Genomic DNA, 72,089 nt, shown 5'->3' with positions numbered 1-72,089 from the left:
CACGCACACACACATTAAAAAAAAAATCTTTTTAAAAAGTTGCCTCAATAAAAGGGCACTTTGGGCACCCATCAGGAAAGGGGCGTGCCTGCATGAATGATTTGTGTTTCCTCTGCAGGTGAAGGTAGAAAGTGTGTGTGAGCTGAATTGAGCAGCATGGATCAGTGTGAGGACAGAGAGGAGGGAGTCCCTCCTCTAAAAAGCACTCTGTGTGGGGAACATGAGAGCCAGACCAAAGCTCAGAGGTGAGATGACCATCTCTAACTGTCCATGACTCTTCTCCATGTCACAGCTCAGCACTCACATCACTGCTCCATCATTATTCACAGGAACCAGCCTGGACCTCCACCCAGCTCTTTGTCCTGTAAGAGTGACGCGTCTAAAGAAGAGCCCTTTAATTTTAAAGTCCAGCCTGTGTCTGCTGCAGAGAGGTGAGCTGTTAGTAAGATGAACTCTTTGACTTGGTTGGTTGCTGATAGACATAGATTAGTTTATGTTAGCTAATTAGTGACAGAAGCAATGACTTAGTGGAGAATAAGAACACTGAAGCTAAAAATCTGTCTCACTCTTGTGCTGCTCTTTGCTGCAGCAATGAGTTTATTTCAAAACTTTCACTCTCTGTCTCTTCAGCAGGAAGTGGTTCTGCTTTGTTTGCTGGCTGAGCTAAAACAGGAAAATCCACTTGTTAGCTGTAGTGTTTGTGACGAGGCTAAAGAGGAGAAACAGAGAGAGAGAGAGAACTTTATTAATCCCTCGAGTTGGTTCCTGCGGGAAATTCAGTTAAACAACAGCTGTAACTAATCAGGTACAAAAAGACAGGGAGAACGCACAACTTAACAAAATCCTGTAGAGACACAAGACTGTCAGAATAAAACTGAAACACACACAAAGACACAGACTGAGTAGATGCAGGAGACAGACAGGAGAGAGAGAGAGGGACACAGAGACAGTAGTTACACACACAAAGCTACATTAGAGATTTTGAATCTGGGGTTTTCATAAGCTGTAAGCTATAATCATAAAAATTATTTTTTTTAAAAACCCAAAGGATTGAAATGTCTGACTTTACATGTAATGAGTCCATATCATATATTAGGTTGACCTTTTACGTAGAGTAGCAGACAAATAAACAATAAGGCTCTTCCAATTAATGGCTAATTAATATTATGCTGAACACAGTCCAAAAGATTCAATGAGCCACATCAGTGTCTGCTGTTTACTATCACAGCCAAGTTGCTAACAAGGGTAAACAAAAGTTTTCCTTCTAATGAATGTTATCCTGTTTCAGGGTACAACAAGACAGGGAGAATGCACAACTTAACAAAATCCTGTAGAGACACCTGCCATTATCCAGTCACACATCTGCTGACCTTTCACTTTTTCTTGTCCATCTTCCATTGGTGTTAATTTGCACTCCAGTATGAACACCATCCCCCAACCCAAGAATCACCACAACATAACGTATCAGACCTACACCTTAGTGTACAGATTCGGTTTGTTTTGGGGGGGTTTTTTTCTGGGATTTCGCACAACTCAGGAAAAATCATTACTACATAATGATCTTGGATTGACAATATTAGTGTGTCAGAGAAACAGAAACATGGAGGTGTGTTCATGACAGCGTCTGATTCCTGATGTCAGAGAAACTTTAGATTATTCAGCAGAGCTGATGTGGAGCTGAGATCTGAATCAACATGAAGGTTACACGTTAAACTAGGACAGTCACTGTTAGGAGGCCTGGGTCGTTGACCCAGGGTTTTTGAGTTTGTTATATTATTTATAATTTCTAGTCTTTGGTTTCTTTGAGTTCTCTCTTATGGTTTTTGTCTCTGTCGTCTCTAGTTGCTCTGTCTCCCCTGTCAGCTGTATCCCCTTGTCTAGTTCGTGTCTCTGTGTATCCTTAGTTGCTATATCCCCGTGTCCAGTCAGTCTGTGTCTGTAAGTTCAGTCTGTGTTGTGTTTCCTGTTTTACTTTGAAGGTCTCTGTCTTTTCTCAGTGTGTTCAGTTTACGCTTCTTTGTCTCGTTAGTCCTGATTTGCCCCAGCTGTGTTTCCCTCCTGTTGCCCATTCCCTGATTACTCCCTCTGCGTATTTAAGCCCTGTGTTTTCCTGTGCTCTCTGTTGCATTCTACCGTTTACCTAGCTGTGTGTTCTGTCAGTTCTCTGGTTTAAGTTTATTTTGATTTTCCCAGGTATGTTTTGTTACCCTTTTTGAGTTCAGCATTAAAGCTGTTTTGAGTTCACCTTTTTGTCTCCGGAGTCTGCACTTTGGGTCCTTTTCCTGTCTGCACACAGCCTGCACCTAACAGAAGAACGCGACCAGAACATGGACCCAGCAGACTCTGTGTGGTATCGGAGACCTGCAGTTTCTGCCTTCCTCAAAGAGAGGGTGAGGCAGGAGGCTAAGCATGCCCGGGAGCTCGAGTCACCCTTCTATGGGTCACGTTTGGCTTGGGGAGGGCCCCGCAGCCTCCAAACTGCCATGACTACGGCTGAGCCGGCACCTATGCCTCGGTCTATCAGATTGAGCACATGCTCATTATCTCCAATCACTACACCTTCGTCTCCACCCCAGGTTTTCCAGTCCGACAAGAGGGTTAAGCAGCGGAGGAAGAAGGATTACATGACGCCGGACGTTAGACTCACTCCGCTGCAGTCCTTCGCTTTGTTTATGGGTCTGCCACGTTCTGAACTTCACAAACTCTCTGCTTCCTCATCGCAGCCTGGTCCTTTGGAGGATTCGCAGCCCAGTTTGCCACCTCCCACTTCTCGGAGAAAGCGACACTCACACCGTCGCCACTCTGTCTCTGCTGGGCCTGCTCCTCTGCCTTCCTGTGCTCCTGCTCCCAAGGCAGCTGCGGTCCAGCCATCCCCTGCACCTGTATCAGTTCCTCGGGTGAGGGGGGCCAGGGCCCAGTTGATCCCTGCTCCAGTTTCCAGGCCGGCTGAGGCTCTGCTAGTCCCTGCACCCGTACCTGTTCCTTGGGTGGGGACAGCAGCTGCCCAGCCGTCGCCTGTTCCGGTTTCCAGGGTGAGGCTTGCCAGGACACAGCCTACCTCTGCACCCGTACCTACTCCTCGGATGGGAGCGGCTAGTGCCCAGCAGGCTCCTGCACCCATTCCTGACCTTGCTGGAGGCTCTAGTGAGCCCGTCCAGCCGTTTTTCTCGTGTTCTGGAGGCTCAGGAGAATTAGCTCAGCTACCTGCTAATCCACCACCTCACCCACCATTACTACCATCGTTACAACAGTCAATAGAACTTAAACTTCTATCCATAGCTCAAACATTAGCTCACCTCTCAGCTCAGTCGCCTGCTCAGTTACCACCTGCCTCCGCTGGAGGGTCCGAGGGGCCCGTCCGGCCACAGCCACCTGTCTCCGCTGGAGGGTCCGAGGGGCCCGTCCGGCCTTCTGTCTCCGCTGGAGGGTCCGAGGAACCGCTCCGGCCGTCTGTTCCCGCTGGGGGTTCTGGAGAACCGCACCAGCCTTCTGTCTCCGCTGGAGGGTCCGAGGAGCCCGTCCAGCCGTCTGTTCCCGCTGGAGGGCCCGAGGAGCCCGTCCAGCCTCCTGCCTCGTCAGCTGGAGGGCCGAGGCCCGTCCAGCCTCCTGCCTCGTCAGCTGGAGGGCCGAGGAGCCCGTCCAGCCTCCTGCCTCGTCAGCTGGAGGGCCCGAGGAGCCCGTCCAGCCTCCTGCCTCGTCAGCTGGAGGGCCCGAGGAGCCCGTCCAGCCTCCTGCCTCGTCAGCTGGGGATCTTGGAGGACCCACCCAACCCATCCTCATCTCTACTGACGGTTCCGGGGAGACCGTTCAGCCACCACCTACGCCGTCGCCTGCAGTGCCACCGCCTGCGGCTCCCACGCCGTCGCCTGCAGTGCCACCGCCTGCGGCTCCCACGCCGTCGCCTGCAGTGCCACCGCCTGCGGCTCCCACGCCGTCGCCTGCAGTGCCACCACCTGTTTCGTCGCCTGCAGCTTCGTCCTCGCCTGGTCCAGCTTCAGCTTCAGCTTCGTCTCCTGGTCCAGCTTCAGCCTCGTCGCCTGGTCCAGCCCCAGCTTCAGCGCCTGCAGCGCCTACGCCGTCGCCTGGTCCAGCCCCAGCTTCAGCGTCGCCTGCAGTGCCACCACCTGCGGCTCCCACGCCGTTGCCTGCAGTGCCACCACCTGCGGCTCCCACGCCGTCGCCTGCAGCGCCACCATCTGTTTCGTCGCCTCTGGCTTCTGCTTCGCTGTCGCCTGGTCCAGCTCTGGCTTCTGCTTCGCCGTCGCCTGGTCCAGCTCTGGCTTCTGCCTCGCCGTCGCCTGATCCGGCTTCGGCTTCAGCTCCGCCTGTCCGTCCTGTCCGTCCTGCACGTCCTGTCCGTCCTGTCCGTCCTGCACGTCCTGTCCGTCCTGCACGTCCTGTCCGGCCTGTCCGTCCTGCACGTCCTGTCCGGCCTGTCTGTCCTGCACGTCCTGTCCGGCCGCTTTCCGGGCCGATGATTGGGCGTCCTCGCCGTCGTGGACGGCCTCCTGACCTGCTCCGTCGCCGCCGGTGCCACCCGCCCGGCCGGCCTCCTGACCTGCTCCGTCGCCGCCGGTGCCACCTGCCCGGCCAGCCTCCTGACCTGCTCCGTCGCCGCCGGTGCCTCCCGCCCGGCCGGCCTCCTGACCTGCTCCGTCGCCGCCGGTGCCTCCCGCCCGGCCGGCCTCCTGACCTGCTCCGTCGCCGCCGGTGCCTCCCGCCCGCCGGCCCCGGAACTGTTTTCTGGGCTCTTGGGCCGTCGGCCTCCTGACCTCCTTCGCCTGGGTCGCCGCTGCTGCCCTCTGCGTGGCCGGCCTCCGGACCTTCTTCGCTTGCCTCGCCGCCGTTGCTTTTCACACGGCCGGCCTCCTGAACTACCCAGGTTTGGACTTTGGTGCCGTCAGCCTCGGGCGGCCCCTGAACTTTGTTTTTTTTGAACTGTCGTGTGCCTGGTTTTGTTTGGTTGTTTTCTGGGCTCCAGTGTTTTCAGTTTTGGTTTTGGGGTTGTGTTTGGTTTGTTTCGAGCCCTCCGTCCTGTTTCCCCCACCGCCCGCCCTGGTTGGGTTGTTTTTCGTTTTTGGTGGTTCTGGTTTGGGCTGTCTGGAAGCCAGCCCTTAAGGGGGGGGTACTGTTAGGAGGCCTGGGTCGTTGACCCAGGGTTTTTGAGTTTGTTATATTATTTATAATTTCTAGTCTTTGGTTTCTTTGAGTTCTGTCTTATGGTTTTTGTCTCTGTCGTCTCTAGTTGCTCTGTCTCCCCTGTCAGCTGTATCCCCTTGTCTAGTTCGTGTCTCTGTGTATCCTTAGTTGCTATATCCCCGTGTCCAGTCAGTCTGTGTCTGTAAGTTCAGTCTGTGTTGTGTTTCCTGTTTTACTTTGAAGGTCTCTGTCTTTTCTCAGTGTGTTCAGTTTACGCTTCTTTGTCTCGTTAGTCCTGATTTGCCCCAGCTGTGTTTCCCTCCTGTTGCCCATTCCCTGATTACTCCCTCTGCGTATTTAAGCCCTGTGTTTTCCTGTGCTCTCTGTCGCGTTCTACCGTTTACCTAGCTGTGTGTTCTGTCAGTTCTCTGGTTTAAGTTTATTTTGATTTTCCCAGGTATGTTTTGTTACCCTTTTTGAGTTCAGCATTAAAGCTGTTTTGAGTTCACCTTTTTGTCTCCGGAGTCTGCACTTTGGGTCCTTTTCCTGTCTGCACACAGCCTGCACCTAACAGTCACAGATATCATGTGTGAACATCATGTGATCCAAAAGTGTCTGAGTGACCATAAAAGAGCTTTAATTCATCTTGAGGTCGGAGTTTGCAGTGAGCTGACTGTATCACACTCAGAGCTGTTCCTAATGTTCTGTCAGTTTCTTACTTTTTGTGTTTTGTTATTGGAAGGTCTTAAATGTCAGAGTCAGCAGGTGAGATCAGGTTTCTTTGATCCCTGATCTGGATCATGTGACCTGGTTTCTAGGTTACATGACAGGTCAGAGGTCAGCGACTGTAACTCAGTTACTCCTGTTAATGTGAACTCACTGAGTGTTTGTGGTTTACCTCTCAGACTGACTGAAGTCCAGAAGAAGATGATGATGGAGGAAGAGGAGGACAGAGCAGAGTCTGCAGGGTCCAGCTGTCCGTCTGTGAGGAGTGACCGGTCCAAAGATCGACCTCCAGACTTCAGTGGTGAACCTGGACCAACGAGGTCAGAGAGCTGAACTCACTGAGTAACAGAAATAATTCTGCTCTGACATTATAATCAGTGTTGATTCTGGCTGTGTTTGTGAGCTGAGAGGAAATGAAAATGAATTTGTAACAAAAATCAGTTTTGTCCAGTTTTCCTGTAAAAAGCTGAACTCTAATCTAAGAGGATGTTACTGACAGGAAACAGCTGCATTATCTGCAGTCTGTGTGATCACAGCTGCTTCAATCATGTTTGTGTCTGCAGAGGTCAGAGGTCACAGTCTGCAGGATCCAGCTGTCCGTCTGTGAGGAGTGATCGGTCCAAAGGTCTAAATCCTCCAGAGTTCAGTGGTGAACCTGGACCAACGAGGTCAGAGAGCTGTGATGACTCCTTTACATGTTTGTGTTTCCTGGATAAATCTGACCTGAAACATCCTCAGATTGTTACAAAGATTCATTAAAAAGAAAACAATGAAAGAGAAAAGATCCAAATGTTAGACTTGGTCATTTGCTGTTTGAGGACAGTGATGCTCATATCTGTGGGGAAAGTGTGACCTGAGTGGGTTCATGTTTGTCTTTAAAGAGCTGCTCTGATTCTCTTTGTGTCTGATGTGTTAAACAGTCTGAGAGGTCACACAGAGACCCAGCAGCTAAAGCCTGGATCATACTGGCTGCTGTTACTCCATCAGGACAACACTGAACCACAGTGGTGTGGATGTAGCGGATAAATCCCACCATACTGATGCTCAGAGTTAATCACAGGGAACAAAACCAGATGTTACCTTCAGATTGTGACCTTTGGAGTGGACGATGCAGATTTCAATAGAGAATAAATGTTGTTGTTTTTCAGCTGTGAAAAAAGAATCTAATTTTCTGAACTTAAAAATTTATGATGCTGGAAAAAACATGAAGACTATAACACAATTTTCAATTCAATTCAATTCAATTTTATTTTATTTATATAGCGCCAAATCACAACAAAAGGCGTCTCAAGGCGCTTTATATTGTACAGTAGATCGCACAATAATAAATACAGAGAAAAACCCAACAATCATGTGACCCCCTATGAACAAGCACTTTGGCGACAGTGGGAAGGAAAAACTCCCTTTTAACAGGAAGAAACCTCCGGCAGAACCAGGCTCAGGGAGGGGCGGGGCCATCTGCTGTGTTTGGTTGGGGTGAGAGAAGGAAGACAGGATAAAGACACATAGTGAGTAACTATATGCTTTAGCAAAAAGGAAAGTTTTAAGCCTAATCTTGAAAGTAGAGATAGTGTCTGTCTCCCGAATCCAAACTGGAAGCTGGTTCCACAGAAGAGGGGCCTGAAAACTGAAGGCTCTGCCTCCCATTCTACTTTTAAATACTCTAGGAACAACAAGTAAGCCTGCAGAGCGAGAGCGAAGTGCTCTAATAGGGTGATATGGTACTACAAGGTCATTAAGATAAGATGAAATCTGATTATTTAAGACCTTGTATGTGAGGAGCAGGATTTTGAATTCTGGATTTAACAGGAAGCCAATGAAGGGAAGCCAAAACAGGAGAAATCTGCTCTCTCTTTCTAGTCCCTGTCAGGACTCTTGCTGCAGCATTTTGGATTAGCTGAAGGCTTTTCAGTGAGTTTTTAGGACATCCTGATAATAATGAATTACAGTAGTCCAGCCTGGAAGTAATAAATGCATGAACTAGTTTTTCAGCATCACTCTGAGACAGGATATTTCTAACTTTAGAGATGTTGCACAAATGGAAGAAAGCAGTCTTACATGTTTGTTTAATATGTGCGTTGAAGGACATGTCCTGGTCAAAAATGACTCCAAGGTTCCTCACAGCATTACTGGAGGCCAAGTAACACAACATTTCCACTGTATTCATAGAATGAATGTAAAACTGTCAGACATTCATTAAATATGCAAAATGTCCACAGAAGCATCAGAGGCTCAGATGTGAAGCACTCAGTGATTTTGATAAAATGACTCATGAGCTATTAATGTGTACTACACTGATCTACCACGTTAGTAAAGCTGGTGTTCTGGTGGTGGAGGGAGACCTCGGATCATGTTCTGGTTTTGGAGCAGTGATCTGCTGATGGTTCAGTTTAATGAGCTTCTTCAAAACCATCCCTGACATCACCACTGATAGGACGTCCATGAAAACAGACTGAAAATTACTGATATGTTCACAATCTGAGAGTTTGAAACTTGACAAACTTGATTCAGATGAAGTTATTTGAGCTGAAAACAACTGGATCTTTATCCTGTGCTTGTTCTGATTCTTCATGGTTCCTCCACAGAGTGGACCAGCAGAGCTCAGAGGTTCCCAGTGGTCAGTCTGCCCAGCAGCATCAAACACAGCTGGACTCCATATTTATGGTCTGTACATGTACAACAACTACTTTACATCTATTCTGTTCACAGTCATCTCCATGCTGCTCTTTGTAGACCAGTGGATTGTCAGTGTGTCCAACATGGATCTGATGTTTGGCTACATGATTTCAGTCTGATTGGCTCATTCATAAATATTCTGTTCCAGCTGCTGGAGGACAACATCATCACTTTTGTGAAGAACGAGCTGAAGAAGATCCAGAAGGTTCTGAGTCCAGATTACCCAGAATGCTTAGAGAGTCAGAGGAGCAGCAGCAGAGAGGCATTTGTGAAGATCACAGTGGACTTCCTGAGGAGAATGAAGCAGGAGGAGCTGGCTGCCCATCTGCAGAGCAGTAAGAGGATTTATCTAAAGATTTAAGATGTTGGATAAATGAGACATTTTCTAATATCTTAAGAGATAAACCAACATGTTTTAAAGATTCATTCTTTTTGGATTTAAGCATTTATTTCCGCATTCAAATGATATTCTATATATTTCTTCTCAATCAGAGCTTCAAGCTGCAATCTGTCATCATAACCTTAAATCTTCTCTGAAGAAGAAGTTCCAGTGTGTGTTTGAGGGCATCGCTAAAGCAGGAAACCCAACCCTTCTGAATCAGATCTACACAGAGCTCTACATCACAGAGGGAGGGACTGCAGAGGTCAATGATGAACATGAGGTCAGACAGATTGAAACAGCATCCAGGAAACCAGACAGACCAGAAACAACAATCAGACAAGAAGACATCTTTAAAGCCTCACCTGGAAGAGATGAACCAATCAGAACAGTGCTGACAAAGGGAGTGGCTGGCATTGGGAAAACAGTCTTAACACAGAAATACACCCTGGACTGGGCTGAAGACAAAGCCAACCAGGACATCCAGTTCATATTTCCATTCACTTTCAGAGAGCTGAATGTGCTGAAAGAGGAAAAGTTCAGCTTGGTGGGACTTGTTCATCACTTCTTTACTGAAACCAAAGAAGCAGGAATCTGCAGCTTTGAAGACTTCCAGGTTGTGTTCATCTTTGATGGTCTGGATGAGTGTCGACTTCCTCTGGACTTCCACAAAACTACAATCCTAACTGACCCTAGAAAGTCCACCTCAGTGGATGTGCTGCTGATAAACCTCATCAGGGGGAAACTGCTTCCCTCTGCTCACCTCTGGATAACCACACGACCTGCAGCAGCCAATCAGATCCCTCCTGACTGTGTTGGCATGGTGACAGAGGTCAGAGGGTTCACTGACCCACAGAAGGAGGAGTACTTCAGGAAGAGATTCAGAGATGAGGAGCAGGCCAGCAGGATCATCTCCCACATCAAGACATCACGAAGCCTCCACATCATGTGCCACATCCCAGTCTTCTGCTGGATCACTGCTACAGTTCTGGAGGATGTACTGGAAACCAGAGAGGGAGGACAGCTGCCCAAGACCCTGACTGACATGTACATCCACTTCCTGGTGGTTCAAAGTGAAGAAGGTCAAGTATGATGGAGGACGTGCAACAGATCCACACTGGAGTCCAGAGAGCAGGAAGATGATTGAGTCTCTGGGAAAACTGGCTTTTGATCAGCTGCAGAAAGGAAACCTGATCTTCTATGAATCAGACCTGACAGAGTGTGGCATCGATATCAGAGCAGCCTCAGTGTACTCAGGAGTGTTCACACAGATCTTTAAAGAGGAGAGAGGACTGTACCAGGACAAGGTGTTCTGCTTCATCCATCTGAGTGTTCAGGAGTTTCTGGCCGCTCTTCATGTCGATCTGACCTTCATCAACTCTGGACTCAATCTGCTGGAAGTGAAACAAACAACTTCCATGTGGTCTAAATTATTTGATAAACCAAAACTCCAATCTCTCCACCAGAGTGCTGTGGACAAAGCCTTACAGAGTCCAAATGGACACCTGGACTTGTTCCTCCGCTTCCTCCTGGGTCTTTCACTGCAGACCAATCAATGTTGTACAAACAGAGTGAGCATTTCTGAGGCCAAAATAAACTGAGTAGTTCACTGAATGAACACTGTGAGCTCAGCTCCTTCATCATTAGTATGGATTATATATGTATTATATTAGTATCATATATATCAGGTGCTGCTGCTGCTGGTTTCAGTCATTGTGCAAATGTGCTGTTTGTAAGGTTGTAAAGCTGCAGTCAGCTGAGACTGAAGAAGTCACCTGATCAGTGAGCAAACGTGAAAACGTCCAGATGAACAGAATCAACCTTTTGGGATCAGCCAGCAATGCAGCATCATTGTTGTTCAGGTTCAGAGGTTTGCAGGAATGAACTGATGACCAGAAACAGCTGCAGAGTCCAATCAAATACCAGCTGGAGTTCAGCTGCATTTGAAGAAGTCAAAGAAAAGTAAGGATGGCAAAGGGCGATGTTTTCTTCCAAAGAACTGAAAACATGGTCGACGCCTCATTAGAAGAATAATCTGGACATTTGTGAGGAACTCTAACCAAGAAAGCAACACAAGAAAGCAACGTCACACAGATCCAACAGACAGTTTCCATGACTGGAAGTGTTCAGTGTAAAATGCTACATTGCATTATTGCATCCTCTCACCACAGGAGGCGCTGTTGGCACCACTGATTGCTGATCAGCTGTTCTCTGATGATCTGATTGATCCTGTGAATAACGGGACTCACTGAACTCTGTGACACAGTGAAGATTACAGAGTTTAACATCTGACTGACGTCACACAGACAGAAGGATGAACCAGTGAGGCACAGAACACAGTTACTGGAGATACTGGATCAGCTCCATGTGAACCTCTGATGGAGAAGCTGCTGACCCAGAGAAACATCAGGACATGACAGGCAGCTGCACTGATCTAACAACATGTAGCAGAGCTGATCTATTTTAGAGGATCTATCACAGCAGCTGAAAGTCCAACACTGGATACCAGCTGAGCCTGTGCTGAGTGTTACAGGAAAAGAAACACTGACACTGGTAGACACAGTGATGCTGACTGGGGCACAGAGCTGAATGATGCAGCATCAGGACACTGTTTCAGTCTGACTGACAGAGAAACCTGTAGCTGCATCTACATGTGAGGCAGAGGCCACACAAGCAGGTTTCTATGTTTCACAGTGACTGAGATCTTCAGTGGGGTGGACATGCTCCTGTACAGACCTCTGAGGAGAACCAAGGTGCAGTCAAAGAGTCCAGTCTGTCCTCACAGATGTCAACATGTGGTTTCATCAGGTCTGCTGTCAGCTAGCAGGCTCACATCAGAATCACTGTTCCTGAAAAACACAGTCTGTGTGACATCATCAGTCAGCTGATCGTCCCAGATCTGAATGGTTTCTGTCTCTACTGAGGAAGTCAGAGAATCTCACTGAGGTGTGGATCAGGTCTGAGTGACCTGTGGAGGGACAGCTTTAAACAGTCCACAGGTCTCACGTCCTGCTCAGTCTGGTAGCAGATACCTCGGATTGTTCCAGATGTGCTGACATCACCAGCAGCAGCAGCAGCACAGCTGTGTGATACGATGAATCTCAGTTATTGATCCAACACACAGTAAATACAAAGATCAGGATTTATGAGAGTAATCATTATGAGTCTGAACACATGATCACTGAATGTTAGTCTCCACAATAATAAGCTAACACAAGCAAACACAGCTTTCAGCTCTTATTTTGAAACTTCTTTAGAGAGCTGTGATGTGAGCGTGCCTGGCTCTGAGGCACTTGGGTCAGCCTCTGTTGTTTAGAAGTGTTACAGACTGTGAATGACACAGACCTGTCAGTTTCATGTTTGTCTGTAACACAGCTCAGGGGCTCCATGCTGAACGCATCCATCCAGTGTTATTGATCCAGGACTAATACCAGCATTGGGATCAACACTACACAATCACATGTGTCCACGTGATGGATTTGACCAGCTTTATTCATTAATGATCAATCAACTTATTTACTGCATCTGAGTCCAGCTTCATTTAAATGATCCAACCATGAAAATGACATCAGTCCTACAGAAGCACTTAATGCTAACAGGAAGTCATTGATTAAGGTGGAATAACACAGAGAGACACAACCACTCACAGTTAACCTGACCCCACTAACTGCATGTGTTTGGACTGTGGGAGGAAGCCGGAGTACCGGAGAGGACGCACACAAACACGGGAGAACATGAAGCTCAGCACTGAAACAAAGATGGTGGATTTGACCTCAAGTTGTCTTCAGTCTGAGGGTTTGAAGTTTCCATGTCTGTGTGATGTGTGGTGTGAAGGCTGCTGGTTAAACTGGGACTCACTGTTTAAAGCACTGAGTGCTCATAGAGAGATGCTCCATGAGTCCCAGTACAGACTACAAACATGCTGGAAACTTAGCTTTGATATCCACACACTCTGCACGTCTGTGAGTAACTGTGATGAAGATGTGCAGAGATCTGTGTACAAACAGGAGAAAGACTGTAAAGACTCTGTGCTTCTAACAGTTAACATATGTGAGGCTGTTTGTTGTTGTTGCCATGGAGCTTTTCACTGTTTGGGTCAGCAGGTCATGTGATCAGGTTTGTTCTGTGAAAGCTGGACGATGGTTCAGTGTCAGGGTTTGTTTGCATTCATCAATAAATATCTAAATAAATCAAAGACTCCATGTTTTTTCTTTCATCATGTGACCTCTGCTCATCCATCTCTGTGTGTATCAGGATACATTTAGTTCATAATACACAGAAAAATCAGAGTTATTACCTGTAATAAATGTGAAAGATTCCTGCAGTGATAACCAGGCAGGACTGAAACACATCCAAGCTCACAGCTGTCACCACGGTAACAGCAGCTTCCATCCACAGGTGAGGGGAGGAGCAACAAGAGGGACTTTCACCATTTTATACTAAAAACACTCAACTAATGTTTCTAATGTGAAAACAAATAAGCCCACATTAATGTGAGCATTTATTAAAAAATAATAATAATGATTTCCTCCTGATCTCATATCTGCTCACCACAGATATGTAGAACCAAATACTGTCAATAAGGCCTCTCCAATGTTCTGAAGACAGTTCAACTTGTCAGGTAGTGATGTCCAGCAGGTGAAAATGCAAGCTCCATGAACACGCACAGCTGTGGATTCCAGCTGCTTCGATGTTGCATTAACTGGCATTAACTCAGCCAGTTCATTTGAGACAAATCTAGCTGCTCATTAAAGATTTCTGGTTTGATCAGAAAATAAAACATTGGTCCATACACCTGAAAGTCCCAAAAATGCATTGTGTCTCGTGCCTACGTATGTATCCGTGTATTTCCGTGGTGCTGATGCTGTGCTGAGCGGAAAGCTCCTGAAGCTTTTGAAGTGTCGGAATGTGGAAAGCTAACAACGTCCCTCTCACCAGTAGGTTATTTTTAGCCAATTACAAGTTGAATCTGGTAGTTGGGGTTGTTAGCTAAGATACCATTATTAAGAAGCGGCACAACTAATGTGTCTATGCGAGCTGATTTGTGATGTGCACCGCTGGCGCAGCCATTTATTTTTTGATGCACCTTTTCAGATTAATTCACTGCGTGTCGTACCCAGGGCTGGACTGGGTATTAAAGCCATAAAGCCTTTGAATGAAAACAAATGCTGTTGTGACAGTGATGTACACTGTCTTGTTGGTATAAGTATGATTTCTATACATTTTACGTCAGATAAAAACTTTGGTTGTAAGCTTCAGATAATTATTTAATAACAGCCAGACATTTTAAATGAGAATAAGAACGTATTTCCTTGTGCCCCCCTTTCCCTGTTAATGCCCTACCTGTCCCCCCTGGCAAAACTTTGCTAGACCCGCCCCTGCACAGTTACCAGCTGTCAGCTACTTAGAAAAGGATCCTGGTGTCATTTGTCTCTCAGAAACAGTTCATAACTTCCCTTCAACTCATTCATGTCACCTAAAAGGTAAACCTGTTTCTCCATCACCAGTTCAGCTCTGATGATTCAGTAAGGACATCTCCTGGTTTCATCTGCATGTTTCCCTCTCACCAGATATACAAACTGATATCATGACCAGCAGCTTTACAGCTGTGGCTCCAGCAAACATCAGCTGATACTAGAAATTAATATTAAATAAATTCTAACAACAGCTGACCAAGCTTAAACGTGCTGCTGTTGTTTAGCGCGACACCCGGCGGTTTCTTCTTTCTGGCGCAAAGTGGGCGATAAACAAACACGAGAGAAAAGCCGATCAGCTGATCACTGATCAGTTTCATGATTGAAGTAGCAACAGGAGAGAGAGGGGGAGAGAATGAGAGAAGAAGAGGCAGCTGTGCAGCGTAACAGAATAACTCCAGCTTTGTGTCTTTTTCTATCCTGGCTGAAGTCCGGGACAAACTGCGTCCCTTCTCAGCTCAACATGAAACGTGTAATATTTTCTCTGAATGCGGGACAATTCCGTCTTTTTACGGGACGGTTGGCAACTCTACTAACTAACCTTATGAATTAAATAAAGTTCACTATCAGTAACATCATAGCACCCACCCAGCTGTATAGAAACTCCGTCATGCTAGCTAGCACGCAGTACGAGTTATTGTAACTGACTGTAAAAAGTCAGCACAACGAAAATAAACTCCACCTAAACTTGGTTTATATCTGACCCAGATAGACTGCAGGTCATAACTTCTTACCTGAAGTTCAGTTCACCTGACGCTCCGACCGGCGGCTGCCTCGGGTCTCTCCTCCTCCTGCCTCCCCTTCCCTCATCCACCTGCTGGCCTCCACCACTTGCTAATGTTACTGAATCTGTGGAAGCTCCGCCATAGCCACCACCAAACAACTGAGTTATTTTTACACACCGACCAGCGTCTGGCCAATCCACCACCAAAAAAAAAAAAAAAAAAAAAAAATTGGGCCACCGAGCAAATGTAATGTATGCCCGATGACCAGTCCAGCTATGGTGGTGCCATCAGTTAACCCTTCGCGTGCCAACTGTGGCACGCGTGCCTAGGGTTGCCGACCCCCGTTCTAGATAGACAGATCTTTAATAATCCCTCAGGTAGGTTCCTCTGGGACAGTCACAGATAGAGACACCAATTCTGACGTCCTTTGAAAGTTTTCATCACTCGTCATGTACACAGATGTTAATTCTACATATTCCTAGTACTGAACTCTAAAACAATATGAAGAAAATGCTCCTACTAATCTGCATATATGTTGATATCAAATCCTTTTCCAGCACATGGATAAATCTCTATAAATCTTTCAGTCTGATCAGAATGGGCACAGTGTTGTTATTGCAGCACTCCCTGATGTTTGAAAAGCTAAATGTCCATTTTAAAGTGCTCGTGTGTAGGATTGTGTTTCCTTCCTTTGTGCAGTTCTTACAGTAAACATGTTTGAATGTTTCCTGTTCCCCTGATGCTTCTTCCTGTTGGATAAAGTTGGTTTGAATAACATGTTCTTATTGTCATGTTTCGGCTGTGTGGCAGGCAGGGAGAGGACCCAAACGCAAACTCGTAGACACAAGGGATAAACTCAAAACCACAGCTTTATTTGCTGGCAGGGAAAAGCATACAAAAGCAACCTAAACTAAACTGGAAAATCACAAACTAAACTCACAGAGCGACACAGGGAGATCCACACAGCATGAGGGAGAACGCGACACTGACACAGGGAAACACAGGGCTAAAATACACAGGGAAGTAACGAGGGGAATGAGACACAGAAGGGGAGCACAGCTGGGAGAAATCAGAACTGATGAGACGAGGGAGCAAAGTAGAACACACTCACAAGAGACATGAACCTTCAAAGTAAAACAGGAAGTAGCACAGACACGAAGTAGACTAGGGGAGACAGAGCAACTAAGAAACACAGAGAACAACAACAAAGAGACACAGAGGGCAACTACTAAATACTCAGAACTAAAGAGAATACAAGAAAGCCAACCTAAGACACTGGACTAAAGAATAAGCTGGGGGAACAAATGGAACTAAGATCATAATACAAAAACTCAGACACAAGAAACTAAAAACACTGGGTCACCGACCCAGGACCATGAAAGTACCCCCCCCTCAAGGGCTGGCTCCAGACAGCCCAACAGGAAAAACAAAACCCAAAACAACCCGACCAGGGCGGGCGGCGGGGGCCCAGGATGGAGGGCTCGGAACAAAACCAAAATGTCCATCAGAGGAAAGCAGAAAAGTGTCCAACACAAAACGTCCATGAAAAGCACAGGGGCCTTGGAAACCATTCAAAACAAAACAGGTGGGCCAAAAACAACCATGGGTTGCAGGGAATGGAGTCCAGAAACATAGTTCAGGGGGCCGACCCTGGTCCCGACAGTACAGGAGCCAAGTAGAAAGCAGTTCGGGTGGCCGACCGTGCGGACGGCAACGGCGGCGACTCAGGCGAAGGCGGTCTGGGGGCCGGCCGCGTGGAAGACAGCGGCGGCTACAGAGTGTCGGGCGTACTGGTCGAGGCTTGGTGGGCATCGGATCAAACGAGGCAGGACCAGACGGTGGCGTGGCAGCCACGGGCGACGATGAGGGAGGACCAGATGGTGGCGTGGTCCTTTAATGTCCTTTAGCCAAAAGTAGTGGTACTTTTGGCTAAAATATAAATAAAACCTGAGAAATATTTTTTTCCACAATGATGCCTCTTGTACATCGTCTTATTATCTTTGGGGAGACACCTGTGTCATTTCTGCTCAAAAAAGAACTTGCTTGTTGAACAAAAGTAACTTTAAGTCAAAATTCGGCAGGGGTATGAATAATTATGGGCTTAACTGTATTTCAAGTAAACAGCTGGACTGATCAGGTCCAAACACAGAGTGATCAACAAACAGCTGTCATATCTTTATATATAAGCTCTTTATAAATCCTGTTCACTGCAGTCTGTTTACTAATAATGTCAAACTGTTAGAAACACAGAAACATCAGAATCGTCTTTGTTGACATAAACCTGTCTGGGATCCTTTGTTGTTCTTTTGATGCAGAGTTACATTATAAATATAAAGAGTTATTTCAGAGTCTCATCAGTTTTCCTGCATGTCTTTATTGAACACATCAGCAGGGCTGAAGCTCTCATGTTAAACACACACTGATCTATGGACACGTTCATGTGTTTCTAACAGCATCATAACCAGGCTGTTATCAGCCTGCACTAACATGATGTCACACACACTGAATGTAACAGTGACATCATCACACAATCAGCTGTGATTGTTTCACTATCATCAAACTAGTCAACAGGAAGTAGAATCAATAGAAACAATCATTTACTGACAGCATGTCTGATGGAAATAAGTGCAGATTATGTATGAAGTATAACTGCACACAGTAACTGTGTTACAATAAGGACTTAACAGCGCCCTCTGCTGGAGAGTTTCAGTACTGCGTTAACTAGAATACACCACCTCCTCCTCCTCACACCACCTGCTACAGCTCTACTCTTCTATGACTACAGTCATCCACAGCACTGATGTGAGGTCACATGGTTCATATGTAAGGAGCACAGAGACGTCCTAGCAGCTGACCTCAGGTCAGTTTAATGACTGTGAGCAGCAGCTGTGTTCTTGTCACTGTGACAGGGAGACACTCTCAGACACAGCGCTCATGTCAGCTTGTTCTCATGCAGGAGGATCAGGAGCTCCATGTTTGTCTTTCTGTTTGAATCATGATGTGTTTGTGCCATCAGAGTCTGTCATGAGTACTCAGGGTTTCACAGCAGCTCTTCTGGATGCTGACGAGGACTCCAACCTCATGTTTCACCTCTCTGAGCTTCTGATGTCTGTGAACACTCGTGTTTCTTCTCTGGGCTCATCTGGACAAAAACACCTTTCTGTGTTTGGCTCCAGCCTCATTGTGACTGACAGGAAGTGTGTTATCCATGAGCTTCTTTGTTTCCTGCTGTGTTTCCTGTCTGTGGACAAACACGAGTGTTTCAGCTGAGGACTTGGTTCCTTCCACCTGTCCATACAGGACATCACGCTGTCTTTTGTAGGATTTCTCTGACTCGTGTATTATGAACTAAATGTATCCTGATACACACAGAGATGGATGAGCAGAGGTCACATGATGAAAGAACAAACATGGAGTCTTTGATTTAGTTAGATATTTATTGATGAATGCAAACAAACCCTGACACTGAACCATCGTCGAGCAGAACAAACCTGATCACATGACCTGCTGACCCAAACAGTGAAAAGCTCCATGGCAACAGCAACAAACAGCCTCACATATGTTAACAGAGGCTGTTAGAAGCACAGAGTCTTTACAGTCTTTCTCCTGTTTGTACACAGATCTCTGCACATCTTCATCACAGTTACTCACAGACGTGCAGAGTGTGTGGATATCAAAGCTAAGTTTCCAGCATGTTTGTAGTCTGTACTGGGACTCATGGAGCATCTCTCTATGAGCACTCAGTGCTTTAAACAGTGAGTCCCAGTTTAACCAGCAGCCTTCACACCACACATCACACAGACATGGAAACTTCAAACCCTCAGACTGAAGACACTGGCAGTCTCTGGCACCAGCGACTGCGCTAACAAACAGACAGCAAACAGTGAAGGTTTGGTAGAGAAAGCTGGTTGGGTAATACCAAGTATGCAGCGGAGGAGGCGGGGTTACATTACTAGATGATTAAACATGAAACTATTTTGCTGATAATAATTGAAATGATTAAAGAAAATCAACAAACTATTTATTCAAGATAATTCATAATTTTATAAACTGGAATGATGAAATTATATTGGCTGGATCTGATTATTGGGGGGTCATGACCCCCGTAACCCCCCTGGAAATTACACGCCTGGTCCTGAGGTCAAATCCACCATCTTTGTTTCAGTGCTGAGCTTCATGTCCTCCCGTGGTTGTGTGCGTCCTCTCCGGTACTCCGGCTTCCTCCCACAGTCCAAACACATGCAGTTAGTGGGGTCAGGTTAACTGTGAGTGGTTGTGTCTCTCTGTGTTATTCCACCTTAATAAATGACTTCCTGTTAGCATTAAGTGCTTCTGTAGGACTGAGGTCATTTTCATGGTTGGATCATTTAAATGAAGCTGGACTCAGATGCAGTAAATAAGTTGATTGATCATTAATGAATAAAGCTGGTCAAATCCATCACGTGGACACATGTGATTGTGTAGTATTGATCCCAATGCTGGTATTAGTCCTGGATCAATAACACTGGATGGATGCGTTCAGCATGGAGCCCCTGAGCTGTGTTACAGACAAACATGAAACTGACAGGTCTGTGTCATTCACAGTCTGTAACACTTCTAAACAACAGAGGCTGACCCAAGTGCCTCAGAGCCAGGCACGCTCACATCACAGCTCTCTAAAGAAGTTTCAAAATAAGAGCTGAAAGCTGTGTTTGCTTGTGTTAGCTTATTATTGTGGAGACTAACATTCAGTGATCATGTGTTCAGACTCATAATGATTACTCTCATAAATCCTGATCTTTGTATTTACTGTGTGTTGGATCAATAACTGAGATTCATCGTATCACACAGCTGTGCTGCTGCTGCTGCTGGTGATGTCAGCACATCTGGAACAATACGAGGTATCTGCTACCAGACTGAGCAGGACGTGAGACCTGTGGACTGTTTAAAGCTGTCCCTCCACAGGTCACTCAGACCTGATCCACACCTCAGTGAGATTCTCTGACTTCCTCAGTAGAGACAGAAACCATTCAGATCTGGGACGATCAGCTGACTGATGATGTCACACAGACTGTGTTTTTCAGGAACAGTGATTCTGATGTGAGCCTGCTAGCTGACAGCAGACCTGATGAAAGCACATGTTGACATCTGTGAGGACAGACTGGACTCTTTGACTGCACCTTGGTTCTCCTCAGAGGTCTGTACAGGAGCATGTCCACCCCACTGAAGATCTCAGTCACTGTGAAACATAGAAACCTGCTTGTGTGGCCTCTGCCTCACATGTAGATGCAGCTACAGGTTTCTCTGTCAGTCAGACTGAAACAGTGTCCTGATGCTGCATCATTCAGCTCTGTGCCCCAGTCAGCATCACTGTGTCTACCAGTGTCAGTGTTTCTTTTCCTGTAACACTCAGCACAGGCTCAGCTGGTATCCAGTGTTGGACTTTCAGCTGCTGTGATAGATCCTCTAAAATAGATCAGCTCTGCTACATGTTGTTAGATCAGTGCAGCTGCCTGTCATGTCCTGATGTTTCTCTGGGTCAGCAGCTTCTCCATCAGAGGTTCACATGGAGCTGATCCAGTATCTCCAGTAACTGTGTTCTGTGCCTCACTGGTTCATCCTTCTGTCTGTGTGACGTCAGTCAGATGTTAAACTCTGTAATCTTCACTGTGTCACAGAGTTCAGTGAGTCCCGTTATTCACAGGATCAATCAGATCATCAGAGAACAGCTGATCAGCAATCAGTGGTGCCAACAGCGCCTCCTGTGGTGAGAGGATGCAATAATGCAATGTAGCATTTTTACACTGAACACTTCCAGTCATGGAAACTGTCTGTTGGATCTGTGTGACGTTGCTTTCTTGTGTTGCTTTCTTGGTTAGAGTTCCTCACAAATGTCCAGATTATTCTTCTAATGAGGCGTCGACCATGTTTTCAGTTCTTTGGAAGAAAACATCGCCCTTTGCCATCCTTACTTTTCTTTGACTTCTTCAAATGCAGCTGAACTCCAGCTGGTATTTGATTGGACTCTGCAGCTGTTTCTGGTCATCAGTTCATTCCTGCAAACCTCTGAACCTGAACAACAATGATGCTGCATTGCTGGCTGATCCCAAAAGGTTGATTCTGTTCATCTGGACGTTTTCACGTTTGCTCACTGATCAGGTGACTTCTTCAGTCTCAGCTGACTGCAGCTTTACAACCTTACAAACAGCACATTTGCACAATGACTGAAACCAGCAGCACCTGATATATATGATACTAATATAATACATATACATATATAATCCATACTAATGATGAAGGAACTGAGCTCACAGTGTTCATTCAGTGAACTACTCAGTTTATTTTGGCCTCAGAAATGCTCACTCTGTTTGTACATCACTGATTGTCAGCAACAGACTCATTCTGCTGGGTGGACAGGAATACATGTGACATCACTTCCTGTTTGTTTGTGACTGAAGAGGAAGAAGTTTACAAGGAATCATTTAGAAGAGTTTCAAACATCAACTGATTGAATCCATGAACCTGAAAACGTGTTTGTGAGTGAAAGAGACAGACATGTACAGACTGAACTATCTGTTCAACAGTCAGAGTGTTTCTCTAACAGGAGACACTCTTTACACTCAGCACAGGGACACTGAGGAACCAGGAGACCAGCTAAACCTAAACCCAGGATAAAGAGTTTGAGTGAATGTGGTGTTGAAGGTGTGGAGGTGGATCAGAGTGTCAGAGGAGACTCTGTAGAAGGACAGAGTGCCAGCAGGACAGTCCACATACACTGCTGCTCTGTTAGAGACAGAGGAGGAGGAGGAGATGGATGTTTCTGTCTTATTGTGTCTGACAGAACGAGGACCATTATAAGAGCAGATCAGACTCCAGGACTGATCATTGAGTCCAAACCAACAGTCATAACTGCCTCCTTTCCTTCTGATGCTTCTGTAACTCACTGATATATAAACGTCTCCTCTCCACTCGACCTCCCAGTAACAGCGACCAGTCAGACCATTTCTACACAGCAGCTGAGGACAAACATCAAATCTGTCTGGATGATCAGGATATGACTGAACCTCCTCCACACGTGTCACCTTCCTGTTGTTGTCAGACAGTTGGAGCTTTGTGTTCACTGTGTTTGTGTCGATTGTGAGTTGACAGGAATCTGATGGAGAGAACAAACACAATCCAGCTGCAGTTATTGATCCATCATCTGTTCATTGATTGACACTTTGATGATGACTCCTGACATGATGAAGATGGTTGAATGTGTGCTGCTTTGTTTTCATGAATCCCATTAAAAACACACTTACACTTCCTCAGACCTGGTCTCAACCATCGGACTCCAGCAGGCTCCACCCTGAAAGGAGGAGGGGTCAGAGCAGTCAGCATGCACACATGGACATTACATGGCTCTCATACACACACTGTTACACACTGAGCTCAAAGCTCGGCTCCACTGTTTTATTCAAAGAAATCTACATTTATTTATCAGCACATTTAAAAACAGCTTGAGCCAAAGTGCTGCACAGAGTAGAGATAAAATAGGAAACATACACAGTAATTACTATAAAGACTCGTCACAATTGAAAGCTACAGAGTACAAATGTGTTTCCAACCGGGTTTTAAAAATGTCGAGTGTTGGTGAAGACCTGATGTGAAGGACGACTGTTCCAGAGTTTGGCTGCAGCGATCAATAAAGCTCACCTCTGTTTTTATGTCTAGTTCTGGGGAAAGTCAGAAGCTACTTATCTGCAGACCTGAGGGCTCGATTTGGATTATTTTTGTTAAAGAGAGATAAGATGGAGCCAATCCACTCAGAGATTTAAAGACAACAAGATCTGGAAGTGGATTCTACGACGTACTGGTAACCAGTGGAAAAAGCTGGAAAAAGCTGGTGATGGGTCGTCTAGCACAGAGCCACCGCTGGAACCAGACAATTCATGAGGGAGAGAACTGTGACAGCGCCGTTCCTTCGCTTGACCTCAGTCGCTCTCATCTGCTCCCCCGTAACACTGCTCTATATTCCAGATGTGACCCTGTGAAGACTCCCCATAGCTGGTGCTAAGAGTCCAGCGGTCGCCCTAACAAAGGGCTCTAATACTTAACCAGACACAGAGTAGATGTCCTCCTACACCATAAATCAGTAAGAGAAGGTACGACCTCTCTCATGACCCCAAGTTGTGTGTGTGTGCATGCCAGAGCACTCTGCAAGGCACACAGAGTCTTTACAGAGTACTAAGGATCAAACCTCTATCATTATGCAATCGATTGTAAAACTCATATATGAGTAAATATTTCTAAGCATAAATGACAGTCAACAATATAAACCTTACAGCTGGTTTTAATAAGAGAATGTATTTTTTTCTCAAATGAGAAAGAGCTATCGAGAAACACTCCTAAATCTTTAGTTCTGAACTTTTCCAGTGAGCCAAGGTCAACATTATCTGCTAATGCTAAATAGGCTGCAGTTATTAACTAATGCTAATTTGATGTGAATTAGCATTATGCACTAATGCTAACACTTACTTTTTAACAATGTGAGTAGCTAATGCTAACACTATTTCCCTTAACTTTATAACAATGTGAATGGCTAATGCTAACACTCTTTTCCCTAGCATTACAACAATCTGAGTGGCTAATGCTAAGTAGGCCGCCACTAGCACCTACGTCTAATTTATGGGAAATACGCATTAGAACCTAATGCTCATATCGTTTTCCTTTGCTTTATAACAATGTGAGCCGCTACTGCTAAATAGACTGCTGTTATTAGCTAATGCTAATTTAATGCGAGTTAGCATCATTTGCATTATAACGATGTGTGGAGTTAATGCTAAGTATGCTGCCATTAGCAGCTAATTAGGGGTGAATAATTATTACCAGCTAATTGGGCGATCGTGGCTCAAGAGTTGGGAGTTCGCCTTGTAATCGAAGGTTGCCGGACAGTCTCGGTCGTTGTGTCCTTGGGCAAGACACTTCACCCGTTGCCTACTGGTGGTGGTCAGAGGGCCCGGTGGCGCCAGTGTCCGGCAGCCTTGCCTCTGTCAGTGCGCCCGAGGGTAGCTGTGGCTACAATGTAGCTTGCCATCACCAGTGTGTGAATGTATGTGTGAATGGGTGAATGACTGGTTGTTTAAAGCGCTTTGGGGTCAGTAGGGACTAGTAAAGCGCTATACAAATACAGGCCAGGTCATTTAATGCTAATATCGTTTTCTCTTCCCTTTTAACAATGTGAGCAGCTAGTGCTAGGTAGGCTGATGCTAGCAGCTAATGCTAATTTGCTGTGAATTAGCATTATATTAGTAAGGAGTTAATGCTAAGTACACTGCCATTAGCAGCTAATGCTAATTTTAGGTGAAAAGGAATTGGCAGCTAATGCTAAGTAGGTTGCCGTTATTAGCTAATAGTAATTTGATGTGTGTTAGCATTATCCGCTACTGCTAGCAATGTTTTATCTTACTTTTTATTACTTTTTAACAATATCAGCAGCTAATGCTAACACTACTTTCATTTCAGTTAAGCCTATTTAGCATTAATTAACTTCATTTAGCATTAAGAAGTTTATGCTAAATAGGTTACCATTAGTGGTTAATGCTAATACCATACTCTCTTAAATTTCTAACAATGTGAGCAGCTAATGCTAAGTAGGTTGCCGTTATTAGCTAATGCTAATTTATCCGCTAATGCTAACAATGTTTTTTCTTACATTTTAACAATATGATTCGCTAATGCTTATACTATTTTTCCTTCAATTTTAACAATGTGATGTGTGTTACCGTTAATAAATATTGCTAATTTGATGTGAATTAGCATTATCAAATAATGCTAACTATTTTCCTTTGCATTATAACGATGTGAGGACTTATGCTAAGTAGGCTGCCATTAGTAGCTAATGCTAATTTGACGCGACTTAGCATCATCCGTTAATGCTAACTCTTTTCCCTTCCATTATAACAATGTGAGCAGCTAATGCTAAGAAGGCTGCCGTTATTAGCTAATGCTAATTTGATGCGAGTTAGCATTACCCGATAATGCTAACACTTTTCCCTTCCCTTTTAACAATGTTTGCAGCTAGTGCTAGGTAGGCTGATGCTAGCAGCTAATGCTAATTTGATGTGAATTAGCATTATATTAGTGACGAGTTAATGCTAAGTACACTACCATTATTGGCTAATGCTAATTTTAGGTGAATAGGAATTGGCAGCTAATGCTAATACCATATTTTATTGCCTTATAACAATGTGACCAGCTAATGCTAAGCAGGTTGCCGTTATAGAGATTGACAGACCACTTGACTTTCGTGCCTTGCATGCCGGGCACTAGTGGCAAAATAATCAAAGCAATGCATCAAACGCAAGCATTCGCACCGCAAAACATTTATTCTCCGGTTCCATTACCTTCTTGCTTTTTCTTTGCCCCCCCAAAAAAGTTATGTACACAACGAAGGAGAACAATGCCGGTCCGTACAAAGACAGACTTGATGAAAAGGCAAAGAAAAGATACGAGGAAAAAATCAAAGGAGTGAAAGGTTTAGACCCTTACGAGCACACAGAGTGGACAAAAGACGTTAGCGTGCTGCCCAACTTTCACCACGCTCATATTTATAATTATACGGGTCTTGGAGTGAGTGCATACACTCATGAAGTTTTTAGTAACTTCAGGTCACTGCAACAAGCCCAGGTACAGTTTACCGATGGATGGGTACAGGACCTTGAAATGCACCGTGTAGAACGAAAGACCATCATACATATCATAAATTTACAAGTCTCACAAATCGTCTTCATAAATACACATTCGTTAACCGTTTATTAATAGGACCTTTGAGCTCAACGGTAATTAATTAGTAGTGGAAATAATTTCTGGTACTCATCACAGAAATGTAGCAGTGACATTATTGTATGCTGTAATCGTACTGGGCAATTAGTGATACAAAAAACTGTTTTTGTCAATGTACCATGGTAATAGCAGAAGCGAAACGCAATATTCTGTCAGGACAATTCACTATTTATGCAAAATAAACAAAGGAGCATAGAGCGACAATTTCTGTTCAGCGCCAGACTTGCTTGTAACCTATATCACCAATTATGTTATGAAAAATGACGTATTAACTACTACAAAACACTTGCCTTTGTGGGAATGCTTGGAGCAGACTAACCTGTGAGCTGGAGTGTTCTGGGCCATCCATCGGCTCTTTGTTACTTCAGAAACATGGCTTGAACAATTTCTCTTCAACGACGTAATCCGATAACAACCGATCTCTTTACCCGTCGGTTTCTCATGGGTGTCATGCGACCGGCTATTGCAGTTTATAATACAACAGCTTCTTGCCATTTTTTGTGTTTCTTTTTATCGCTGCGTAACTGATTTCAATTGAAAGCCTGCGTACGCTAGTACCTCTTGCCATGAGTTCCCAGAATCCTTTGCGGTTTTACCCCTGAATGAAGTCACATTTTCAATCTCTATTAGCTAATACTAATTTGAGGTGAATTAGCATTATCCGCTTATGCTAACAATGTTTTTTCTTACTTTTTAACAATACGCCATTAGTGGCTAATTCTTATTTTAGATGAAAAAGCATTAACAGCTAATGCTCATACTATTTGCTTTGTAAGAATGACAGCAGCTAATGATACGAAGACTACCGTTATTAACTAATGCTAATTTTTTTTTTCTCGTTTGGCTCTCAGCAAAGGCGGTCGCACTTTTCTCCTCTCCTCTCCCTTATCTTCCCTGCTTAGCTCCTTATGTCCTTGTCTTGTCTCGTGTTTTTTTTTTCACTTCCCTGGAACACTCTCTCACAGTCTGTGTCTAAAACCAAAAGAGAATTGTGGATTTGATCAACTGGTCTCTGAATGCTATTGACACCCTTTTCTCAATGAGAAGTCTGGGCTCGGGTGAGCCTGAGTGCTCTGGAGGGACTTTCCCTGCCGGATACACGATGGACGAGTGGCAGAAATGGAGGAGAAGAACAGGGTTCTTGCTGATCGGAGCTGGCCTGGCCCTGGCTTATCGGAGAATTAAGAAAGCGGAACCAGCTGTTCAAACCCCCACAAGGCTGCCCGCTTAGATTGAATCGATGGGACGAGGTGTGGCTTCTCAGAAAGGGCTCACGGACGGCAGCACGGTTAAGAGCTTGGAGGCGCTTGCGGCTGCAGTGAATACTCAGAATAACATCTCTGAGCGGATATTGGGATACATCAGGGAAGAATCTGCTCAGAACAACACCTATGGGCGGAAGCTGGAATACATCACGGATCAGTTGGCTGCGGTCGTGAGGTCTCAGAATCTGCTCTGTGAGCAAAAGAGTGACAAGACCACGGAATTGAAGGTAAATAACATCATGGAGAAACTGGCAGCTATCCAACGGGAGATTGAGAGACCAGTGTCAGAGTGTTAAAAACAGCTCGAAATTCTCATGAGTTGTTTGTAAAAGAAAATCACCATCATAATGCAGCTACCCCTTCGGCGCCAGCTGTAGGCTCAAGGCTGGAGCTGAAAAAAAACTCCCTGATAACGACTGTGTTGAGTCTGTTCCTTCTCATTCCATGCAAGGCCACCTGGGTTGGCTGGTAGACTGTTTACTTAGCCTTGCAGGGCGAAGGACACTGTCTCAGCTGAACTATGGACATGCACACACATACACTTACACTGATGAGCACTCACTCTCCCCCCTCCCCTTCCAACGCCTTCGATGCTTGACTCCTCTTGGGGAAAACGAGGCAGGTCTGGGCCCGCGCTAGAGAGATGGCGCAGTGGCAGGATGGCTGCTGTGTTTGCTTCGGACTACTCCTCATCCCCCACCCGACCCTGTGGCTTGTCACATGTTCCATAATGTTGTACTGTGGACATTTATGTGCTTTCTGTGCAGAGGAGTTTTTTTGTTTCCTGTTTTCATGCTGTCCTCCCAGGATCCCAGCATGAGTGGAGGTCTCTTTTTTTCTCTTGTACTTTCCCATTGTAGTGTACATTTCAGTGGTTTTCTGTAATGCAACCGTTCTCTGACTTGTATCCCCATGTGATGTCTGTGTTGTCTGTGCAAGGTCGGGGGGGCGGGTTCATTCCACTGCAGGGAAATCTGCCATTGCATGTGGCGAATAAAATTTGAACTTGATGTGAATTAGCATTATCCGATAATGGTAACTCTTTTCCCCTGCATTATAGCGATGTCAGGAGTTAATGCTAAGTAGGCTGCCATTAGGGGCTAACTCTAATTAGGGGTGAATAATTATTAGCAGCTAATGCTAATACTGTTTTCTCTTTCCTTATAACAACTTGAGCAGCTAATGCTAATTTGATGTGAATTAGCATTATATTAGTGAGCAGTTAATGCTAAGTAGGCTACCGTTATTAACTAATGCTACTTTGAGGTGAATTAGCATTATGCGCTAATGCAAATACTGTTTTCCCTTACTTTTTAACAATGTGAGCGGCTAATTCTAAGTACGCTGTTGTAAAAAGCTAATGCTAATTTAATGTGATTTAGCATTATCCAGTAATGATAGTAGCTAATACCAATACTCTTTTCCGTTGGGTAACAACGAAGTGAGGAGTTAATGCTAAATAGGCTGCTTTTAGCGGCTTATTCTAATTAGGGGTGAATAATTATTAGCAGCTAATGCTAATACCGTTTTCTCTTTCCTTATAACAATGTGAGCAGGTAATGCTAATTTGATGTAAATTAGCATTATATTAGTAAGGAGTTAATGCTAAGTAGGCTGCCATTAGCAGCTAAAGGTAATTTGAGGTGAATAAGCACTAGTAGCCAATGTTAATACCCTTTTCTCTTGTGTTATAATGCTGTGACGTTAATGCTAAACAGCATTAGCTTAGCAGCATTAGCTTATCAGAGCTTCCATCATGGTCACACAAATCCTTAGTAGAGCAAAGTGGCCTACTTAGCAATAGCTGCTCAAGTATTAGAAAGCAAAGGAAAACAGTATTAGCATTAGCTGCTAAATATGCACTTGAGAACAAATTTATTGTGAATTCAGCTGTGAATGTAGACTTCCCAGTATTTAAGCTTCCATTTCCAAATGTTAGCTGCTCCTGCCTGCCTCTTTGTCACACACAGACTGAAATGATTCACAGCCTTGTTTCATCCTTCTGTCAGTGTCACTGACTGTCACTGTGACTGTGGACATACAGCATGGGAAACATACACATGGCTGACACTTTATTAGGTACACAGTGACCACTATCTCAGGTACACCTGTGCCCTAATAAAGGGTATCTAAAATTACAAAATGTTGTCTCTGTCCAAATATTTATGGACCTAACTGTAGGTCTACTTTTAATGAAACTCTCAACATGACTTATCAGTTATCATTAATGTTCCTGCAAACAGACTCCTTGGAGACCCCCTACATAAATATCCATGTACTATCCAGCTAGACTAGTGTGTCTGTCCCTGAAAATATCCTGGATGGAGGAAAGACAGCACAGATGAGCCTCTCTAAAGACCTTATTGTGTGGCCCCATCATGCTGTCCCTGAAAATATTCCTGCATGTGTGATTGTTCATGTCACATCTGCAGGAAACAAACAGGAAGTGAGTGAAGGACACAGGAAATGTTTCCAGCTCTTCCTCCTCTATCAGACATTCTTTCCATACCTGAGAGTGTCCAGTCTCCAGCCTGGATCCTTCAGTCCAGCCGACAGCAGCTTCATTCCTGAGTCTCCTGGATGATTGTAGCTCAGGTCCAGCTCTCTCAGACGTGAGGGGTTGGAGCTCAGAGCTGAGGCCAGAGAAGTACAGCCTTCGTCTGTGACCAGACAGCCTGACAGACTGCAGACACACAAAACAACAATCTGTCTGTTATCCATCTCTATAGCAGCATAACTAAGGGATGGTTCAGGGTCACCTGATCCAGCTCGAACTATAGAGATTGAAAATGTGACGTCATTCAGGGGTAAAACCGCAACGGATTCTGGGAACTCGTGGCAAGAGGTACTAGCGCACGCAGGCTTTCAATTGAAATCAGTTACGCAGCGATAAAAAGAAACACAAAAAATGGCAAGAAGCTGTTGTATTATTAACTGCAATAGCCGGTCGCATGACAGCCACGGGAAGCTGACGGGTAAAGAGATCGGTTGTTATCGGGATACGTCGTTGAAGAGAAATTGTTCAAGCCATGTTTCCGAAGTAACAAAGAGCCGACGGATGGCCTGGATTGCAGCCATTCGAAGACCAAATATAACGTCCCAGAACACTCCAGCTCACATGTTAGTCTGCTCCAAGCATTTCCACAAAGGTAAGTGTTTTGTAGTAGTTAATATGTCATTTTTCATAACATAATTGGTGATATAGGTTACAAGCAAGTCTGGCGCTGAACAGAAATTGTCACGCTATGCTCCTTTTTTTATTTTGCATAAATAGTGAATTGTCCTGACAGAATATTGAGTTTTGCTTCTGTTATTACCATCGTACATTGACAAAAACAGTTTTTTGTATCACTAATTGCCCAGTACGATTACAGCATACAATATTATTGTCACAGCTACATTTCTGTAATGCGTACCAGAAATAATTTCCACTACTACTTAAAGGTCCTATTAATAAACGGTTAACAAATGTGTATTTATGAAGACGATTTGTGAGACTTGTAAACTTACCGTTGTTGGTACGATGGTCTTGTGTTCTACACGGTGCATTTCAAGGTCCTGTACCCATCCGTCGGTAAACTGTACCTGGGCTTGTTGCAGTGACCTGAAGTTACTAAAAACTTCATGAGTGTATGCACTCACTCCAAGACCCGTATAATTATAAATATGAGCGTGGTGAAAGTTGGGCAGCACGCTAACGTCTTTTGTCCACTCTGTGTGCTCGTAAGGGTCTGACCCTTTCACTCCTTTGATTTTTTCCTCGTATCTTTTCTTTGCCTTTTCATCAAGTCTGTCTTTGTACGGACCGGCATTGCTCTCCTTCGTTTTGTACATAACATTTTTGGGGGGCAAAGAAAAAGCAAGAAGGTATTGGAACCGGAGAAGGAACGTTTTGCGGTGCTGCAAATGCTTGCATTTGATGCATTGCTTTGATTGTTTTGCCACTAGTGCCCGGCATGCAATGCGCGAAAGTCACGTGGTCTGTCAATCTCTATAAGCTTTATCAAAAAGGAAAGTTTGAAGCTGATCTTCAAAGTAGAGAGGGTGTCTGTCTCCTGAACTCAAACTGGGAGCTGCTTCCACACCAAGTCCAACATAGCCAGGCTTTCTTTGCTGCTTTGACAAAACCTCAAATCCCAGTCAGAGATGATGAGCATCATCACAGTGATGATCATTTGTCTGTTAACCCAGGCTTCCTGCTTCAGGATCTGTGCACGCTCACAGAACAAGGAGACCTTTAAACATCATTTCACTAAATGGATGGACTGAGCTCGGCCTACAGATGAACTGGTGCCAGAGATCATAAAGAACATCAAACAGTCAAATTCAACACTTTAGATGGAAATATGAGATTAATGCTGCAGACAATCATGAACCTGCTGAATTCATGAACATCAAGAATGCAGCGAGTGGTAAAATAAAGATTTGACCTCAGTGTTACTGTCTATTCCTAACATATTCCTAACATGATAGCTGCACTTTAGAGCTCTAAAACTGGAACTGACACATATTTAAACACTACATGTTACTCAGTACATTCAGTTCTGACACTCGCTCACAGTCCAACAAAGGAAACATGGAGATCACATCAGTTTGACACAAAAGTCTAATTAGGGCAAGTTAACCAGTTATTATCATGTTAACTCATTAATTGATTAACACCAACAATTATTTTATCACATACTAACACAGTTTTTAAAATCATGATTAATTTGAAAATGCGTGCTCACTGGCTCTGAATATAAAAATCCAAAAAGTAGGGCTACCATGATTTGTCGAATATTAAAATCGTCGACGACTAATTTAATTGTTGACGCGTTGTTCGAAGCTTTGTGAGATCCTGAAAGACGCAGGAGTAAGTAGTAGGTTTTAAGAGTGTAATAACGGACTGAAACAGAAGATGGCAGCACTGTATGTACAAGGATGCCAGCTGCCGTTAAACCCCGAAGAAGAAGAAGCTGTGTCAGGTATTGTAGCTTGGTCCAAATTCATGGGCTACATGAGGCCGTATGAAAAGGAAAAAAAAAACAAACGCTTGGACACTGCTAGCATAATTGACAGGTTTTTGACAGGGCGCTCACACAAATCCAAAGCAGGAGATGAAGCATCACCAAATATGTTTCCAAACCAACTTCATTCTAAGCCAAAGACTAGAAAATATGGTGAAGCATATCTTCCCTTTGGCTTCACCTGCACAAGTGCCAAGGTAGGTCTCCCCTGCAGAATTGGTTTTCCCTGCGTCGAGAGCAGCGCTGGGCTCTCCAAATCACGGACAAACAGGATCCCACATTCTTGATTTTTAGTTCACAAACACTTGTTGTAATGACTAACTACTCCTGACATTTTGGAGATGTTAGCTCTTTATACAGTAAAGTTACAGTGGGATACAAATAACATCAGGGTGATCCTGTCACGATTTGTTCCCTCGGTTCAAATCACAGACAAACAGTATCCTACAGCTGTTTATGTTTTTAAACCCATTTTGCACAGAGAGGGATTTTTTGAAAAATGTATTGATGGCAAGTTTGAATATTATTACACAGGAAAAAAACAACCTCACGTAAAATAATCACAACGTGACGCCTCTGCCTTTCTAAATGGAGGGACAGTAACTGGTTAAGATGACTGTGTGTGTGTGTGTAATTTTGGCTTCATAAACATGTAAAAAAAAATCATTATGAAAAACCAATAATTAAGAGTCAAGTAATCCGCCCACAGGGAAATGAAAAGTCAGTTGGCAATTCTATAAAAGTTAGGTCTTTATGCAATAACTAGCGGATTATAGGGACCATCTCCTTTTCAACTTAAGATGCAGACAAAGCACAGTTGTTCATAGGAGTATGGGCCTTGAATCCACAGTCAGGGGATACAGAGCAGAGTTAATTTTAAGGAGAGCACAAAATCAGCTTCTAAGTGAAAGGTTAAGACAGGTCCATTTCACTATAGATGCCCTCCAGAGTAGGATTAGCCAGACTCTGCAGGAACTGAAAACACTTCTACCCTCTCCTATCTTAGATGAGGTTTACAAGTTTGTGGACAAGGCTCAGTGGGTCCAACACTCTGAAGGAAAAGAAAATTCCACACTTTGTTAACAAAAATCTTTACTTCCCAGTCAGAACCTACACAACTCAGAGAAAAAAAACACACCTGAAGACAGTCAGGAAAAATGGGTGAAGAACTTTTCAGACCGGAATCTCACTGAAACTGAAAACAAAGTGTTAACCAAAGGACTCAAATTTGCCATTTCTCCGCAACAGTTGCCCATAGTGGACCTCATCACAGCCACACAAACCGCCATACGGATTAATAAATTATCACAGACAAAAGCAGAGCAAATCAGGATGAAAGTCTCAGCCACCCTCTCCAGTGCCGAAATCCCTCCGTCTAACATCACAATACAAAAAAAGAAGGCTGTTGCTTCTCTGAGCAAAGACCACAACATCACTATATTACCAGCTGATTACCACACAAAGATCACTACTCTCCTCAGGCACAACAATCCCTCCGAAGCCTTAAAATAAGACCCCACAAGCAGCTACAAAAAGAAAGTTATAGCTTGCCTTCAAGAACTTGAAAAGGATAAAATCATCGATCATCCTGCAACTTCGTCTATACCCAGGGGATGCCATACCCTGCCTTTATGGACTTCCTAACATCTAAAATCCAGTTCTGAGATCCTTCCCAGACGCCTTAACGCCCACTCACATCCTGGGCCATCTGACCTCAGGAAATCACATGATAGGGTGGGGCCAGGTTTCACAATGAGCTCACCAGAAACCCTGGCTGATTGTGACCCACACCCGCTTTCACACCTTGGTTCATGTGATTAGGTAGAGGATCATCAGGGGGTCCTTTGTCCCTCTTTGGGGGGAAACTCCCACGGGGTTTAAATCTGGGACTCTCCACCATTTGACCCTTAGAACTGAAGAAGCTTCTCGGATGAGAGGTGAAACGTCGTCAAGCAACTCAAAGAAGTCCAGACGCTTTTCTTTCCAAGCTCCTTAGACTATGATGACCTGGATGACTGAGAAGCTTAACAGACATATTTCAACAATATAACGTTTTTAAGTGATCATCAGCAGAAAGGTTTTAAATCTGACCTTAGAGTTTCCAGTGTACAGTTGGGACTCTTTACTCCAGCAGACAGAAGCTTTACTCCTGAGTCCTGCAGGTCACAGTTTCTCAGGTCCAGCTGTCTCAGACTAGAGGACTGGGAGCTGAGAACTGAGGACAGAGCTTCATAGCCTTTCTCTGAGATGTTACAGTGACTCAGTCTGAAAAATAACAGATAAACAATAAAACCAACACATTTGTTTAAGTATAATGAGGCGTTATTACATTTAGTAATATTTAATCCTGTTTTTTTTCTTCATTCTGTTAATTGATATACATGCATACATACATATGTACATATAGCTTGATCTGACCTGAGAATATTCAGTTTACAGTGTGGACTCTTCAGTCCATCAGAAAGAAACTTTGTTCCTGAATCCTGCAGGTCAGAGTTACTCAGGTCCAGTTCTCTCAGACAGGAGGACTGGGAGCTGAGAGCTGAAGACAGAGCTTCATAGCGTTCCTCTGAGAGGTTACAGAGATTCAGTCTGTAAAAGTAACATTATAAAAAGTGTTAGTGGAGAATACAATTCATGGTTAACTAAAAAAATAGATTTAAGTCAGGAGAAAAACCCACTAGTAAAAACATAATTATAAGAGTAGCTAAATGGAAACCAATGAGGAGCTGGTAAATTGTCATTGTAGTGAACTTTGGAACATAATATATACTTTTTAATATTCTATTGGAAATAGTGGTGGAGAAAAGGTTGTTAAAAAAATAAAGAAAAAACAGATCACATGGAATGACCCCTGACTGAAACAAGCTTTAGCTTCTTCCCTTTAAGCCCACCCTCCCTAAACATCTTTTTTCCTTTGGCTAGTTTCGGGATGTATACTGAAGAGCAGCACTTAGTCTTTGTATCTTCACATGCTGGTTTAGAATGTGTTAAAGCAAACTGTAGACCTACTAAAAACATATTTTCTGGCTCATGATAAAGAAAGGAAAGGTCTCAGATCCATTTGCAAATTTTAGAACCTGATTCTGGAATATGACAGTGGACATCTCAGTAACAAAGTCAGTCATTTCCTGCTTAGTCTGGGTCAGAACACTGCATTTATTCTTTCAAATACTGACCATATAAAAAGTGTTCTGCTTAAAAGTTGTACCTGAAGCAAATGAGCTGAAGTCTCAACTTCAGTGGAAAGTTATTGTTTTAAAGAAACACCAAAAGTAAAGCAGAGACTAAAGTGTACATTACAAATTAGGAACAACATTTCTGGACCAAGACTGTCAATGAGTGACCCAAAACTGGTACGTCTAAAGAAAAAGCATGATAGCAAAACCTCTCAGTAGACCACACTGAAGGCAAAATAGGACATAAACCCTCGGAAAGCTGAGGAAAAAGGTGCCTGAGGCAGAACCATCCATGTCAACAATTAGGAGGCCCAGGACAGAGCGCTGATAATCAAGGTGGAGTTAACAAGCATATATTTTCACTGCTATGCAGATGACACCCAACTCTATCTGTCCATGAAACCAGGTAACACACACCAATTAGTTAAACAGCAGGAATGTCTTAAAGACAAAGGATATGTCTACCCTAATCTGGATGAATTTGAAAACTCTGTTTTTGTCTAAAAACGCTCCACGTCCACACTAGCGTTCTCAATCGTTTCCAAGCAGTTGTTCGTCCACACTGAAACAGCTGAAACGCTTATGTTCCAGTACTGTGCATGTGTGAAATATAACACGATTTGACCTGCCTCTTTCTGTTTGCCTTTTATTTACTTACCGGCTCTTTGTAACGTTGCGGCAAAATGTTGAGGAAAAGCACCGAGTTTTTTAAATGGACTAACAATGAGGTGGAGTTGTTGCTGCGAGTAACACAAAAGTACAAAGTTGCAAAAGCAAGTGAGAATTAAAGAATTTGAAGAAAAACTACGTGGAGCATGTACAGACTGATATTAATCTTTAATAGGGCTGTCGAAATTGAGAGCAAACATCCAAAGCTGAGTTGACAGCTTCTGTCTGATATCGGGCTGATATGAACATGTTTTTTTGTGTTTTTTTTAGGGGGTGAAAAAATTATGTTATGTTGATTTTAATAATAAATACTTTTGATGAATAAACATGTGCCATTGTGTGTTCTCCATTTGCTTGTGACTTCTTAATGTTTTTTATATATATAAATAAAAAAGAACTAAATATAACAATGTACAGGGTGGGCCATTTATCTGGATACACCGTAATAACATGGGAATGGTTGGTGATGTTAAAGTCCTGTTTGTGGCACATTAGTATATGTGAGGGGGCAAACTCCTCAAGATGGGTGGTGACCATGGTGGCCATTTAGAAGTCGGCCATCTTGGATACAACTTTTGTTTTTTCAATAGGAAGAGGGCCATGTGACACATCAAACTTATTGGTAATGTCACAAGAAAAACAATGGTGTGCTACAACACAATCACATAATAGGTTAGGAGTATGCTGTGAAGTCCCAGCCTCCACCTGATTATGTAATTAACCAGCGGACAGGTATGTTTATAAATAATATACTATAACTTCTATAATTATAACTATATGTATAATGTATTTATTTTGTACAATTTAGACTTGGGAGCAGTTAACACTTAACACATGAATGTCGCATTCACAACTTAGTTATAACTCACGTTTCTGTAGCAAAGAACAGTACAGAGTCCATTGACTGATTACTTCCCAGAGACAGAAGACTTCCCATGGATCCATAGCCGGACTCTGTTTCAGAAAAGTCCTTCCTTCTAAGAGGAGAGGAAGACCACAAGGAACTCTCTTCGGCTCTGACAAATAGAGGGAAAAATACATTTGTTAGTCATTTGCCACTGAAGCTTTTCTCTACTCTCCTCCCTGATCCTGGCTCTGTTAGAGATGTCCTCCTGTTAAAATGTAGTTTTTCCTTCATACTGTCACCAAGTGCTGCTCATAGTGGATCATGTGATTGTTGTTATCTCTCTAATATTGTACATTTTATCTTACAGTAGAAAGTCAGTTGATTTTTGTTGTGAGCATATTTTAATTTTTTGATTAGAATCTAAACTCAAACTGTCATTCATTAAAATGTTTTCAATGGATTACAATAAATTATGTTTATAATATTATTTAACTGTAAATGTTTTAATAAAAAATAGATGATAAATATTTTTATCAGGGGTCTGTACATTACTAGCTTGGAAAGAAAGAACTTGTAAATAGTACTTGCTCCACTATCTGTGTTACACCCTTTCTGTCTGTGTAACCTAATAAAAAGGATCATTAACAACAAGAGCAGGTTTTAAGATGAGGTGGTGTCATCACAAAAGTAACAAGGATTTTGCCTCTCAGTGAGTCTTGTTTTGTTGTTTTTGATTTAAAACCTCTTAACATGTGTGTGCTGGACACAATTGGATTGGAGGTCATCATATAAGAGTCAGAGGTTTTTTGACCGACCATGTTGCATACATATTTCTCAGAGTTCCTTCCTCAAAGAGCAAAATATAGGGAGGAGAAAGTATAAATCAAGCATTCAGTCAATGGAACTTGGAAAGAAAAGTCTCTGGACTTAACTTAAGGAAGTCCAGACGCTTTTCTTTCCGAGCTCCTTAGACTACGATGACCTGAAGAACTGTGAACCTTCACAGGCATAAATCAAGTACACAAATTTACTGTCATGTGTGACTGCTTGTGTCAAAGCCTAAAGCAAAAAAAGTTGGGTTGTGTGTAAATAAATGTGTATACTACGAAGTTGGACTTGTGTCTTCAATTAAATCTTGTACTTTATTATTTCAGGGCAAGCAATTGAAAAAAACCCAAAACGTATTATTGGGAACTACTAATGAATTTCTGATGCTGATAATTGGATTGGTTCAAGCATCAAAGGTAACTAATCCTATTGAACAGTTCATTAAGTAGAACGGACATCCAACAAGCAGCATGAAAGATTATTTCATTTTTATTTAGTGGAGTGGATTTTAAGGGTGGACAAATGGGGAGCAGATTGTTGGGGATGGTTTCTCATCTTTGATCTTTAGACAAGATGTTCAGTTCTCATGACAAACTTTGATTCCTTTGTGTTTAAAGACAAATCCAATGATTGTGCATTATTGACTCTCCCTTAGCTTCCCTGCTTAACCTCTTATGTCCTTGTCTAGTCTCGTGTTTTTTGTATTACTTTTCCCTGGAACACTCTCTCACAGTCTGTTCTCTAAAACCTAAAAGAGGAATTATGGACTTGATCAACTGGTCCCTGAATGCAATTGACACCCCTTAACGAGAAGTTTGGGCTCGGGTGAGCCTGAGTGCTGAAGATATCTACCTATTCGGAGCCATGATAACAGGGTTCTTGCTAATCGGAGCTGGCTTGGCCCTGACTTATCGAAGAATTAAGAAAGCGGAACCGGCTGTTCAAACCCCCACAAGGCTGCCCGCTGGGATTGAAATGATGGGAAGAGGCGTGAGTTTCTCAAAATGGGCTCATTGAGTGCAGCACGGATAAGAACTTGGAGAACCGCACGGCTGCTGTGAATACTCAGAATAAGATCTCTGAGTGCAGACTGGATTACATCTTGGAAGGGCTCGCTCGGAATAACATCTCTGAGCGCAAATTGGATCACATCTTGGGGAGGCTCACTGTGGTCGTAAGTTCTCAGAATCTGCTCTTTGAGCACAAGAATGACAACATCACAGAGCGCAAGTTTGATAACATCATGGAGAAGCTCACGGCTCTCCAACGGGAGATTGAGAGACCAGTGTTGGACTGTTAGACCAGCTTTGAAATTCATATGAGCTATTCGCACTAAAGTAAAACCACCATCACTTCATGCGGAGACCCTTTCGGCGCCAGCTGCGGTTGCAAGGCTGGAGCCGAACAAAAAAACCTTGATAACGACTGTGTTTAGACTGTTCTTCCCATTCTATGCAAGGCCACCTGGGTTGGCTGGAAGACTGTTTACTTAGCCTAGCAGGGCGAAGGACACTGTCTCAGCTTAACTCTGGACACATATACACACACACACACACACACACACACACACACTCAGACATATATACACATGCAGATATACACTTGTCCCACTTCCCCCTCAAAACGCCTTCGACACTTATTCCCCTCCGATGCTGACGGTGGATCATATACATCAATCATATACACTGATATGCACACACTCATCCCCCCTCCCTTTCCAAATGCCTTCAATGCTTGTTCCCTCCTGGGAACACGGCGGGTCTGGGCCCGCGCTGGAATGGTAGTGCTGGGCAGGATGGCTGCTGTGTTTGCTTCGGACTACTCCTCACCCCCCACCCGACCCTGTGGCTTGTCACATGTTCCATAATGTTGTACTGTGGACATTTATGTGCTTTTTTGTGCAGAGGAGTTTTTTTGTTTCCTGTTCTCATGCTGTCCTCCCAGGATCCCAGCATGAGTAGAGGTCTCTTTTTTTCCTCTTGTACTTTCTCATTGTAGTGTACATTTCAGTGGTTTTTTTTTTCTGTAACGCTACCGATCTCCGACCTGTATCCCCATGTGATGTCTGTGTTGTGTGTGTAAGGTTGGGGGGGTCCTATTTCACTGCAGGGCAACCTGCACGTGGCGAATAAAGCCTTGATTGATTGATTGATTGACTGTAGTGAACCGGTTTGATAAACAGCTGATATTTAATTTCTTTAGAAACTGTCTTGTGATTTTATTTCCTGGTAGAAAACTGTCTTCTTGGTATCAAAGACAGAGAGCAGCTTACTGTTGTTTTCTATTTAAAAAAAAAAGTAGGGTTCAAACTGAATGTAATTTAAGAAGTAATTACTGATGGTCAGGTTGAGTTTTGAGTACAAGTGATATCTATGCTTAACTGAGTTTACAGCTAACTTCCTCCAACATCCAGCACAGCATGACTGATGAAGAAAACAAGAGCACGAGCATCACTTCCTGTTTGCTGAAGTGGATTTTTAGTTGTTTAGAAACCAAAGGTTTGTTTTAAAGAGACAGTTTAAATGGGATTGAGGGAATGACGTGTTTGCACTCCAGTTTATATCCAATAACATCAAGCAGTTAAATCAAAGAGTTCATTTTACTAACAGCTCACCTGTCTGTTAGAGAGACTGCGTTTCTTCTAAAGCTGTAATCAGTGCTACAATTGTAGGTCATGGGCATGACAGACATACAGTTGCGTCTAGGTTCAGGTCCAGCAGGTCTCTTGTAGATCCTGTTAGAGAAGAAAAACGTGTTTTTCATTTGCAGCCACAGAAGCTGATGAAGACTCAGAATACCTTCGTCATTCCAAAAAGAAACTGGTTTGCAGGCTGAGCATGAGCAAAGGGAAACTCCAAACTAGTGTTGGCAGTATAACAACAGAGCACCACCCAGAGGTAAACAGTTATTTACACTGTAACAGCTCACCTCTCTGCAGCAGACTCCTGCTGGGATTTAAAATGAATGAAGAGGTGCTTTTTAGAGCCATCACTCTGTAAGGACACAGAGCTGGGTTCAGGTCCACATTTGAGACTCTGCTGGATCCTAACAAAAAAAATAACAATAAAGACACACACACACACACACAAAAATATAAATACAATTCTTAACATTCAGTGTACAGCTGATATAAATTTAGACATTTTAAAACTTTTTATTACTGACTTTTTGTGAGATGCACCTCTTTGTTGAGATCTTCTAATGACATCTCTCAACACGTCACTCTGTAAGGACACAGAGCTGGGTGGAGGTCCAGGTGGGTTCCTGTGAATAATGATGGAGCAGTGATGTGAGTGCTGAGCTGTGACATGGAGAAGAGTCATGGACAGTTAGAGATGGTCATCTCACCTCTGAGCTTTGGTCTGGCTCTCATGTTCCCCACACAGAGTGCTTTTAGAGGGAGGGACTCCCTCCTCTCTGTCCTCACACTGATCCATGCTGCTCAATTCAGCTCACACACACTTTCTACCTTCACCTGCAGAGGAAACACAAATCATTCATGTGCACATCAACTGAAATCCCCCTTCCCATCATGTCTACTGTCCAAATATCAGCTGCTTCTTTCCTGCTTCATCTCAGTGTCAGCTGAATGCAGTCAGACAGCAGTGTGAGGCAGAGGAAGCTGCCATCAGCTGCTCTACTATCAGTCCACTAGATGGAGCCGTGAAGCACACACAATGCATTCACTGACACACACTGGCTCACTGTTAATAAGAAAAATAAGAAGTCACTGTTTGTCTCTGTCAGTTCAGGATTAATGTGGCCAATGTGGAATGTTTCGTCTAAGTAATCGTCTGAATATCAAATCCAACAAGCGTTGTGCTGTAAAGATGTAAAGATGGCACGGCCACATCCAGACGCCTTCCTGACAGCTCCGCTCAGACTATGCACCTTTTTAGTTGTTTACTTATATTTTGCTCTGGTTTACATCCCAAAATCCTCTAGTTTTATAGTCTACGACAGCAGATCACTTGTAAACATCGGTGATAATGTTGCACATGTAATCTTGGACACTTTTAAACCCGACCCATCCTGGCCACCTGAGTAGTGATGGGATTTCTGGTTTTTTTTAGAGAACCGGCCCTTTCGGCTCGGCTCACTAAAAAGAGCCGAATCTTTCGGCTCCGAACCGGCTCTTCAGGTTGTTTTGTTGCTTTAATTAATTTGTTATTAAAAACAACAGAAAATTATGCACAAAAGGAATTACTTATGTAAAAAAAAGTGGTTTTATTTATATATGTTTATATATAAATGTATTCGGTGACTCTTAGAGACAAAGCACGTACAAATTCCAAAACACATTTCTAGCATTAACTGAACTTCCAAAACAGAGCTACCTAGATCACTTAAATTACACAATTGAAAGCATATGTGTATTGTTTGTGTATTTATACACAAGCACTCATATATATTCAAATAATTTAAAAAAAATCATTCATTCATTTACCTGTTACTACCACACACCAAATCCGGACGTTGGTACTTCCTGGCTTGTGTAGCCACTAGATAACAAAAGCTCAACGCTGGGCCTAGCATCCTGGAGCACTTCTGTTGTGTTTGTATGTGTTTTGGAGTTTGTACGTGCTTTGTCTGTAGCAGCCACCGTAAATATACATTTATTTATTCACTCCACATAAAATGTAATAAATAAATCATATGATACAAAAACCAACTATTTACATTTTAACTTTTAACTATTTAAATTTTCAGCTTTTTCCTTTTACAAATTTAAAGTGAAACAACACAAAACACTGCAAACCACAACACAATTAAATAATAAATTAAAATATGAAAACAAAAAGAAGATGCACATTCTCTGTCATATGGGCCTGCATGAATAAACTTTCTGAATCCTTTATTATCTGCAACTGAAAATAGTTGTGGATGATTACTATACCTTTCTGTGACGTTGTTGTCCCTGGCTCTCTTTCTCTCTCTCTCCCTCCCGCTCTGTTCCTGTGCTACTGAGTGTAACTACCGCCCCTCCCACCTCTTCCCAGCGCAAAGCACAAGGTTCGGTTGCAGAGTGAAACAGAAAAAAAGTGCGAGAGAGAGGGTGAGAGAAAGAACAAAAAACCCACAGCTCGCGTCGTTCACTTCAAAGATCCGGCTCTTAGAGCCCTTTAGTTCGCGACCAACACATCACTACGCCTGAGATAGTACGCTACACGGCTAACAACAAAGGACGGGCCGCTCACCCGAGGGGCAGAACAAAGAAGCTCAGGGGGAAACGCTCTGGCGTTCGAAATAGACTAAGACAGCAGGCGCATCGCGTACGACAGTTCACCTCGGTCATCGCCAGGGTGGTCTACATCCCACCCCAAGCGGACACAGGTATGGCTTTGTCCGAACTTCGAATTTTGGACCACTGCTACACGCCATACAAGCAGGGCTACAAAGCTGTCTGACCACAACGCCATCTTCCTCATTCCCCAGTATAAACAAAACATAAGGGGGGAAGAAGTAAACACGAGGAAGGTGAAACGTTGGTCTGCCCAATCAGAAGCTATGCTACAGGATGCGCTCAACAATGTAGACTGGGACATATTCAGAGTAAGCAGTATGCTTCATCAACATGCTAGCGGAGGAGATTATCCCCACTGCAAGAGTCACAACATTCCCGAACCAGAAACCGTTGTTGGACAGATCGATCCCCACTGCAGTGAACGCCAGGACTGCCACCTACAAAGCGGGTCTCGCCAATTGCGATATGAGCGCCTACAAAGCGCCCTCATACGGCGTGCGGCGCGTGGTGAGAGATGTCAAACATCGGTACCGGGAGCACATGGAGTCTTGCCTTCACCCGGGTGACACACGGAGTATGTGGCATGGACTATGCACTATAGCAGACTACAAACCCAGGGACACTGCACCGATCAAGGCCGACTCTGCATTCACCAACAAGCTGAACCAGTTCTACGCCCATTTCGAGGTTAGCCAGCCAGCTAATGCTAACTACCGCCTGATAATCGAGGACAGTGACGTCATCAGCAAGAGACCAGTGATCAGCATCGCGGAGCACGACGTCCGAGCGGCACTGAGGAGAGTGAACACAAAGAAAGCGGCAAGACGGCATCACCGGCAGTCTGCTGCGCTGCTTTGCTGACCAGCTAAGTGTGTGTTCACTTCCATCTTCAACGAGTCCCTGCCAAAGTCTGTGGTCCCCACATGATTCAAAAGATCCACCATCATCCCTGTGTCCAAGAACAGCAAACCCTCATCCCTGAACGATTACAGGTCAGTTGCACTGACCTCGGTAGTAATGAAGGTTTTCGAGAGGCTGCTTAAGAACATCATCTCCTCCTCCATCCCAGACACCACAGATCCACTCCAGTTCGCCTACCGACCCAACAAATCCACAGAGGACGTCATCGCCCACATTCTGCACACCACCCTCAGCCACGTGGACAAGAAACAGGGTAACTATGTGAGAATGCTGTTTGTTGATTACAGTTCAGTGTTTAACACAATAGTGCCCAGCAGACTGTTCACAAAGCTCAGGGATCTGGGACTCAACAGCCGTCTGTGTGCGTGGGTGTTGGACTTCCTCACTGGCAGAACTCAGGTGGTGAGGGTGGGTAGATGCGTCTCTAACAGCATCACCATCAACACAGGAGCACCACAGGGATGTGTCCTCTCGCCACTGCTCTACTCCCTCTACACTTCAGACTGTGTGGCCACCCACGGCTCCAACACCATTGTGAAGTTTGCTGCCAACTTCCTGAAACTGAGCTGCAGCACGGTGGCCAAGACCATACAGTAGTTTAACAGGACAGGTTCCACTCAGAACAAACCTCACCATGGTCAACCAAAGAAGCTGAGTGCATGTGCTCAGGGTCATATCCAGAGGTTGTCTTTTAAAAATAGATGTGTGAGCGCTGCCAGCATTGCTGCAGAGGTTGGAGGTTTGGAGGGTCAGCCTGCCAGTGCTCAGACCATACGCTGCACACTGCATCACATGGCTGTCGTCCCAGAATAAAGCCTCGTCTAAAGATAATGAACAAGAAAGCTTTGCAAACAGTTTACTTGAACCGTGTCCTGTGGTCTGATGAGACCAAGATAAACTTATCTGGTTCATATGGTGTCAGGGGTGTGTGGCAGCAACCATGTGAGGAGTACAAAGACAAGTGTGTCTTGGCTACAGTCAATTGTAGTGGTGGGATGTCATTGTTTGGGGCTGCATGAGTGCTGCTGGCACTGGGGAGCTACACTGAGGGAACCATGAACGCTAACATGTAGAGCAGGGCTATATGACCAAAAATATTTATCACGATATACATTTGAAAATTTGCGATAATAACATAACTGACGATATAACTGATGATATAATTGACACCAGACAAAATACTTTACAACTCCACAACGTTATTAGTGCAAAAAAAAAAATCAATGTATTTTCACTTAAACAAGCAGCTGTTTTTTATGTGCATTAAAGTTATATAAAAATGTAACAGTGCAAATGCAAATTCCTTGCTGACAGTTTAACAAAAAGGCATTTCTAGTGGAAATTGGCCGACATATCCTCAGTATAACCATGTATAATATCCACAAAAGCGGTTATACACACACAATACGGTAATATTATGTTGAAGCACAGTACGTATCACTCCGCGAGGCTCCTGCCTACGATAGCTGTGATGCTCCGACAATCCATCAAGCGGTGCGGCTTCGTAGCTTAGCAAAGTCGTACTGAAACATTTGACATTCGAGCGCCATGTAGCACATAAAATAGTTTCGAGGTCAGTAAACACAACCAGAATTCATACACAAGGCACACGGGATTATAAGGGGCACTGTAGAGTTCCAGAAAAATCAAAGGATTGATTTTAAATGTGCCGTATTTTCCAAAAAACACGGTAATAACGACGGCCTGCTAGCATGCTCTACCAAAAATAGTGCTTTGTTGTGTATCTGACGGACGAAAACTAAACCAGTTCCACACCACTGACGTTGCAGCATTTTTACAAACCAGTTCTGGTTCACCTGTTTCATTCAACGATCCGCTTTAGCTCTTCTCATTCTCCGTCGCCGCCATGTGCTTATAAAAAAAAAAGGCACTGCGCATGCACTTTTTACCCATATTCTTTCCCCATATTTCATTTTCTTATCATTGCCCAACATTATACCGGTATTACTGTGAAAGATATGAAATGGCCCAGCCCTACTAACATGTACTGTGACATACAGAAGCAGAGTATGATCCTCTCCCTTCACAAACTGGGCCACAGGACAGTATTATGTGTGTGTGTGTCTTTGTGTGTGTGTGTCACACCTTTATGTGTTACTCCAAAAAATGCTGTCTGACTGCTCAGACTGAGTCAGAGTAAAGTTCACATGGTGATGTGCTCTGTTGGGGTTGTTACTCGAGAAGTAACTATTACTCTATTACACATAACTTCATGCTTTTCTTAAAAGTAATGCAGTACAGTACGTAGTTACTCACTAGAGTAAATAGTTTGTTGGACTCCCTGTTATATTCTGTTCCTCAGAAAAATCTGCTTATTGGCTCTAAGTTATAGTTAAGCAGGATATCTTTGGTCAGGTGAGGCGGTTTTATACGTGCTAAAGAAACACACTCACTTATTTTTCACTCAGAGATGCTGTGACATTCAAATGTTAAAAATGTTTTTATTCTGGGACTACTTTCATTTAACTCTTTCATTCATCCTGTCTGGAAGCCTTTTGAAGGCTCCTTTAAGTCCAGCCTCTCCACTGACATTGGTTCTACAAACAGAATCTGCTGATGGAGACACCATCTCCTCCACCTGCTGTTCTGGAGGTTCACAGAACTAAATCCAACCTAGAGATCTATATCTCTATCTATAAAAGAAAGAAAGAAAAATGAACCAAACAGATTTTCTCTTTTGTTAACGGAAACATTTTTTTTCATTATATCAGAACATTTTAAGAGCAGAAATATTAGAAACTACAACAGAACAAAGATCCCAGCAGGATGTATATGTTTGGGAAACACTCCAGTCATTCCCCTTAACCTGGTTAGTGACCTGAATCAGTGCTTTTTAACACGAATCCTACCGATACTAACATGAGAACATGTTCAGCAGCTCTCTGTTCTCTGACATGGAGAACACACATCAACATCTGCAGCGGATTTTGCATCTGTGTGATCCTGATGTCTGTGTGAACAAAATCTAAACAGTTATTTCAGTGAACTGGTGTCAAATCTGATTTTAGCTTTCAGACAGATGAGATCTGAGCCTCACATGTTTCTGGTCCCGGGATTTTAACACAGCAAAGCAAAACTGTCAGAATCTGCAGAGTTTAAAAACTCGTGTTTGAAGATGAATCACATGCTGACATTAGATGCAGAAGGACTGCGAACATAAAGGGAACTGGCTATTGAGGGGAACCCAAGAAAGTAGAAGACAAGCAGCACTGTCCTCTGTCTCACATCATGTTCATGAGGAGAAAAAAAACCCTCCGAAGTTCCTAAAGACAAACTTTTAAAGGAGGAAACAAAGCAAACTTACAGTTTCTTCACACACCAACAACAAGCTCCACTCCACACCTGGACACTAAACACGGACACACAGGTGAGCTGCTTCCTGGAAGGAGGCGGGACTCCACCTGAGGAGTGTGAGAGGGCCACACCTTCATGTGCTGGTTTACAAATATGTCATCAGACTGGCTCAGACTGAGTCAGAGTAAAGTTCATATTCTGAAGTGTGAAGACATGAAACCTTGTTGTAGCTGAACACACCGATCCCAGATTAGCTCTCACACACTGTTTGATTTGATACTTGGAATATCAGTTTCAATTGTTCAGCATGTTTCTCTGTTTCCAGTCTACTCTTAGTTTATTTGAAGGCTATTTCTGAACTCAGTGTTTCTATTTAAATTGTATTTAAATTGATATTGGAACTTTTCTGTCTTTTATTTGTGCATCCATCCAGTCCAAATCCATCCAAACTGTAGCCGAGCAAAAGAAGCTGGAAGCTGTTCTATGAATGATGTTCATACCAGAGTTTGTGTTTCCAGCTCAGACGTGTTAAACGCTGCTGCTGTGCTACATTTGTCATTTCCTGCTTTCACTACCATCCATGTCAAAGCGCTGAAGTCATCTTATCACTTTAATGCAATAAAACAGAAGCTGTAAGTCTGACATTTATTTACTGTCATCACAAACACACACAGCTAGATTAGCACCCAGACAAAGGGCTGAAAAGCTGAAAATCAGCATTTGATTATAATTTCACTTTTTCATTTATTTATTTATTTATTTCACACTTGGTACAACAGTTTCCACAGTTAGTTCTTTCAGACAAACCAACCACACTTTCTATCGGTAAAGCACTGCAACCATGTGTGAAAAGGAGCAGGAAGAAGAAAATATTCTTATTAAACCCTGCCCTCTATCTACAATCCAACTTATATTGCAAGTGGGCACCAAAAATCAAGGAACAAACTCACATTTATCTCCGGTCCTAACACAAACCAAACAACAAATTTACAATCAGAATATACTACTCTACATAGTAACAAGGAGAAAGGTAAGTAAATAAAATAAAATGAGGCAAAAAAATAATGGATCCTTTTTCAATTAACTCCAATTTCATTCACATTCTTCATATTGAGTTATCGTTTTAGACATGTAACACTTTTTAAAACAATATAAATTTATACAATTCTTCAAATTATAATGAAGAGAGTTCCACAGTCGTATACCCCTAACCGTTGGACTCATTAATCTTTGTGTAGTCCTAGCTAGCTGATGCTTAAAATAAAATTTCCTTCTGCTGTCTTCAGCCCCCGAACACATTAAAAATACTCTTTGTAACTTAAAAGGCAAAGTATTATTTTTAGCCTTAAACACAATTATAATAGTGTCCGTAGTTTCACTAAATCTCCTAATTTTAATAATTTCGATTTTATAAATTATTTATTTGTATGTTCTCTATATTTAACGTTATGAATCTTTCGTATCACTTTCTTCTGTAATAAGTTTATAGGTTTTATAGTATTCTCATATGTATTCCCCCAAACTTCGACACAGTAACTAAAGTATGAGAAAAACAATGAGAAATATAAAATGCGCATTGTTTTGTAGTCAATAAATCTCTTACATTTCCCAAAATATAAATGGTTTTTTTTTGTGTCATCATGCTTAGATGACTGTGATGTCCTGTGGCTTTGATAAATCATCTCCTTCATGCCTCCAAGCTGCACAAAGTGCTGAGACCAGAGAATTAACACATTTTAATAACGGTTCTGATAATTTATGTTCTAGACTTCAGGTTTCATTTTAAAATTCTTGCGCTCACACAGAGATCGCTAACAGTCGTCCATGGCAGCTAAGGTCAGCTCACTGTGTGGACTCTTTTAATAAGCAGTTTAAAACCTCACAGCTTGGATTACTGATGATGTTCACTGTGTAAAAAAGCATTTTAAACTTCAGGTCAGTCATCTGAATTTGCTCTCTGGTCCAAAACTGTGATAGTTGATCCATATGCAGAATCTTAAAGGCCACAATGTTAATGAATCATAATTCTTATTCATTAATGTGTGTGTCACTTTAATGTTGCATAACCCAGTTTAATATATAAACTGGGTTATGATATTGTTAGGAGGCCTGGGTCGTTGACCCAGGGTTTTTGAGTTTGTTATATTATTTATAATTTCTAGTCTTTGGTTTCTTTGAGTTCTGTCTTATGGTTTTTGTCTCTGTCGTCTCTAGTTGCTCTGTCTCCCCTGTCAGCTGTATCCCTTGTCTAGTTCGGCGTCTCTGTGTATCCTTAGTTGCTATATCCCGTGTCCAGTCAGTCTGTGTCTGTAAGTTCAGTCTGTGTTGTGTTTCCTGTTTTACTTTGAAGGTCTCTGTCTTTTCTCAGTGTGTTCAGTTTACGCTTCTTTGTCTCGTTAGTCCTGATTTGCCCCAGCTGTGTTTCCCTCCTGTTGCCCATTCCCTGATTACTCCCTCTGCGTATTTAAGCCCTGTGTTTTCCTGTGCTCTCTGTCGCGTTCTACCGTTTACCTAGCTGTGTGTTCTGTCAGTTCTCTGGTTTAAGTTTATTTTGATTTTCCCAGGTATGTTTTGTTACCCCTTTTGAGTTCAGCATTAAAGCTGTTTTGAGTTCACCTTTTTGTCTCCGGAGTCTGCACTTTGGGTCCTTTTCCTGTCTGCACACAGCCTGCACCTAACAGAAGAACGCGACCAGAACATGGACCCAGCAGACTCTGTGTGGTGTCGGAGACCTGCAGTTTCTGCCTTCCTCAAAGAGAGGGTGAGGCAGGAAGCTAAGCATGCCCGGGAGCTCGAGTCACCCTTCTATGGGTCACGTTTGGCTTGGGGAGGGCCCCGCAGCCTCCAAACTGCCATGACTACGGCTGAGCCGGCACCTATGCCTCGGTCTATCAGATTGAGCACATGCTCATTATCTCCAATCACTACACCTTCGTCTCCACCCCAGGTTTTCCAGTCCGACAAGAGGGTTACGCAGCGGAGGAAGAAGGATTACATGACGCCGGACGTTAGACTCACTCCGCTGCAGTCCTTCGCTTTGTTTATGGGTCTGCCACGTTCTGAACTTCACAAACTCTCTGCTTCCTCATCGCAGCCTGGTCCTTTGGAGGATTCGCAGCCCAGTTTGCCACCTCTCACTTCTCGGAGAAAGCGACACTCACACCGTCGCCACTCTGTCTCTGCTGGGCCTGCTCCTCTGCCTTCCTGTGCTCCTGCTCCCAAGGCAGCTGCGGTCCAGCCATCCCCTGCACCTGTATCAGTTCCTCGGGTGAGGGGGGCCAGGGCCCAGTTGATCCCTGCTCCAGTTTCCAGGCCAGCTGAGGCTCTGCTAGTCCCTGCACCCGTACCTGTTCCTTGGGTGGGGACAGCAGCTGCCCAGCTGTCGCCTGTTCCGGTTTCCAGGGTGAGGCTTGCCAGGACACAGCCTACCTCTGCACCCGTACCTACTCCTCGGATGGGAGCGGCTAGTGCCCAGCAGGCTCGTGCACCCATTCCTGACCTTGCTGGAGGCTCTGGTGAGCCCGTCCAGCCGTTTTTCTCATGTTCTGGAGGCTCAGGAGACTTAGCTCAGCTACCTGCTAATCCACCACCTCACCCACCATTACTACCATCGTTACAACAGTCAATAGAACTTAAACTTCTATCCATAGCTCAAACATTAGCTCACCTCTCAGCTCAGTCGCCTGCTCAGTTACCACCTGCCTCCGCTGGAGGGTCCGAGGGGCCCGTCCGGCCACAGCCACCTGTCTCCGCTGGAGGGTCCGAGGGGCCCGTCCGGCCTTCTGTCTCCGCTGGAGGGTCCGAGGGGCCCGTCCGGCCTTCTGTCTCCGCTGGAGGGGCCGAGGAACCGCTCCGGCCGTCTGTTCCCGCTGGGGGTTCTGGAGAACCGCACCAGCCTTCTGCCTCCGCTGGAGGGTCCGAGGGGCCCGTCCAGCCTTCTGTTCCCGCTGGGGGTTCTGGAGAACCGCACCAGTCTGTGTTTGCCTCCGCTGGAGGGTCCGAGGGGCCCGTCCAGCCACAGCAACCTGCCTCCGCTGGAGGGTCCGAGGGGCCCGTCCAGCCTTCGTCACCACCACCTGCGGCTCCCACGCCATCGCCTGCAGAGCCACCACCTGCGGCTCCCGCGCCGTCGCCTGCAGTGCCACCCTCTGCTTCGCCTGCCTCGTCTGGTCCAGCTTCAGCTCCGGCTTCGGCGTCGCCTGGTCCGGCTCCGACTTCTGCTTCGGCGTCGCCTGGTCCGGCTCTGGCTTCTGCTTCGTCGTCGCCTGGTCCGGCTCTGGCTTCTGCTTCGTCGTCGCCTGGTCCGGCTCTGGCTTCTGCTTCGCCGTCGCCTGGTCCAGCTCTGGCTTCTGCCTCGCCGTCGCCTGATCCGGCTTCGGCTTCAGCTCCGCCTGTCCGGCCTGTCCGGCCTGTCCGTCCTGTCCGTCCTGCACGTCCTGTCCGGCCTGTCCGTCCTGCACGTCCTGTCCGGCCACTTTCCGGGCCGATGATTGGGCGTCCTCGCCGTCGTGGACGGCCTCCTGACCTGCTCCGTCGCCGCCGGTGCCTCCCGCCCGGCCGGCCTCCTGACCTGCTCCGTCGCCGCCGGTGCCTCCCGCCCGGCCGGCCTCCTGACCTGCTCCGTCGCCGCCGGTGCCTCCCGCCCGGCCGGCCTCCTGACCTGCTCCGTCGCCGCCGGTGCCTCCCGCCCGGCCGGCCTCCTGAACTTTGTGTGAATTGTTTTTCCTGGCCGCCTGTGTGTTTTGTTATGTTGCTTTCTGGGCTCCGTTGTTTGCGCTTTTTTTTTTTTTTTTTTTTTTTGTTTCTGGCTCCTTGTTTGGTTTATTTCGAGCCCTCCGTCCTGTTTCCCCACCGCCCGCCCTGGTTGGGTTGTTTTTCGTTTTGGTGATTCTGGTTTGGGCTGTCTGGAAGCCAGCCCTTAAGGGGGTACTGTTAGGCCTGGGTCGTTGACCCAGGGTTTTTGAGTTTGTTATATTATTTATAATTTCTAGTCTTTGGTTTCTTTGAGTTCTGTCTTATGGTTTTTGTCTCTGTGTCGTCTCTAGTTGCTCTGTCTCCCCTGTCAGCTGTATCCCCTTGTCTAGTTCGGCGTCTCTGTGTATCCTTAGTTGCTATATCCCGTGTCCAGTCAGTCTGTGTCTGTAAGTTCAGTCTGTGTTGTGTTTCCTGTTTTACTTTGAAGGTCTCTGTCTTTTCTCAGTGTGTTCAGTTTACGCTTCTTTGTCTCGTTAGTCCTGATTTGCCCCAGCTGTGTTTCCCTCCTGTTGCCCATTCCCTGATTACTCCCTCTGCGTATTTAAGCCCTGTGTTTTCCTGTGCTCTCTGTCGCGTTCTACCGTTTACCTAGCTGTGTGTTCTGTCAGTTCTCTGGTTTAAGTTTATTTTGATTTTCCCAGGTATGTTTTGTTACCCCTTTTGAGTTCAGCATTAAAGCTGTTTTGAGTTCACCTTTTTGTCTCCGGAGTCTGCACTTTGGGTCCTTTTCCTGTCTGCACACAGCCTGCACCTAACCGATATACTCTGTTCTAAATCCTGCACTGAAATGTGTTTATTAAAAATAGAAATCAGGAGTCATTGAGAGAACAGCAGCAACAAACAGCCTGTTAACTTATATTTATATACTTTTATTTAACACATCATTCCCAACAAAAATTTATAATATAAAAACTCAATCAGAGCAGTAAAGTCCGTATTTGGAAGTCTATGTGGCATCACAACAATTTTAAATGCCGATATTAATTATTTACAACAATGAAAACAATATAGTGTAGATAAACCGAGAGCCATCGCCAGTCCCCTTCAAGGCCTTCTCCCAAACCACAGCACTATTCAAACTTCCTCATCCCTCATCGCCCATCGTTACCAAGGATGTGGTCCCTGCTAGTGAAAGATATTATATTCTGATACTGCTGTAACTACTACTAGTTATTATTATTAATAATAATAATAATCTCTTCTCTTGCGCTCGGCGAAGGCGGTCGCACTTTTTTTCCTCCTCCTCTCCCTCTCCCTTAGCTTCCCTGCTTAGCCTCTTATGTCCTTGTCTAGTCTCGTGTTTTTTGTATTACTTTTCCCTGGAACACTCTCTCACAGTCTGTTCTCTAAAACCTAAAAGAGGAATTATGGATTTGATCAACTGGTCCCTGAATGCAATTGACACCCCTTCTCAACGAGAAGTCTGGGCTCGGGTGAGCCTGAGTGCTGAAGATATCTACCTATTCGGAGCCATGATAACAGGGTTCTTGCTGATCGGAGCTGGCTTGGCCCTGACTTATCGAAGAATTAAGGAAGCGGAACCGGCTGTTCAAACCCCCACAAGGCTGCCCGCTGGGATTGAAACGAGGGGACGAGGCGTGAGTTTCTCAAAATGGGCTCATTGAGTGCAGCACGGATAAGATCTTGGAGAACCACACAGCTGCCGTGAATACTCAGAATGAGACCTCTGAGTGCAAACTGATTACATCTTGGAGGGGCTCGCTTGGAATAACACCTCTGAGCGCAAATTGATCACATCTTGGGGAGCGCACTGCGGTCGTGAGTTCTCAGAACCTGCTCTTTGACCACAAAAAATGACAACACCACGGAGCGTAAGTTTGAGAACATCATAGAAAGCTCACGGCTCTCCAACGGGAGATTGAGAGACCAGTGTTGGACTGTTAGAACAGCTTTGAAATTCATATGAGTTGTTTGCACTAAAGTAGAAACCGACATCACTTCATGCGGAGACCCCTTCGGCGCCAGCTGCGGTCTCAAGGCTGGAGCTGAACAACAACACCCTGATAACGACTGTGTTTAGACTGTTCTTCCCATTCTATGCAAGGTTGGCTGGAAGACTGTTTACTTAGCCTGGCAGGGCGAAGGACGCTGTCTCAGCTGAACTCTGGACACACACACACACACACGCACACAGACATATATATACACATGCAGATGTACACTCATCCCCCCTCCCCCTCCAAACACCTTCGACGCTTATTCCCTTCCGATGCTGACGGTGGATCAAGGAGACCAGCGCACAGGCTGCAGGCCCAGATGCTCTGTCTACATTGGCTGTCTCTCACCCTTTACCCACCCCTGTTGCTTGTCATGTGTTTCTTTGGTGTATTAAGAGTTTTTTCATGTGCTATGTGCAGAGGTGTTTTTTTTCTGTTCTCAAACTGATCTCCCTGTTGGAGCTCAGTCTGGGGGGAGTTATTTTTTTCTCCTTATTTTTCCTCATGTTGTAATTTTCTATGTTATACCCCTCTGACCTGTCTTCCCCATGTGATGTTTTTGTGTAATGTATGTATGGTCGGAGGGTAAGATGGCGCCGCCATTGCGTGCAATAGGTCGGCAGCCTTAACATGAAATTTCCCCTTGTGGGACTAATCAAGGTATATCAATCAATCAATAAGTCAATAATAATGAATGATGGTGATAACCATATTAAGGGTGTGTCTCAGATGGAAGCCGTTCTCCTCTCCTGGTTTTCTGTATCACACAGACCACAACAACACAAAGCATCACCTGCAGACCCAACCCTATAACGATCCACAATTTTGCTTTCTGTTTGGATCGACTTCATTAACCAACTGGGAAAGATGGTTACAGCAGAAGATCAGGCATGAAAGTGGAGATAACACAGAAGACCTGCAGCAAAGGGTCAGAGGTCAGACTGGGCCACGTGATTCAACAATGAGCCAATGATCATCAAGTAGTGACTAAAGCAGAGCCCTGACGTTCTGACATTTATCACACAGTTAGAACAAATGTCTGCTGATGACTTCATCTCATGAAATGACTGATAGATGTCAATTCATTGATCAGCTGAGCTGCTGATCTTCATCGTGCACAGAAACATTCAGCTTGTTTCAATCAGTAAATAACTCCCACTACTCTCAGTTTGAACTGTTCCCACTCAAAATGCTGTCAGAACAATGATCATTGTAGAACTTCACAAACATCACGTGTTGTTTTCCACATGTAAGATCAGCAAACATACAGAAACTTCCTGTTGCCACACACGGCCTCTAAAATCTCTTCCACGCTTTCTGTCTGAAGTCCACTCTCTGTGTCGGATCCACAGGAAACAACAAGATCTTATTAACATGGTTTTCAATGTGTCTCCTTCCAAAAGTCCAACCAATGAACAAATGTGTATATTTGTGGAGGCCGAACAAAAGCATGACACATTTATCTGTTTCTATAAACTGGTGTCAAACACAAATATGAAGAGTTTCATTGACAGACTCCAAAATGCCCCGCAGTGAATCACAGGAAATCCTACAGTGTGCAGAGAATCTTAATGGCTCCAACATCAACACATCCACAATATTGGATCCAGTTCTACCTCACAGAGTTACTAAGACACACCCTCTGCCAGCATTACAACAGCTCCACCTGCTTCACCTGCCTCCTCAGCCTCTGTACACCTGAAGAGAAAAGAAAGGCTCCAAAAGCTCAAATCTACAAAGGATTCATGAAGTTTCATCCAACAATAACATGTTTGCCTTCCACAGTGTGCTGTTAGACACCACTGTACCTCTGCCATTTCAAAAGAGCAGCTTGGGAACATTTTGGCTCCAAACACTTTGTGTTTAAGTTCCTAATCTTTGTTTTCTTTGTGAACAACATCTGGAGCTTTTTGACTCATAGAAACATCATTTTGTTCTTTAGATGACAGCAGATTGGGACTGAATAATCAATCACTATCAAACCAATAAAGATGCTGATTTTACAGGAACTTTGTTGGAGAAGCTGAAAGACATGAAACTGGTGGAGATCCCAAACCAGTTGATAGTGCTGATTATTCCAAATAAAGCTGTTTTCCATTTGAGATGAAATGACTTTCTGTCCTGATATATAATAAAGATGTTAGTTGTTTTTGAGCCCTGTATTAAAAGTAGATCCAGTTTAAAGTCAGCTTGAGTTTGATGTCTTTATGTCAAAGCTGCTCATGATGTTGAGCTGCTGATGGAATAAAAACAGGTAAAAATCTGCCTCAATATAAAAGCATGTAGTCCAGACTTAAATGTAGCCTATTGTTAGCTGAGGTCCACACACAGTGTTTGACAGTGTAAACTGTGTGAAAGGGCTGCTGGTGGAGCTCACTAGGATGAGCAGGTGACCATGTGCCACGAGGTGGAGAGCAGCTGGCCTGGCTTTGATTCTGACCACGCCCCTTTCTCTCTCCCTCTGCTTTGCTGTCACTTATCTTCACTGCTCTGTCCAATAAAGCTGAAAAAGGCCCCAAATCAAAGAAATCTGCTGCAGCCTCTGAAATGTCTTCTGTTTCCTTCCCGACGGCTTTTTTCACCGTCAGCCCATCAGACAGTCCAGCAGCATTTATGATGATGTCATGATGTTGAAGAGACTGCTATGGTGGCCTCCCATGACCCCCAGCCTCATCTACACTGAGATGCAGACATTTGAAAAGCAGACAACTGAATAATAGTCCAACACAACAGTCTGTGTACAGACACACACTGAGCTTTCATAGAGTCAAAGGAGTCAATCAAACACAGCTAGTTGAGTCATTTCTTGTGTGAGTCTAAAGTGAATCTAGTATTTGAAAGTCCACTTCCTGTATTTGTTGTTGAAGACTTCTTCAGCTTCTTCTCAAGGACATCAGCTGCTTGTTTGGCAGCAGAGGCAGTTAAGAAGCTTCCTGAAAAACACTGAACAGTGAGTTCACTGTGGCATATGACAAATTCAGCTTTCTATGTGCAAATGTGTCTGTGTCAACCTTGGTTTGAAGACCAAGGCCGGTCTTGAGACATCCAACTCTAACCTACACTACAGCTCTGCTGGCCTCTGTGTTCACCTGCAGGAGACGTGGAGACCCGCGCTCACCTTCTGCAGCACTTAGACACAGTTGCAGTGAGGGAAGGTGAGTCATCCTTTAGCAGGACATCATTCAGGCTTTATTAGCATCACTGTGACTGTTATTGTGTTTGTAGGAGGTTTCCTCTGCTGGTCTCAGACAGCAGCAGAAACATCAGCCTCCCTGTTAGTGGAGATCAGTTCTTATGTGCTGTTGGCCAAACTCAGCGCCTCCCCGAATGCTGAGGATCTGGGATATGCCTCTGGTGTTATCAGCTGGCTGACTGGGCAGCAGAACTATTACGGAGGCTTCTCCCCCACTCAGGTACTACACCACCCGAACAGCATGAAGCTCATCTTTGAGTTCATCTACAGTCTTGGACCAAATCAGAAGAAATAATCCTGAAGCTTTCATGTTGTTGCTTTTCTCTCAGATATGCAGACTTGTTTTAGCAGGCAGGGATGTTTTTATTCTTTATTTACAAGATGAAATTGACTTTGGTCTAAAAATGTGTCGTTTTAACAGAACAGCCTTCTGTGCACCAACTACACGTAACAGCCTGTAAATAACAGCTCAGCTGCAGTCTGTAAGTTTCTACCTGTGATTTCTCTACTTTGTTTCTCTGAGATCATCTCTGTTAAACAGATTTAACCTGTTTAACCTTTATTTAACCAGGAAGTGAAGGTTAGAAACTCTTTGTGAGAGTGTGTTGAAGTGACACAGGCAGTTTGAACTTCATGTCAAAATGAATCCATCCTGTAGGACACAGTGGAGGCTCTTCAGGCTCTCTGCTCCACTCTGGTGTTCAGTCCTGAAGGTTGGAGCACAGGGACAGTTCAGGCTCCAGCAGTCAGCTGACATTTGATCAGAGCAACAAACTGCTCCACCAGGAGGAGGCGCTGCAGGACGTGTCAGGAAAATCCAGGCTGGAGGTGAAGCTGCATGTGCTTCAGTGCAGCTCAGTGACAGCATCATGTGACCAGGTCCTGGTTGGTGTCAAACAGGCTTTCTTTGTTTCTTTGTACTTATAAAACACTAAAGAAGCATTTTCACATGTAATCAATGTGTTTCATAGACAACATTAGAGCTGACAGTAATAACTGCACACAGTACAATTCTATTTACACTAAATTAAAAATCAATAAAGTCACTTTGTGTCTACATGAGAATCAGAGAAACTTTCTTCATCCCAGAGGGAAACTGAGCTGTCGGAGCAGCAAACACACAACAAACATCAAGCACTGATAGAAAATGAGAAACACAGATATTGATGATAAATATGAAGATAAAGAGATAAATATAGAGATATAAATATAAAAGTGTCACGGTGTAGAAAAGTGACAGCAGTCTGCACTGAGCTGTGATTGGCTCTGTTTGTTTCCCAGATTTGTGCACCTACAACATCCCAACACCTGCTGATGTCCCCACTCTCAGTGTGAAAGTCCACACAGAGGTGGAGCCCACAGGTGAATCTGCCAGACTGACTGTGGAAATCCATCCCTGTAAGTATGTGACAGGTTAGAGGAGAGCTCTGTACCAGCGTGGAGTCACATGTGGGTGGATGAAGAGCATGTGTGCACACACTGTTCAAACACAGCTACAGTGGGAAGGAGAAAACTACAAACATGGTGGTCCTGGATGTTCCCCAGAGTGTGAGGAATTAGACTCTACCAACACGTCATGTGATCACTGTGATGATGTCATCTCCTCACAGCTCAAACGTGGCCTCCTGGTGAGTCGTGTTGAACCAAAGGAAGATCCTGTTCTGGTGTCCTTAGAGGAGGTCAGAGACGTCCACAGTGGGGACACCAGATGATGATCTTTGGTACAAACTGTGTCTGCGATCGTTTCTGTCTCGTCCAGTTATCAAAGGACACACCATCAACCACAGAGATCATCCAGGAGCTCCCAGTGGACGACCTGAAGCGAGCGTGGTCCAGATCTATGACGACTACCAACCAGGTCCAAGTCTGACTAAGCTTTACTCCAACAGCTCACTGACACACTTCAGAGGATCCATCAGACTGAACAGATCATACAAGCTGATGTTTCCATCAGTGGGACTCAGAGAAATGACACTTTCATAAATCTGGTTTTAGTCACTTTGAGTGTAAACAGGAAACAAACTGCATCATTTGTGCTTCTTGCACCAGGATCCTCCTCGTCTCTCCCACAGCAGGAAGTTCAGCTCTGCTCTCATGAAGCAGCAGGAAGATGTGAGGCTCAGAGTGAGGACTGAGTACAGACTGATGGCACACACTCAGCCTTTTGCCACTGCATGCACAGCTGTGAGTCATGTGACACTCGTGTACTCGTGTTGATCACACCTCTCATTGCAGATAAGTGAACTCTCCCAGGGGCGACGATCACACACAGTGGTGTGAAAAAGTCTTTTCACTCAGTCATTTCTGACTGTTTTTGTCACACAAATGTTCCTGTTAGACAGAGATAACACAAGTAAATAAATGATGATGTCATTGATTAAGGCACAAAGGTGATGCCAACCTACCTGAGCTGTGTGCAAAAATAACTGCCCCTCTGCTTCAATCATGAATGAACTGTGATGAAGCACATTTGTTTCTAAAGCTGAGTTTGACACCTTTTCCTGAACCAGACCCTGCAGGATCCACCTGAGTGTCCCAGTCCTGGACCCTGTTTGTAACCAGGAGGATCCAGGCCTGATTATTGCTGATGGATTATAAATGTTCTTGTTTTATTCTCATTAAATAAATATGTGTATAAATATGTGGATTCATGTTTCAGTCCTGGACGTTGATGCTTGTTTGAAAGGACACAGATGGACCTTGTTTCCTTCTTTCCTTCCTTTCTTTCCTTTGTGTCCTCTGTGCTTCATCTGCTGCTCTTCACTCTGTTACTTTGGACTGATCTCACTCACACTTTGTTTCCATGGTTTCTTTGCGTCACGCTGACAGCACGTGAACAACACGACATGTTTGATCTCAAAGAAGGAGCAGCATCCTCTTTCCACCCTGTTTCTCCATCTTCTACAACACCTGATTCATTCCAGTTTCTCTGCTTTCACTTTGATTCATGTCAACATGAAGCCTGAGCGTCTGTGATGAACACACTATCAGCATCACTGACATGTTTCATCATTTAAAAACACTTCCTGTCACTGTGGTGGTTACAGTGACATCATGCAGTTTGTGTTTTGACCTCCAGAGGGCGACAAATCAGCACAGACAGAGAGCTCCATTCAAACTTTGCTGCCATCAGTAATAATTCTTCAAATATAATCATCAGTGTTTGAGCAGTTATGATATCAGGGACAATCTAGACACATGTGACAATACTGAACATGTCACATGACACACCTTAAACATCACGTGATCCACTCTCAGTCTGCACTTTCATTCATGACTTCAACAGGTTGAAATGAGCTTTGAAGAAACATCAGTTTAGTGCTGAAATATTTAAACGCTGCAGGAAGAAGAACAACAAAGTGATGACGGATGTTTGTGCTTCAAACCGGAAAGCCAGCAGGAATAAATCACGACCTGCCAGAGGTTAGGGAATTTCCGAGGTTTATTTGAACGCAGCACAGTGTTTCGATGCTCCCGAGTGTCCTCAAACGCCGCATTAGGCTCAAAGTTTACTTTCGCTTTCCTGAACTTCGTGGAGTGGAGCTTGTTGTCGGCGTGTGTAAAGAAACTGTAAGTTTGCTTTGTTTCCTCCTTTAACAGTTTGTCTTTAGGAACTTTACTGTTTGTTCAGCTCATGTTTGATTTCTTCACACAACAAACTGTGTGTGTATGTATTAAAGTCAGTGTGTAATGTTTTCCTGGCTAACATCAGCTGTGTGCAGCTTAGTTCAGCACAAATCTGCCGCTCCTTAGTTCACGGTAACGGAGTCACAGCTGGACCAACGAGGCCGAGTGTGTCCGCCACTCTGAGCTACGTTCGTGTTTGTGTACTTGTAGTTTGTACTTGGTGAGTTCACTCAGAGCCCACAGAGGACGCAGCGTACGTGATGACGTCACAGCTCAGATGCAGTGTTTTCTCACCTTTACATCCTCTCTCACTGTCATTAATATTTACACACGAGACACCTGCAGAGCTCTGACACAGTAATAACGATGGCCCGCTAGCATGCTCTACCAAAAATAGTGCTTTGTTGTGTATCTGACGGACGAAAACTAAACCAGTTCCACACCACTGAAGTTGCAGCAGTTTTACAAACCAGTTCTGGTTCATCTGTTTCATTCTCGTCACCGCCTTGCTTTTTCTGAGATGTGCATATGAAAACAAAGGCACTGCACATGTGCGTTTTACCCATATTCTATCGCGATATTTCATTTTCTTATCGTTGCCTAACATTATACCGATATTACCGTGAACAGTATGATATGGCCCAGCCCTAGTTTAGAATTTGTTAAAACAAGACTTCAATTCAATTCAATTTTATTTATATAGCGCCAAATCACAACAAAAGTCGCCTCAAGGCGCTTTATAATGTACAGTAGATCGCACAATAATAAATACAGAGAAAAACCCAACAATCATATGACCCCCTATGAGCAAGCACTTTGGCGACAGTGGGAAGGAAAAACTCCCTTTTAACAGGAAGAAACCTCCGATAGAACCAGGCTCAGAGAGGGGCGGGGCCATCTGCTGCGACTGGTTGGGGTGAGAGAAGGAAAACAGGATAAAGACATTCTGTGGAAGAGAGACAGAGATTAGTAACAGATATGATTCGATGCAGAGAGGTCTATTAACACATAGTGAGTGAGAAAGGTGACTGGAAAGGAAAAACTCAATGCATCATGGGAATCCCCGGCAGCCTACGTCTATTGCAGCATAACTAAGGGAGGATTCAGGGTCACCTGGTCCAGCCCTAACTATATGCTTTAGCAAAAAGGAAAGTTTTAAGCCTAATCTTGAAAGTAGAGATAGTGTCTGTCTCCCGAATCCAAACTGGAAGCTGGTTCCACAGAAGAGGGGCCTGAAAACTGAAGGCTCTGCCTCCCATTCTACTTTTAAATACTCTAGGAACAACAAGTAGGCCTGCAGAGCGAGAGCGAAGTGCTCTAATAGGGTGATATGGTACTACAAGGGCATTAAGAGAAGATGGGGCCTAAATATGGAATATGTTAGGAATAGACAGGAACACTGAGGTCAAATCTTTATTTTACCACTCGCTGCATTCTTGATGATCATGAATTCAGCAGGTTCATGATTGTCTGCAGCATTAATCTCATATTTCCATCTAAAGTGTTGAATTTGACTGTTTGATGTTCTTTATCATCTCTGGCACCAGTTCATCTGTCGGCTGAGCTCAGTCCATCCATTTAGTGAAATGATGTTTAAAGGTCTCCTTGTTCTGTGAGCGTGCACAGATCCTGAAGCAGAAAGCCTGGGTTAACAGACAATGATCATCACTGTGATGATGCTCATCATCTCTGACTGGGATTTGAGGTTTTGTCAAAGCAGCAAAGAAAGCCTGGCTATGTTGGACTTGGTGTGGAAGCAGCTCCCAGTTTGAGTTCAGGAGACAGACACCCTCTCTACTTTGAAGATCAGCTTCAAACTTTCCTTTTTGATAAAGCTTATAGTTAGAGTTGGATCAGGTGAGCCTGAACCATCTCTTAGTTATGCTGCTATACGCTCAGGCTGTTGGTGGACTTCCCATGATGCTCTGCTTTCTTCTCCCCTCTTTTCACTCCTGATGCTTTTATATGTCACTACTGCATGTCCTTAACTTTTGTCTTCTTTCTCCTTTGTTTGTGTTTTGTTCTTGTCTCTCTGAGCTCATCTCTTCTCTTTCCCCTCACCCTGCAACCAGTCATGGTAGATGCTCCTCCTGGAGCCTGTTTTCACTGGGAGGATCTGTGTGTCAAAGGGAGTTCTTCTTCCCACCATCACCAAGTGCTGCTCACAGTGGATTGTCTGATGGTTGGGGCTTTCTCTCTAATATTGGAGGCTGTTACCTTACACTGTTAAACAGCTTGAGATGACTGTTGTTGTCTTTTGGGAATTGTCACTTATAAATAAAGTTACATTGAATGGATGTAAATGGATAGACGTTATTGTGACAAAGAGAAAACGATTGTTGACAGATAGATTGTTGTGTTGTGTGTCTGCAGTCTGTCAGGTTGTCTGATCACAGAGGAAGGCTGTACTTCTCTGGCCTCAGCTCTGAGCTCCAACCCCTCCCATCTGAGAGAGCTGGACCTGAGCTACAATCATCCAGGAGACTCAGGAATGAAGCTACTGTCGGCTGGACTGAAGGATCCAGGCTGGAGACTGGACACTCTCAGGTATGAAGAGATTGTCTCATAGAGGAGGAAGAGCTGGAAACATTTCCTGTTTCTTTCACTCACTTCCTGTTTGTTTCCTGCAGATGAGACAGGAACAATCACACATGCAGGAATATTGTCAGGGACAGACACACTAGTCTAGCTGGATAGTACATGGATATTTATGTAGGGGTCTCCAAGGAGTCTGTTTGCAGGAACATCTAGGTCACAGGTGTACCTGAGATAGATGCCAGTGTACCTAATGAAGTGTCAGCTAACATTTGGAAATTGAAGCTTAAATAATGACAAACTCTACATTCACAGCTGAATTCACAATAAATTTGTTATCAAGTGCACATTTTTCTGTTATTGTTCTCAAACAACAGAATGAGAATGAAATATTGATTCTGACAGGGCTCATAAACAGCATTAGCTTATCAGTTTCCATCATGGTCACATAAATCCTTAGCAGAGCAAAGTGGTTGTTTGTCTTTAAATCTCTGAGTGGATTAGCTCCATCCTATCTCTCCTTAACAAAAATAATCCAAGTCAAGACTTCAGGTCTGCAGATAAGTAGCTTCTGACCAGAACTAGACGTTCAAGGTTCTTTATTTGTCACATACATAGTTATACAAGTATAACATACAGTGAAATGTAGCCTGCACGCTCCTCGACATGTGAGTTGGAAACACATTTGTACTCTGTAGTACTCTGTAGTACTCTGTAATTACTATAAAGACAGTTCTGACGAGTCTTTATAGTAATTACTGTGTATGTTTCCTATTTTATCTCTACTCTGTGCAGCACTTTGGCTCAACCTGTTTTTAAATGTGCTGATAAATAAATGTAGATTTCTTTGAATAAAACAGTGGAGCCGAGCTTTGAGCTCAGTGTGTAACAGTGTGTGTATGAGAGCCATGTAATGTCCATGTGTGCATGCTGACTGTGCTTCTCTGACCCCTCCTCCTTTCAGGGTGGAGCCTGCTGGAGTCCGATGGTTGAGACCAGGTCTGAGGAAGTGTAAGTGTGTTTTTAATGGGATTCATGGAAACAAAGCAGCACACATTCAACCATCTTCATCATGTCAGGAGTCATCATCAAAGTGTCAATCAATGAACAGATGATGGATCAATAACTGCAGCTGGATTGTGTTTGTTCTCTCCATCAGATTCCTGTCAACTCACAATCGACACAAACACAGTGAACACAAAGCTCCAACTGTCTGACAACAACAGGAAGGTGACACATGTGGAGGAGGTTCAGTCATATCCTGATCATCCAGACAGATTTGATCGTTGGGAACAGCTGCTGTGTAGAAATGGTCTGACTGGTCGCTGTTACTGGGAGGTCGAGTGGAGAGGAAGCGTTTATATATCAGTGAGTTACAGAAGCATCAGAAGGAAAGGAGGCAAAGACTGTGGGTTTGGACAGAATGATCAGTCCTGGAGTCTGTACTGTGATTATAATGGTCCTCGTCATGTCTGGCACAATAAGATAAAAACACTCATCTCCTCCTCCTCCTCCTCCTCCTCCTCTGTCTCTAACAGAGCAGCAGTGTATGTGGACTGTCCTGCTGGCACTCTGTCCTTCTACAGAGTCTCCTCTGACACTCTGATCCACCTCCACACCTTCAACACCACATTCACTCAAACTCTTTATCCTGGGTTTTGGGTCAGTTCTGGTTCCTCAGTGTCCATCCAGTGTTATTGATCCAGTACTAATACCAGCATTGGGATCAATACTACAATACAATACACAGTCGCATGTGTCCACGTGATGTAGTTTGAACAGCAATAAGATGTCTCTGTATGAGGAGGCGGGGTCACAGGAGGTTCACAGAAACTCTGCAGCAGCATCATCAGCTCACATGGAAACTTTGATGATTCACTTCTGTGGTGTTTTACAGAAACACGTCACAAAATTAGCTCCACCTGTTTGTGTGTGACCTTTGAGTTTCTTGTCTTCATCCTGGATTCTTGTGTTGGTGTTTTTACACACAGCAGATGTTTCCAGGTTGGTTCCTTGATGACCACATGAAGCTTTCTGAAGCTTGGATTGAAAACGCTTCATTACTCAAAGCTTTCCAACACAGGCCTCTGTGCTGCCAACTGGTGGACAAACATATGAATTGCAGTGTGAAGCTACAAATTAAAATGAACTGCTTCAGCTACGTTTATATATAACATACTATAATCTATATAACTATATGTATTATGTAGGTTTTAGAGCTGGGGGTAGAATTGCTGATGGCCTGGTTGTTATTTATGTTCCCCATGGTTCACCAGCTCTCACACAACATCAGCACCAATGATCCACGTCCTTATAAACATCTGAATCAGGTCCTGAAGCAGTGACGTCCTGAGTGAAGACCTCACTGATTACATGACTCTGGTCACCTGGACTCAGTGTTTCTGAAGCAGTGTGCTGGGTTTTTAAAAATCCGTGGCTGCTGCCTGATGTTGGGCCCACAGAGGAAGACGACTCACTCACTCTTCTTCACTTCCTCCTTAAACATGTGGAAGGAGAGCAAAGTGCTGCCAGACTCTTATTTCTGACAGGAACAGAAGAAACCACAGCAAACTGTTCCAGTTATTCATCTTCATCACAATCTATTTATTTATTTTGGTGTCTTCAGTCTGAGGGTTTGAAGTTTCCATGTCTGTGTGATGTGTGGTGTGAAGGCTGCTGGTTAAACTGGGACTCACTGTTTAAAGCACTGAGTGCTCATAGAGAGATGCTCCATGAGTCCCAGTACAGACTACAAACATGGTGGAAACTTAGCTTTGATATCCACACACTCTGCACGTCTGTGAGTAACTGTGATGAAGATGTGCAGAGATCTGTGTACAAACAGGAGAAAGACTGTAAAGACTCTGTGCTTCTAACAGCCTCTGTTAACATATGTGAGGCTGTTTGTTGTTGTTGCCATGGAGCTTTTCACTGTTTGGGTCAGCAGGTCATGTGATCAGGTTTCTTCTGTGAAAGCTCGACAATGGTTCAGTGTCAGGGTTTGTTTGCATTCATCAATAAATATCTAAATAAATCAAAGACTCCATGTTTTTCTTTCATCATGTGACCTCTGCTCATCCATCTCTGTGTGTATCAGGATACATTTAGTTCATAATACACAGAAAAATCAGAGTTATTACCTGTAATAAATGTGAAAGATTCCTGCAGTGATAACCAGGCAGGACTGAAACACATCACAGCTGTCACCACGGTAACAGCACCGTCCATCCACAGGTGAGGGAGGAGCAAAAGAGGACTTTCACCATTTTATACTAAAACACTCAACTAATGTTTCTAATATGAAACAAATAAGCCCACATTAATGTGAGCATTTATTAAATAATAATAATAATGATTTCCTCCTGATCTCATTTCCATAGCAGAGAAAACTGTGGTGTATATTGAGGTGGAGGGTGTGGTCTATGGCTCAGGTGTAGAGTGAGGGTGGGGTGCACCACAGCAGCATGCTGGGACTGCTGAGGGTGGAGGAGGGAGTGATGATGACATCAGAGCTGCAGCAAAGCAGTCAGCAGCACAGAGACCAGTGAACACACAGTCTGTTCATCTTTGCATAGATACAATATATAGCACAATATTGAATGACAGAGACGCTGTGTGAGCTTCCACAGATACACTGACGTCAGTATCCAGAGTCCTCCTGCTGCTCCCCCTCAGAGCCCCGTGATCAGCACCAACACATTCAGTTAGATGACAGAGTCCAGCTGCAGCTAGAATCAGCTCTGTGAACAACAGCACAGCGTCAGTGTTTCACACTCAGTGAAAGGAGGAAACACCAGAAGAACACCATGTGTGCTACGTTTCCCAGGACACACTACAAACTGCACAAATACAGCACGTGGAAGGACCTGGAGCTGCATTTAAAGAGAAAAGACAGCGTGATGTCCTGTATGGACAGGTGGAAGGAACCAAGTCCTCAGCTGAAACACTCGTGTTTGTCCACAGACAGGAAACACAGCAGGAAACAAAGAAGCTCATGGATAACACACTTCCTGTCAGTCACAATGAGGCTGGAGCCAAACACAGAAAGGTGTTGTTTTGTCCAGATGAGCCCAGAGAAGAAACACGAGTGTTCACAGACATCAGAAGCTCAGAGAGGTGAAACATGAGGTTGGAGTCCTCGTCAGCATCCAGAAGAGCTGCTGTGAAACCCTGAGTACTCATGACAGACTCTGATGGCACAAACACATCATGATTCAAACAGAAAGACAAACATGGAGCTCCTGATCCTCCTGCATGAGAACAAGCTGACATGAGCGCTGTGTCTGAGAGTGTCTCCCTGTCACAGTGACAAGAACACAGCTGCTGCTCACAGTCATTAAACTGACCTGAGGTCAGCTGCTAGGACGTCTCTGTGCTCCTTACATATGAACCATGTGACCTCACATCAGTGCTGTGGATGACTGTAGTCATAGAAGAGTAGAGCTGTAGCAGGTGGTGTGAGGAGGAGGAGGAGGTGGTGTATTCTAGTTAACGCAGTACTGAAACACTCCAGCAGAGGGCGCTGTTAAGTCCTTATTGTAACACAGTTACTGTGTGCAGTTATACTTCATACATAATCTGCACTTATTTCAATCAGACATGCTGTCAGTAAATGATTGGTTTCTATTGATTCTACTTCCTGTTGACTAGTTTGATGACAGTGAAACAATCACAGCTGATTGTGTGATGATGTCACTGTTACATTCAGTGTGTGTGACATCATGTTAGTGCAGCTGATAACAGCCTGGTTATGATGCTGTTAGAAACACATGAACGTGTCCATAGATCAGTGTGTGTTTAACATGAGAGCTTCAGCCCTGCTGATGTGTTCAATAAAGACATGCAGGAAAACTGATGAGACTCTGAAATAACTCTTTATATTTATAATGTAACTCTGCATCAAAAGAACAACAAAGGATCCCAGACAGGTTTATGTCAACAAAGACGATTCTGATGTTTCTGTGTTTCTAACAGTTTGACATTATTAGTAAACAGACTGCAGTGAACAGGATTTATAAAGAGCTTATATATAAAGATATGACAGCTGTTTGTTGATCACTCTGTGTTTGGACCTGATCAGTCCAGCTGTTTACTTGAAATATGTTCATTTACCTGTGACGTTATATTTATGTTCTTGTTCTTGAAAAACACATTTTAATGTCCCTCAGATTTTTCTCCCAGATGAATAAATATAAAAATGACACAAACTGACTGCAGCTACTTTTTGTCCTTTCTGTCAGAAACCTTCATGTGACTCATGAGAGACACGTTTCAGCTGTTTGTGACAGATGAGAGGCCAACAAGTCATTTATAACACTTTCCATCATTGTTTAGCACAAACACATGTTGACACAGCAGCGGGGCCGCAGTGAGAGTCAGAGCCAGGAGATAAAAACTCCTGTTTGACCACAGCCTCAGTTTGTTCCTGCAAACACTTCCTGTTGTTGACTGGGTGGAGTCAGGAAGCCAGCGAGGCCCTGCAGGACTGAGCCTGCAGACTGGGACGTGCTCTGTGATGGAGATCAACAGCATCACTGACTGTTTCTGTGAGGACACCATCATCCCAGCAGGGCTGTTTCCCAACAACAAGCCTGGACCATCAGAGACCTGAAGCTGCTGCTGAATGAAAGAAGAGGATCTTCAGGTCTGGAACAAGGACGAGCTGAGAGTTAATAACGTTACTAATGTTCAGTTACACTTTACTAGGTCACATCTGTGACACACGTCACTTAAATAAAGAAGGAAATATTGGCTCTGTTTTATCTGCTGGGCCCAAAAGTGACTCCCGTATTTAAACTGCTATGAATAACTTGTTGGTCTATAATATGTGAAACATGTGTCAAATGTCTCCATCATGAAAGATATCAGGTCATCTTGAGCCACAAAAACATTCCTATCATGAGGTAGAAGCTGGAATCAGTTTGTTGCAGAGGGACGTTTATATATCCCATATTTATCCAGTTAAAGTCACATTGAAATTCAAAAATGTCTTTTCAAGAGTCGTCTGTCCAAGAGGAGCAGAAACAAATATAACAACAGTTATTTAAGCTGTTTTAAAGGCCACAAAGGAGCAGATTGGTTATAATGCAGCTGCTTCAGAGGAATAAAGATGAAACACTGTTTTTATTTCATGTGTAACACCTTTCAATCATGTGTTGACTAAAGTCTATTGACCAGTATAAGTAAAGACATCACACACACACACATGGAAACACTGAAACCTGTTTTGGTGCAGCAGCGGTCCCAGCTGCTCGCCTTTATCTAGACTGGGTCGGCTGCTTATCTCAATATAATCAATGTTTAAAGTTCTCAGTGTTTCTGTGTTGCTTCAGTATAGGATCTCCCAGCATCATCACTGTGCTGTCCAATCATTGTGTGCTAGGTTACCCTTATAGTGCGATGTGTGTTTGCACAAAGAGAAGCATGTGTGTCAAATATAAATAAGCACAGAACAGAAAAAGCTGCCAGTTTCTTCTATTTAGAGTCAAGTTAGTGTTTTGTGTCTTTGTTTGAGGCCTAATGTCAAGCAGAGGTGTGTGTAACTGCACTGGTCTGTTATATGTGTGAAATGTGTGCTTCAGCATCATCTTCATCACTGCTGATTCCTTTGTGTCATCATGTGTTGAGAAGAGAGAACAGTTATAACGGAGGAGCAACAGGAAGCCCTGAAATCTGCATCCAACAAGGAAGTGTTGGCTCACCAGTGATCCCAGCAGAGCCACTGGTTTGGCTCCAGTTGTTCTAGATTCATTGATGTTGTTCCTACAGATACATGTTAGCATCTTTATTGTAGTAAAGTCTTGTAATGTGAAGCTAGAAACAAGGCAGGAAACAGCTCCATGATCTGATCTTAATGATGTTGTTTTTATTTCTGTCTTTCAGAACTGGATTGAAACTATCAAAGGTCTAAAAACAGCCTCAACCCTCCCAAAGACAAACTTTACACACGTCATCTTTCAGCTACAATCTTTGTTGCAGGGATCTTCTGCCAAACAAGGCTGAGAGAAGATTTCTTACAGCTGTCATGTTGATGCTGTTTCAATCTTTGGGCAAACACACTCATATATTAGGGCTGATATCAGGGCTGCACAAGTTCTTTGTGATCATGAATAATAGAAGTGTGCCTGTTGAAGATCATGTTTCTACATGATTATATGTCCTGTTATTGTTCTGTATTATATTCAGCTTTCAGCATCCTTTCCCAGCCCCTGTTACACCATCCATACAAAGCCAATCTGACTGTGAGCCAATGTGTTTGATAGTTTGTGTTGGATCAATAGATTTGACAGACTTGGTTCTCATCCAGAGGAAAGAGTCCAAATTCAGATCTAATGAAATGATGGAGGCTGTTTCCTACCACGGTGCTAATGTGTGACTAACAAGGCTCATGGTCTCCAGCAGACAAGCGCCTGGAATGAGGTGAGCTGAGTGTTGCTTTGGTGGGTCTGTGCCCACGTCATGCATCAGGATTCATATTGGCAATAGTTCATATCTCTGTTCTTTAGCCTTCATCACAAAGCTGTGAAGGAAAAACAAACATCTAACAGGATGTGATGGATGCAAAGTCCACTGAGCTCTTTGTCATTTACAAACTTGTCCAACCAACAAGAGCACAGATGAAAAACACAGTGACACTTAAAGGATTTTGCCATATATGAGCATAGATTACTTTCATATAGATTTTCAATGCAGGCTTTTGGTGAGCCGCTGGGTTCTGTCTAATAATCATCTCAGCATTTTACAATAGAATAGCTCTTTATTAGCTCTTCATTTATTGTTATTGGACATGAAACAAGGAAGCTGTGTTTCTCATTGGATGTTAGTTTCATGTTCATCAGGATCATTTTCTAAAGAGCTGATATTTAGACCATTTACTCCACTGGGTGCCAGGGGCGTCACTAGGTTTAAAGGACAGGGGGGGCTTAGCCCCCAAGAGATGCACACGATATGAACGAACGTAGTGAATGAGCACAAAATTTCACAAACAGAAAACAAGACTGAGAAATTGATTTCCTACTTTTTTGGACAGATTAAACATCCTAGGCCACCAATAGATCTATTGTTTTATTTCAGTCTGTTTTATAATACAGTACAACAAGAAAACAGAGGAAATGTGTTTGCTGCATCAATAACAAGAAAAAACTGAAAATAAAAAAAGTACATCATTTTATGGCTGCAATCACCAGTTACTTGGTGGACTGCTGAGAACTTGTAGAGCTTTGCTCTGAGACCAACAGCTATGGGGGATCCAATTGCAGATAGGCACTCCAAAATGGCAGGCAATGTCTCAAGAACTGCACTGATTGATCGCAACTGACATTCCCAGCGAGTGTTTGAAAGTTGGACAAGCTCAGTTTTTGTCAATCCAAGCTTTGCCTGAGTCTCCACGAACTTATGATGATTGACTAGGGAGGTGCTGAAGAAAGAATACACACACTCCAACAAGCTGAAAAGCTCCACAGCCTCTGGGACAGCCTTGCAAGTATTGCACAAAACCAGAGTTGATGAGCATAACAATGCACATAGATAGCCTCAGGATGGAGCCTTCTAAAATGTGCTTGTACACCTCCAGTGGAGCCACTCATTACAGCTGCACCATCATATGTTTGTGCTACACACTTAAGCTCTGCAAGACCATAGTTTTGGATCTGCTGCTGAATCTCATTTGCAATGGACTGGGCATCAAATGATTTTATCTCTGCAAGTGCAAGGAAACCTTCACTGCCCCCTCTGACACGTACCTGACACAAACAGCTAACCGCTCTGCCTTTTATCCCTTGCCTCATCTGCCATGATGGCATAGACTTTAGACTTTGTCGAT

At 44.0% G+C, this 72,089-nt stretch overlaps 1 long non-coding RNA gene across 1 annotated transcript; it reads left to right on the top strand.

Annotated features, from left to right (window-relative positions):
- Positions 1 to 57,354: 57,354 nt before the first annotated feature.
- Positions 57,355 to 58,922, top strand: LOC120438015. Its single transcript, XR_005611589.1, has 3 exons — positions 57,355 to 57,588; positions 58,388 to 58,468; positions 58,866 to 58,922. It is a non-coding gene; the product is annotated as an uncharacterized LOC120438015 (long non-coding RNA).
- Positions 58,923 to 72,089: the final 13,167 nt, after the last annotated feature.

Source organism: Oreochromis aureus, linkage group 3 (genome assembly GCF_013358895.1).
Source record: "Oreochromis aureus strain Israel breed Guangdong linkage group 3, ZZ_aureus, whole genome shotgun sequence".
In the NCBI taxonomy this organism is placed as follows: Eukaryota; Metazoa; Chordata; class Actinopteri; order Cichliformes; family Cichlidae; genus Oreochromis; species Oreochromis aureus.
This window is presented reverse-complemented; position numbering and strand designations above follow the sequence as displayed.